The sequence below is a fragment of the Megascapheus bottae genome, chromosome 6 (assembly GCF_031878675.1).
Source record: "Megascapheus bottae isolate mThoBot1 chromosome 6, mThoBot2.hap1, whole genome shotgun sequence".
In the NCBI taxonomy this organism is placed as follows: domain Eukaryota; kingdom Metazoa; phylum Chordata; class Mammalia; order Rodentia; family Geomyidae; genus Megascapheus; species Megascapheus bottae.
Window position 1 is genome coordinate 62,384,701 of NC_143514.1, and position 72,089 is coordinate 62,456,789.

A 72,089-nucleotide genomic window follows, 5' to 3' on the forward strand; every position below is an offset into this window, starting at 1 on the left:
AAGACCTGGGTTCAATTTATTGGTACAACATACATAGAAAAAGCTGAAAGTGGTGCTATGGCTTAAATGGTAGAGCTCTAGCCTTGAGAAAGCCCAAGGAGAGTGCTCAGGGCCTGAGTTCAAGCTCAGAACTGGCCAAAAAAAAAAAATGTTAGCCAGGAGTTTGGCCTAGTGGTAGAGTGCTTGCCTAGCATGCACGAAGGCCCGGGTTCGATTCCTCGGTACCACATACATAGAAAAAAGCCGGAATTGGTGCTGAGGCTCAAGTGGTAGAGTTCTAGCCTTGAGAAAGTCCATGGACAGTGCTCAAGCCCTGAGCTCAAGCCCAAGACTGGCAAAAAAAAATGTTATGAAAATGAAGAGGCAAGCTAGGCACTGGTGGCCCACAGTTGCAATCCTAGCTACTCAGAAGGTGGAGATCTGATGATTGTGATTCAAAGCCATTCTGGGCAAGAAAGTCCATGACTCTTAGAGAGCTAAGAGTAGCTAATAAGCTTCTCATAAAAAGCCAAAAACAGTGCTGCAGATCAAATGGTAGAGTTCTGCCCTTAAGCACAAAGAGCCCAGGGACATTTCCCAGGCCCTGAATTCAAACCCCAGGACTGCCAAAAAAAAAGGGGGGGGGGAGGGGGGAAGTGTATCCTAGTGGCCTAGCATGCACTTGGTTTGATTCCTTGGTACCACATACTCAGAAAAAGTCATAAGTGGTACTGTCGCTCAAGTAACAGAGCACTAGCTTTGAGCAAAAAGTGTCCAAGGACAGTGCCCAGGCCCTGAGTTCAAACCCCAAGACTCGCAAAAATAAATATATATTGGTTTAAGGAATGTTACTTGCCCCCTCCCACTTGTTTTTCCTAAAGGCTAGCATGCTACCACCTGAGCCACAGTATCAGTTCCAGATTTTCTATATATGTTGTACCGAGGAATAAAACCCAGGGCTGTGTGCATGTCAGGCAAGCATTCCACCACTAGGCCAAACTCCAGACCAATTAAAACAATATATTTGCAAAGCATTCCTAAGGATTTGTATATAGGATATATTAAAAAATTCATAGAAATGACTCTACATATGCATATATATGTAGATATATAGATATTTGTACATGTGTGTGTTTTGTTACTGGGCCTTGAACTCAGGGCCTGAGATGACCTTCTTCTTCCATCTACCTTTAGATGTCTGTGGTCCATAGGACCCCATACTTTTCATCTTTTCTCTTGGATATTGTTTTAATCATCACTTACACACCATCTTCCTTTTTCTTCTAAGTCCTTGGGTCCATTCTCTTAGTGCCCATCTATCAAAACCTGAAATTGCGAATCCTCCTAACTGAGCTATGTTCACATTCATCTATTTTTGCTTAGCTATTGTCTAAGATTCAAACATCTCTTCTGCAGGATTTCAGCTTCCATTTACCCACACTATTCCTGCCAACATAACTAGAACAAATTGAACTCTGCCATTCCCTTATACCCATAAGATAAATTCTAAATTCCTTAAAATGCTGTTCATGTCTTCGCTTGTCATGTCTTGTCAGGAATTAGTAATCATTCCAAGTCCAACCTTAATCACTGCCATATTTCTTTCAACATTTAAAAACTGAGAGCACTGGGCTGGGATTATAACTCAGTGACTGCCAAGAATGAGTAGAGTTTGATTCTCTTATGCCTGTGTATGCGGCACACACACAGTTGTAGCTCAGGTAAATAAATCTTTGTCTTTTTATCCCGGTGCCTTTGTCTATGACTAGAATTCCCGAGGTGCCTTTTCATCCTTGTTCATTTATGAAATCCTGTCCTTAAGCCAGGCACAGTTGACTCATACTTGTAATCCTAGCTACCCAGTAGGCTGAGATCTAAGGACCAATGTTCAAAGACAGCCAAGGCAGAAAAGTCTGTCAGACTTCAAAAAGTGAGAAATGAAAATGTAATCAAGCAGTAGAGCACCAGCCTTAGACAAAAAAAAGTCAAGGAAAAAACATGAGAACAAGCCTCAGTACTGGCACAAAAAGATAAACGAGAAACAGCTCTTGCCCTTTATTAGACACCTAGGCTCTGTTTAAGCCATCCCATAGCTTCATGAACAGTATGTTTGTAATAGTACTTAACAGGAAAAACTACTGGTTTACATGCATGGTCCTCAAGTTTACCCCTCAATAGCGAAAGCTTGTACTTTTCATCTTTGTAATTCTTAGTATATATTAGAAGCTATAGAAAAGTTTGTTAGTGGGCCGGGAGTTTGGCCTAGTGGTAGAGTGCTTGCCTAGCATGCACGAAGACCCGGGTTCGATTCCTCAGCACCACATACATAGAAAAAAAAGCCAGAAGTGGTGCTGAGGTTCAAGTGGTAGAGCTCTAGCCTTGAGAAAGTCCAAGGAGAGTGCTCAGGTCCTGAGCTCAAGCCCAGGACTGGCAAAAAAAAAAAAAAAGTTTGTTAGTTATTTCTCTCTTCCTTTGTGTAATCAATTTGTACTACCATTAATTGGGCTTTTTGTTTTATTTTGTTTTGTTTTTTTGTGTTGCCAGTCTTGGGACTTGAACTCAGGGCCTAGGCACTGTCCCTGAGCATCTTTGTTCAAGGCTAGCACTCTACCTACTTGACCCACTTTTTGGCTTTTTTGGTTCTGAGAAATCGAACCCAGGGCTTCATGGTTGCTAGGCAAACTCTCTTACCACTAAGCCTTCCTGCCAGCCCACTTGGGCTTTTTTCCTCCTAACTACCCCAACTGATTTTGTCTTTCTTTTCCTTAAAGAATTTTCTCAAGCTCGTGGAGAATGAAGTCAACACAAGAAATGAGACTCAACAGACAGAAGAGGCACGTACCTTTTATTTATTTGTTATTGTAATTAGTAAAAAGGTTACATGATATTTGCCAGATAGAAGGTGCATTAATTCACATACATTGATACCCTTTCACATGTCTTGGTACCCATTTCCCTCCCCCCCACACACCCGGCACGTACCTTTTAATCATGCTGATTAATTCATCACTTCCCTTCTTACTGGCTACCCTCTAAAAAGGCATGACATGGAATCAACACTGAAGGTTAAGACACTCTTCCTCCTCCCTGCTAGTAATTAGGGATGGGCATGGGTCTGATACATAGCTGATATAAGGGCATTTAGATTCTTTTCTCTTGAATTACACAAAGTAACGGGATTCCCATAAAAAATGAGGGATTCTATCTCCTACAGATTATGAGAACCATTTGTATAGATAAAAACTGTAGCTACTATAATCCACTGTAAAGGAACAGTGTTGGGCTGGGAGCGTGGCCTAGTGGTAGCATGCTCATCTACCATGCATGAAGCCCTGCGCTCAATTCCCAAGAACCACATACACAGAAAAAGCTGGAAGTGGCACTGTGACTCAAGTGGCAGGGTGCTAGCCTTGAGCAAAAAGTGTCCAAGGACAGTGTCTAGGCCCTGAGTTCAAGCTCCAGAACTAGCAAAAAAAAAAAAAAAAAAAGGAACAGTGTGTTGAATCCTGTTGTTCTGTTGTCTAACTATCAACCTTCTGTCTGCGCACGTTCACCAATACTGAAATATTTTCTGACTTTCCGTGGCAAAAGTTGTTTACCTTCTAAATTTCCTGAAAGTAGTCTGACATTCTCAGGTGTAATAACGTTAAACAGGCTTGGATTCAGATTAAATTTTGTCACTAATGATGTTGTTTAACCTCTTTGAAATTGATTAACTATTTTTTTTTTTTTGCCAGTCCTGGGCTTGAGCTCAGGGCCTGAGCACTGTCCTTGGATTTTCTCAAGGCTAGAGCTCTACCACTTGAGCCTCAGCACCACCTCTGGCTTTTTTTCTATGTATGTGGTACCGAGGAATCGAACCCGGGTCTTCATGCATGCAAGGCAAGCACTTTAACCACTAGGCCAAACTCCCGGCCCTTGATTAACTATTTTATTGTCAGTCATGGGGCTGGAAGTCTGGGCCTGGGCACTGTCCTTGAGCACTTCAGCTCAAGGATATCACCCTACCCCTGTGCCACAGCCCCACTTCCGGTCTTCTGGTGGTTAATTGGAGATAAGAGTCTTAGGGACTTTAGTGCCTGGGCTGGCTGGGAAGCAGGATTCTCAGATTTCAGCCTGCTGAGTAGCTAGGGTTACAGGTGTAAGCCACCACGCCTGGCTCAATTAACTATTTTTCTTATCATTACAATATTCCAACCTAGCTTAAAAATATGGAACGCAGGCCGGGAGTTTGGCCTAGTGGAACGCTTCACAAATTTGCATGTCATCCTTGCACAGGGGCCATCCTAATTTTCTCTGTATCATTCCAATTTTAGTACATTTGCTGTCGAAGCAAGCACTCAATTAACTGTTTTTTTTTTTTTTGCCAGTCCTCGGCCTTGAACTCAGGGCCTGAGCACTATCCTTGGACTTTCTTAAGGCTATCACTCTACCACTTGAGTCTTAGCACTACTTCTGGCTTTTTTCTATGTATGTGGTACCGAGGAATTGAACCCGGGTCTTCGTGCATGCTAGGCAAGCACTCTACCACTAGGCCAAACTCCCAGCCCCAATTAACTATTTTTTTAAAAAATTATTGTAATGTATAGAGGGATTACAGTTCCATTCACCAGATATTAGGTGCATTACTTCTCACACATTGATACCCCTTCTCATGTTTTTGTTCCCATTTCCTTCATCCCACCCCCTCCCAATCATCTTGTTTCCCCCTTCCCTATCTTATTTCAAATAATCAAATAAACGTATACACAATATACCAGGTAACAAAGTCAGATACAGTAACAATATGAGATTAACCAACAGGCAGCAAAAGAGAAGAGAAATAGCATAGTAGGTTAAGAACAACAATCACACAAGATAGAGCTCTCCCGTTTCCATATTCTGGAGATCCTTTTATTTGTCTCATCCTATATGACCTTATGTATCTAGGTTTTGCACAATTGTAACCCTCTTTTAGGAGAGTCCTAGATGTGTATGTATTATTACAAGCGAAGGAAACCATTGAGCCTATGTGCCTTTGGGTCTGGCTTACTTCACTTCATATGATTTTTTCCAAGTCTTTCCATTTCCTTACAAATGAGGCAATGTCATTCCTTCTGATGGCAGCATAGAATTCCATTGTGTATAAGTACCACATCTTCTTGATCCAATCATCTACTGAGGGGCATCTGGGTTGGTTCCATATCTTCACTATGGTAAATAGTGCTTCAATGGACTAGTGCTAGTGTATTTAGTATGTCCTTGTTTCTGGACGATTGGGTAAATGCCAAGGAGTGGAATGCTGGATCATAGGGGGTTCTATGTTTAGTCTTTTGAGGAACTGCCATACTGCTTTCCATAGTGGTTGAAGGAGTTTGCACTCCCATCAACAGTGTAGTAGTGATTCCTCCTGGCCACATCCCCACCAGCATCTGTTGTCGTTAGATATTTTTATTTTGTTTTGCCAGTCCTGGGGTCTGAACTCAGGGCCTGAGCATTGTCCTTGGGTTTTCTCAAGGCTAGCACTCTGCCACTTGAGCCACAGCACCACTTCCAGCTTTTTCTATGTATATGGTTCTGAGGAACTGAACCAGGGTCTTTGTGCACGCTAGGTAAGAACTCTCCCACTAGAATTCCCAGCCCATTGTGGGTCATGGGGCTTGTACTCAGTCTGGACACTGTCTCTGAGCTCTTCAGCTCAAGGCTACCACCCTACCCTTGAGCCAAGCCCCACTTCCCATTTTCTAGAGGTTACTTGGAGATAAGAGTCTCAGGTCCTTTGTGCTTGGGCTGGCTTTGAACCTTGATTCTAAATCTCAGCCTCCGGAGTAGCTAGGATTACAGGTGTGAGCTACCACGCCCAGCTTGTTAGATTTCTTGATCATGGCCATTCTAATTGGAGTGAAATGGAATCTCAAAGTTGTTTTGATTTGCATTTCCTTTATGGCCAGACATGTCGAGCCTTTCCTCATGCGTCTATAAGGCCATTCTTATTACCTCTTCAGAAAAGTCTCTCTTTAAGTCTTTGGTCCATCTTTTAATGGGATGATTGTTTCTTTGAAGATTTGTTTTGGATAGATTAATAAATTAACTATTTTTTTATGTTTGGGAATGAATTCAAGATACATGATAGACAACTGAGCTAGACCCCAAGTCCATGACATTTTATCTTTAAAATGGGGATACAATTACCAACCTCAAAGAGTTGTTTCTGGGATTATAGTTGCCAAGATAGTCAGGTGCTGGTGGCCCATATCTGTAATCCTAGCTATTTTGGAGGTTTAAGATTGGGAGGATCAAGGTTAAGGCTAGACTAGGCAGAAGTCTGCAGGACTCCATCTCAACAGAAGAAGCTGAACGTAGTGTTGCATGTCTGTCTGTCATCCCAGCTATGGTGGGAAGTGAAAAATAGGATTGCTGTCAGGGATATGCTTAGGCAGGAAGCAAGACCCTATCTAAAAAGTAACCAACACAATAAAAGGGCTGGAGTTATGGCTTAGCAGTAGAGGGCTTTCCTAGCAAGCTTAAGACCATGAGTTCAGATGCCAGTAATGCCAAGAAAATGTCAGTGTGACTGACATATATTAGGTTCTTAGATAGTGGTAATCCCACGGCCTTTTCTTCCACCCTATGCCATGCTGGAACCTCTGAAAATTACATACTTCTATGTAAAATTCTTGCTTGCCTAGCATGCACAAAGCCCTGGGTCTGATTCCTTGGTACCACACACACAGAAATAGCTGGACATGGTGTTGTGGCTCAAGTGGTAGAGCTCTAGCCTTGAGAGAAAGCTCAAGGACAGTGCCCAGGCCCTGAGTTCATGCCCCAGGACTGGCAGATAGAGGAGAGGGAGAGGGAGAGGGAGAGGGAGAGGGAGAGGGAGAGACCCTGAAACCATCAACCCCAAACCATGAGCAGAATATGGTGGCACACATCTGTAATCCCAGCACTCACAAGGCCGGACTAACAAATTTGGGGCCAGCCTGGCCTATGTAACAAAACTCTCTTCAAATAAATTAGAATAGAATACACAGAGAGATAACATGAGACTACAGAGTTATAGGCTGGGCCAATCTAGGCAGCTTTTCCTCTGGAGAATTTAGTCTTATTAAATATAAGTATGTGCTGGGCATGATGGTTCACGCCTGTAATCCTAGCTACTCAGTAGGCTGAGATCTGAGGATCAAGGTTCAAGGCTAGCCCAGGCATTAAAGAATATGAGACTCTCTAATTAACCTCTAGAAAACAGAAAGTAGGGCTTGGCTTAAGGGTAGGGTGGTAGCCTTGAGCTGAATTGCTCAGGGCCGGTGCCTAGGCCCAGAGTTCATGCCCCATGACCCATAAAATGTGTGTGTGTGTGTGTGTGTGTGTGTGTGTGTGTGTGTGTGTGTGTGTATAGCAACACTGTTCCCTTGGGACTAGATTTTTTTCTTAAAACATCACATAAATAGATCTTCTCATTAAGAGTCATATCTAAAACCCTGATGAGTCTTTTCATATGTAAAATGTTACTGAATTCTTTTGTGTGTGGGGGGGGTCATGGGGCTTGAACTCTGGGTGCTGTCCTTGAAATCTACAGCTCAAGGCTACTGCCCTACCCTTTGAGCCACAGTGCCACTTTCAGTTTTCTAGTGGTTAATTGGAGATAAGAGTCTCAGGATCTTTAGTGTCCGGACTAGCTTTGAACCCCAATCCTCAAATCTCAGCCTCCTGAGTAGCTAGGATTTCAGGCGTGAGCCATCTGGCCTGGCATTACTGAGTTCTTCTAAAATTCTCAAATGGCATTTCCTGAAAGTAGGAGACCTAAAAGTTAAAAACCACAAAGTTTTCCCCTTTTCTTTTTTATCAAATTTCTTAAATTGAGTAAATCATATTTTTATTTTATGTATTTAATTTTTGTGGGTCATGGGGCTTGTACTCTGAGCCTGGGCACTGTCCCTGAGCTCTTCAGCTCAAGGCTACCACCGTACCATTGAGCCATAGCCCTACTTCTGTTTTCTAGTGGTTAATTGGAGACAAGAATCTCATGGTCTTTCCTACCCTGGCTGGCTTTGAACCATAATCCTCTTATCTCAGCCTTCTGAGTAGTTAGGATTACAGGCATGACCCACCGCACTTGGTTAGTAAATCATATTTTAGAAAGCATTACGAGTAGTGTTGTTATGGTGTGCTCCAAATCCATTAGACAACTGACAAGAAAAACAATTTTTGGCACAAGAATGCCAATTTATTCTTTTTTAGACACGTGAACGCAAAATATCCCTGCAGGCCAAAAAAAAAATACAAAATTAAACAACCATTATCTTATCTCAACATGGAAATACAACCCCTCCCTTAATAGCTTAGAAAGTACCTCGTATTGCTATAAACATACATCCAGTCCAAATTTAATAAAATACATTTTAAAACATTACAAGTCTAACAATATAAAAACAAAAATCACACCATTAGTCAAAGCAACGAATGCAAGTGTTTTTAGCCACTAGACATAGAAGAAGTTTGACTAGCTCAATAGCAAGGGATAAGAATACAGTCAACCAATAACCAGATTTTTTTCCTTTGGTTTTGCAAGGAAAATTTCTTGGGAGTTGAAGTAGTATTGATACAATGCCCTCAGCCTCCACTTCCTTAAAATGAAAGCAGAGCTACCCCTTTGCTATTGAGCAAGAAAATCTTATAGAACATCCACAGAGAGTTGCTAGGGCAGGGTGGAGAGGGTGAGCCTTAAACAGCAGATTAACTTTTCCCATAGGTGGGGGTAGGTACTGAGCCAGGTAGGTAAGCTCTGATAAAGGCTGGGCACCAGATCCTAAAATACAGACCATATAGAACATGTCTGCTTATAAATCATCACCTTTGGAAGCAGCAAATAGAATTTACAGTAATATGCTCTGCCTGCCCAGAATGCTGGCTGCGTTAAGCCAGCTGGTTCTCTATAGAAATTGCTCAGGAGTCAACAGCTAACAACAATAACAACGAAACAACTGGTTCAAAGTCTGAGTTTTCACCACTCTTAATGTCCTGCTCCTTTATCCCCAAATTGTTACTCTTTATCATTGCTACATTATAATCTTTCACACCACATAACAGTGCGTACATAGGCTGATTTTTAAAAAAACCAAACAGCCTAACACTACTTCTAGAGAATGCACACCTCCCATTGATTGACACATGCATAGCGATTCAGCCAGTGTTGAGGGAGGGGTAACCTATTCCCATGTCAAACCCAGTTAAGACTGTGCATTCAGACTTGCTTGCAAAAATATTGCTGCAACTCTGATACTGCAGTGATTACTTCTTAAAGATTCACCCCTCAACAGAATTTCTCAAATAATCTTAACGTCTTCCATCTTTCTTTCCTTCCGTTTGAAACAACAGCATTGTATCCTTAAGGATTACTGTTTTCCGATAAAAACAGGCCTCCCAGTTTTTCCTCCACCACCATACTGATTGGCCCCAACATACTATGACTGACAGAGGTCTTTTAAATTATAGCATTTCAAGGTCAAGTGGATCAGGGCTTCCCAGCACTCAACCTCACTCCCTGTTTCATAGATGCCAGGAGATGGTGAGAGCTTCTTCTGTGCATTATTAACAAGCAAGCCCGAGGCACTCAAGTGCAGATGTGGTGTCCATTGGCTGGCCAGCCAGCCAGCCTCCAAGAGTTCTTCACAGCTGGGACTTTAAAGAGTCCCCTTCTCCTAAAAAGCTTCTGTTTTTCCTCTTCTTGGGTCTAGAGTGGCCACGCTGAAGGATATTTTCTGTGCTCTCCCTGAACAAATATGAATAAAAGCAGCAGCCAGCCCCTCACCAACAAGTCCTGATTCGTATTATCCAAGTGAGGTATTTGCAAAAAATAAAAATAAAAAATAAATGAGGAAGAAGAAGAAGAAGAGGAGGAGGAGGAGGAGGAGGAAGAAGAAGAAGAGGAAGAAGAAGAAGAAGAAATAATTAACATCTGCCATCTCTTCACTCCTGCCTGTGTTGTGCTTCAGTCACAGAGCTTGCTTTCTTCCCGCTCACGGTAATGAGCAACACAACTGTGTAGACATTATAAAACTCTTCGAGACCAGTCTCAGCAAACACTGGTGCTGCTGCTGAGCAACACAGCACATGGAAATGTAAACTTCAACGTATTTACAAGCTTGTTTAAAATTTGAAGAAAAAGTGTTATATTGCTGGGATTTCAAGAAGGCTAATGTAAGACTTTTGGACCAACTAATGAGTTAAAAACAAACAAATATCCTTCACCACCTTGATTCAGTGTTTCCCATGAGCAGGTTCCAGACAGAGGCAACAGAGTTGTTTTGTTTGGTTCTGATCACATCTTGTCTGTTCATTCAGTATCTTCTGTGGCCATTTAGAGTACGGTCCTAGGACCCTTTATCTCTCACTCTGCTGATCCAGGATGGAGAAAAAGTCAGCAAGTTGTGGGTTGGGAAACACTGGCTGGAATTACCTAGACTATGTAACTGTTGTCCATTACAAAGTATTATCTATATTAAATACGAAATACATTTTCCCTATACATTTTAAACTGATGCTTTCCAAAAATTCCCTTTGTTTAGACAAGAAAGGAATCTTGTCTCCCTGTGAAACCTCTTCTAAACAGTCTTAGTAAGGAAGGAAAACCCACCAAGTACAGATGAAAAGAGAAAAAAAAGTCACAGAAGTAACTGTGTGAGTAACTTTGAATCCCAGAGGGAAATCTTTTTTTTTTTTTTTTTTTAAATGCTGGTACATTTTTGCAAGTGCAGCATCACTCAATGTGCCTTACAAAGTGGCACAGATTATTCAATGAGAAAGCATCCTGGCTCTAGCTTATTTTAAAAGAAAGTAACAGGACACCAGTCATGACTACAAAGTAGATTTAAAAAAAGAGTCTTTAAAAAGGCATGGAAGTGTATGTCTTTTCTGACCAGTTTCAGAAATAGCCAAACTACAATACATATGAAATAGTTGATAAAATCATACCAAAATCTCAGCTAGAAAAACTACATCACCAGGGGAAGGAAGAAGAGGGACCTTAAAAAAATGCTTATTGCTAAAGTTAACTCTATGTGAAAAGTTTAAAAATCATTTAGGTCTAACAAACCACACAGCAGCATAAAATGGGCACTTTTGAAAACTTGGAAAAAATACTAAAAGCTAAGTTTTTTTTTTAAATAAGGAAAAACATGAGTACTTTTACCATGGCAGTGTTATCTGTCACTATAACATGCATTACATTGGTCTATGTCACTCATTCATGAAAGTCAATCAAATAAGAGAACTGTCTGTTTGAATCTGCAGCCAAGTATAGTGCAATCGTCTGGCAGCCTGTACTGATACTAGCACATGGCTGCAGAGATCAGTAAGATAAAGTAGTAAAACTAATAAAATTCTGTAAAATTTCCAAAAATCAATGCTCATTAAAGGCATTTACAGTGACAAAGTCAGAAATCTCCATTCAAAAGTTTGTGGGCCCATCCAATTAGTTACACTGAACTGAAGCAGAGTGCTGTTTTTTTTTTCTCTCCCAGCTATGTATACACCCTACTGAATGAATACAGGAAAAAAAAAAAAAAGAATACTCTTGTCTTCTAAGACTAGAGGGATGCGGTGAATACCACAGCTAGCAAAATATTCCATAGAAACCTTTCTTGTAAAGTCCTTTAGAAAGTTCAGGCTGATCAGCCTTTGCATGTTGAGGTAAAAATTCAGTCCAATGCATCATCAGAAGAGATAATCTATGAGTATCTATTATTTTAGAAAAATGGCTCAATTTTGTTGATGCATTGGACAATGCTGCAATTATAGATTCAGTGCAACTATTCTGAGCTGCTGGTAGAAGACCACCCAAAGTCAGCTTGGGTCTAGCAAGAGGTGATAGTCACTTGAAACATTTTGAGGCTGTGTGAGATGCCAAACTAGCTGAGTTCTTTTTCTGAGACTCCTAGGCAAAATACATGGTGTGCTGGGTATCGTGATGGATCTGTACCGCCTTGGCTAAGGCTTGAGGATCCCGGCCGTTGCTCTGTCCTGACACATGACTTCCTTCCGCACTGGAAAGAGAATGAAGCAAGAAAACTAGGAGTAAGAAAAGATGCCTTAAATGTCACAGGTTTCCAATAGCACCAGCAGTATTGGATTCAAGAAGCTCTTAGGCTCAAGACTGAACTCCTCAAATTACTTTGGTCTTTCTAAATGTGACTTTGTGTAACTAAAAAATGAAATAGATAGTTGCAATAATTTAGTAAAATCATGTCTGCTAAGAGCCAAATCCTTAGTAACACCTACAGGAAGATTTATGCTTCCTGTTATTATGTCTGGTTAATTCCTATTCATCCTTTAGGTTTCAATTAAATGTCATTTTCCTTTTAGAATTTTTTCTGACTCTAAACGACAGGTCAGTGCCATCTGGAACATGCTTTTACAGATTATCATATTTTTCTCTCAGCATACTACACAGAAATGAAATGAACTTATTTTTTTCACCAGAAGGTAAATTTGAAGAAAGCAGCAACTTTGTGCTTATTCATTACTGAATCCCTTAGTGTTTAGCATATAATATAGTGTCAACAACTTTTTGAGGTGTGCACAAATACATGAGCAAAGCACAGTGCTAGAGCATACCAGAAACTCAGCAAATGTGAGTCAGTTTCTTCTTGCTTCTGCCTCTCCCCTCCTCACATTAGCTACAAAACTTTATGATTCCTCTGAACTTTGTCTTGAGATTTTTTTCTTTTAATGTGGATCATGTGGATCACACCTGGGCACTGTCCTTGAGCTCTTCAGCTCAAGGCTACCACCCTACCCCAGGGCCTGGGTGTTGTCCCTGAGCTCTTTAGCTCAAGACTATGGCCCTACCTTTGAGCCACAGCCCCATTTTCAGTTTTCTAGACGTTAATTGGAGATAAGAGTCTCAGGACCTTTTGTGCCCGAGCTGGCTTTGAACCTTGATCCTTAGATCTCAGCCTCCTGAGTAGCGAGGATTATAGGCATGAGCCACCTTGCCCGGCTGAACTTGGTCTTTAGAGATAATACTTTTTCTTTTATTTTCTCTTTCTTTTCCTCCCTCCTTTCCTTCCTTCCTCCCTCCCTCCCTCCCTCCCTCCCTCCCTCTCTCTCTTTCCTCTTTCTCTCTTTCTCTCGTTGTTTCTCTCTCCCACCCCACCCCCCCCTTTTTTTTTTGCCAGTCCTGGGGTTTGAACTTAGGGCCTAGGTACTCTCCCTGAGTTTCTTTTGCTCAAGCCTAGCACTCTGCCACTTGAGCCAAGCACCACTTCCAGCTTTTTCCGTTTATGTGGTACTGAGGAATCAAACCCAGGGCTTCATACATGGTAGGCAAGTACTCTACCACTAAGCCACATTCCCAGCCCGTGGGATAATAAATTCTAATCATCTCTCTTCGGGATGACAAAGAAGCATGGAAAATCATAAATCACCATCTTTCTTCTAGCCTTTCTTGTATGCCTGGCTTCAGGCATGTTAAGCACTGTGTTTGATTACTGAGCTATGTCTTTGGCCCACCTGATTTCCTCTTTAAATGATCCAGGATCAAAAATTAGTCTTTAAAAAAAGTTTCCTCCTCTTCTCTTCTACTCATACTCAATTAACTGTTAAGTCTTGTTGATTCTATCTCAGGAATAGCTTTTCTTTTGTTTTGTATTTGTCATCCTGGGCTTGGACTCTGGCCTGGGCATTGTCCCTGAGCTTTTCAGTTCAAGGCTACCACTCTACCACTTGAGCCACAGCACCACTTCAACTTTTTTCTAGTGGTTAATTGGAGATAAGAGTCTCATGGTCTTTAGTGCCCAGGCTGGCTTTGAACCTCAACCCATGAGATCTCAGCCTCCTGAGGAGCTAGGATTACAGGCATGAGCCACCAAGCCCAGCTTCCCAGGAATAGCCTTTTTCACATTAAGTTAAGACAATTTCACTCTAACAAACTTTCCAGCCCCAAGCCTGCTGTTCCCTTCCGGGATGTTCCAGCCAAAGAAAACTTGCTATTGCCCAAACATGTCACTAGCGTTTTCTCCTTTATAGTCATGTTCTCTCTGCTTGAAAATCCTCTTTTCTTTGTGGAGTCAAATCCCTACCACACAGTTAAATCTCTAAAAATCTCATCCTCTTCTCTGATGTTCCACTGCACTTTTATCTCTACTGATGTTGTCAGTTCATATTTCCCTGTGTTGTCTCCATACTGAAACATTAAATCCCCAGGGCAAGAAGCAGCATTGCTCATCTTGGTATTTTCTAGCACCTAGTTCAATACTCTACACACAGTCCGTATCCAATAAACATGTTAAGTGAGTGAATGTATAACATGGAATGAAAGGGACAAAGTCACAGCTGGACATTTTTCTTAAAAGTGTCTTTTCAAACCCTTACAGAAATAGAGTTGCAGTGGAATGTCTACTATTTAGCGGCTAAGTACAGACTTGGGGAAGAGCCCAGAAACTGCTACGCTTCACAGATGTTCATTTGGAAAAGAAAACGAATACAAGGAGCTGTTTAGCTATTCAATGGTAGCTTGGTAACTGGTCAAAATGATTCTCTTAACATCCCTATTTGGAATTGAGGGTGCAAATGGTTTGGCCTCCCTCCCTCACATACACTCAGGTTTACTCTGGAGGATCTCTCTGGCTTGTACTGAAAGCAAAATACTTTGGGATTTCCCCTTATAAGAATGGGGGAGGGTGTCTGTCATGGGCACTGAACTCAGGGCCTGGGTGCTGTCCTTGAGGTAGTTTTTGTTTGTTTTTCTTTTTTTTTTTTTCTTCTTTTTTTTTTTTTTGCTGGGTCATGGGGCTTGAACTCAGCCTGGGCGCTGTCCCTGAGCTCTTCAGCTCAAGGCTACTGCCCTATCCTTGAGCCAAGCTCCACTTCCAGTTTTCTGTTTTCTGGAGGTTAATAGGAGATAAGAGTCTCAGGTCCTTTTGTGCCCGGGCAGGTTTTGAATCTTGATCCTCAGATCTCAGCCTTCTGAGTAGCTAGGATTATAGGCATGGGCCACCATGCCCGGCTGGTGTTTGTTTTTACTCAAGGTTAATACTCTGCCACTTGAGCCACACCTCAACTTCTGGCTTTTTGGTGATTAATTGAAGATGAGAGTTTCAAGAACTTTCCTGTCCAGACTGGCTTTGAATCCTAATCTTCAGATCTCAGCCTCCAGAGTGGCTAGCTAGCTGGCCTCCTTTTGAGGTACTCAGGATCTGAACAGAACTGAACTGCATTTAACTTTTGTGGGAGAAACTCAGGTAGCTCTAAGACTCCTTTGGAGACACAATACAAGTGAAAACAAGCCTGAGAATTTCTTGGATCAAAAGTCACATTATAAACTCTCAAAGCTTTTTAATTTGCTACTTGACATTTAAACCCTAAAAGGAAATTTAAGACTTTAAAAAGAGTTTTCTGTAGTAGTTCATTAAAAACTCCACCTCCCCCCACCCAAAAAAATAACTCACATGCTTCTAAAAGAGAGCTAGATTTGACTGTGCCTGGGAAACTTGCCTGTCATGATCTTTATCCACCAGATGATACCTTGCCCTAAATGCCACAAGCCGGGCATAATATGCAGGGGCCGGAATGGAGACTGATCTTGTGCACCTCACATAGGTGTGGCACAGCTGGTAGGTCAGGAGCTGGAGCTCGTCTGCAGTGAAGCAGTTGTCATCCCACAAGACTTGGTAATGTGAAGGACGGCTGGTTCCCTGGAGAGAGAATTTTAGAATGAATACATTTCTTTTTTTTTTGCCAGTCCTGGGCTTGAGCTCAGAACATGAACCCTGTCCTTGGACTTTCTCAAGGCTAGAGCTCTACCACGTGAGTCTCAGCACAACTTCATATGTGGTATTGAGGAATTGGACCCGGGTCTTTGTGCATGCTAGGCAAGCACTCTACCACTAGGCCAAACTCCTGGCCCTAGAATGAATACATTTCTAACATGTATTGATGACCTAGCAAACATGTATAGAAAAGTTGGAAGTGGTGCTGTGGCTCAAATGGTAGAGCTCCAACCTTGAGAAAGCCCAAGAACAGTGCTCAGGCCCTGAGTTCAAGGTGTGGGATCGGCAAAAAGAAAAAAAAAAAGAACACAGTTAAGCATAGGATTTAATAACAAATCTACTCAAGCCAATTGCTGACTTTGCAAATACCTCCCTATCAGGTCAAAGATCTGAACCAGCTTTCAAATTACCTGAATTCCTGCATGACTACAGAGATAAAAGTCAAACTCGGATGGATGTGTGATGGTGCTGTCCACTGTAGTGCCTGCTGGGACATTGCCACTTTTTCCCACCTGTTAAAAAAATGCAACAAATCATGTTTGGCTTGCTCAGGGCACTTTTTCTTTGATATATTAGTTTGTAACAAGTTGGTAAACTGTTTTAAAGGAAGTCTTGAAAATTAGTTTAATACAAAATGTCAATTCCCATAGTAACTTTTTCCATTTCATGCTAAAGTATTTTCTCAAACCAATAGTCCTCTCTTGGGGACTTGAGACAGAATTGTTTTCTTGTGGCTTTATGTTGCTCTATTGCCATTTATTTATAGATGACACCATGGTATGTTTGAAGAGGGGGCAAAATAATATTTAAGGGCTGGGATGTAGCTCAATGGTAGAGCTACACTACACACACACACACACACACTTAGGCTAGATAAGCGTCCTAAAAATCAGATTTATTTCTTTCATGGGATAAAAAGAAAAATACCCATAACTTTCAGAAAAATGTATCTTTGAAGCAATCCACCAGATTCAATAAAACCTTTTTTTTTTTTTTTGTACTCATACTTGCTCAGCAATACCACTGTACCCTGGAGCCACATCTCTAGCCTAGCTTTTGCTCATTAGAAGTCTCATAGATGTTTTTGCTCAGGCCAAAGCCTCTAAATCCCAGGCTCCTAAGTGGCTAGGATTACAAGCATGAGTCACTGTTCTGGCTAAAAACTAGTACTTTGGTGTGATCAATAAAAGAAGCCATTAGGAAATGAGCCCCAAAATGATTAAGAAAGCATTTTCAGGATTGGGAGTTTGGCCTAGTGATAGAGTACTTGCCTAGCATGCACGAGGACCCAGGTTCGATTCCTTGGTACCACATACATAGAAAAAGCTGGAAGTGATGCTGTGGCTCAAGTGATAGAGCTCTAGCCTTGAGCCAAAGAAGCTCAGGGACAGTGCCTATGCCCAAATTTCAAGCCCCAGGACCAACAGAAGCAGGAGAAGGAGAGGAACAAGAGCAAGAGGAGGAAGAGGAGGAAGAGGAGGAAGAGGAGGAAGAGGAAGAAGAAGAAGAAGAAGAAGAAGAAGAAGAAGAAGAAGAAGAAGAAGAAGAAGAAGAAGAAGAGGAGGAAGAAGAGGAAGAAGAGGAGGAGGAGGAGGAAGGCAACAATGATGACAACAGACAACAACGACAACAAAAGGAGAAAGAGGAGAAGGAGGAGGAGGAGGAAGAGGAAGAGGAGGAAGGAGAACAGCAGCAGCTGGGCACCAGTGGCTCATGCCTTTAATCATAGATACTCAGGAGGCTGAGATCTGAGGATCATGGTTCAATGCCAGCCCAGGCAGGAATGACTGAGAGACTCTTGTCTACAATTAACTAACAGAAAACTGGAAGTGGGACTCAAGTGGTAGAGTGCCTTAAGCAAAAAAGCTCAGCAACAGCACCCAGGCCCTGAGTTCAAGCCCCAAGAACAATTCCCTGCCTCCCCCCACCCCCCAAAAATAGAGAGCATTCAGATGTAGGCCTATCTTCACAACTAGTATAACTTAAAGCAGGCAATCTGTGTGCCTTAATCTTATCATCTATAAAATTAGGTAAAGATCTCTTTTTTTTTTTTTTTTGCCAGTCCTGGGCTTGAGCTCAGGGCCTGAGCACTGTCCTTGGACTTTCTCAAGGCTAGAGCTCTACCACTTGAGCCTCAGCACCACTGCCGGCTTTTTTCTATGTATGTGGTACCAAGGAATTGAACCCGGGTATTCCTGCATGCTAGGCAAGCACTTTAACCAGTAGGCCAAACTCCCAGCCGTAGGTAAAGATCTCTTATCCTTCTAAAATCCTAAGAATCTTCTATGGCCAGAACACTAAAATCAAAGTTCCAGGAAGGTGGAAATATGTTTACCAGGAACAGAATGAAATTAAATCTTGCTGGTTGGTCACTCTCTTCTGTTGCACAGCAGATTTCAATATGAGAAAGTTTATTCAGCTCATGAGTATAAATTTGGATGGAAGTTATTTGGCTCCATTCTAACCATTGTTACCTTCAGCTAAAGAAAATACAACAACGTATATCAGTAACTCTGAGTATAGAAAAACATCTTTCCATCAAATTCATATATAGGGCCGGGAGTTTGGCCTAGTGGTTAAAGTGCTTGCCTAGCATGCATGAAGACCCAGGTTCGATTCCTTGGTACTACATACATAGAAAAAAAGCCAGAAGTGGTGCTGAGGCTCAAGTGGTAGAGCTCTAGCCTTGAGGAAGTCCAAGGACAGTGCTCAGGCCCTGAGCTCAAGCCCAGGACTGGCAAAATAAAAAAAATAAAAACTTAACTAGTAGATGGACCAGAGAATGTACACTGAGTTACCATATTTCCTTTTATCCTAGGTTTTATTTTCCACAGTTTTTTTTTTTTTTTAACTGTGGTCAACCAGGGACCCAAAATAATACTATATATAAGACAAATGATTTTACTATACTTATATTAGACCTCATTAAAAGCACTGGTATAGCCAAGTGCCAGTGGCTCATGTCTGTAATCCTCAGGAACCTGAGATCTAAGGATTACAGTTTGAAGTCAGCTGGAGCAGGAAAGTCAGTGACACACTCATCTTCAATTAGTTACAGAAAAAGCCTCAAGTGGCCTGGTGGCTCAAGTGGTAGAACATTAACCTTGAGTGAAAGGAGTCCAGGGACACCACCCAGGTCTAGAGTTCAAGGACTGGCAAAAAAAAAAAAAGTATTGGTAAGAAGGACTGGATGTATGGATGTATGAGATCATTCGTGGGGTATGAGTACATAATGGCGCGGTGTTGGTGGCTCATACCTTCAAACCGCTATAGCTACTGAGGCTGAGAACTGAGAATCATGGTTTGAAGTCTGAACAGAAAAGTCTATGAGACTTGCCTCCAATGAACCAGCAAGAAGCTGGAAGTAGAGCTGAGGATTGGTTAAGAGTGCTAGCCTTGAGCAAAAAAGCTCAGAGATAGTGCCCAGGCCCAGTTCAAGCTCCAGGAGCAGCACACACACAAGAAAAGAATACAGTGTATGTTGGAAATAGGAACTGGAGTAGTTCATGGTGAATGAGGAAATAAAAATGCTTCTTCGGTTCTCCTTTTTTTTTTTTTTTTTTTTTTTGCCAGTCCTGGGCTTGAGCTCAGGGCCTGAGCACTGTCCTTGGACTTTCTCAAGGCTAGAGCTCTACCACTTGAGCCTCAGCACCACTTCCAGCTTTTTTCTACATATGTGGTACCGAGGAATCGAACCCAGGTCTTCATGCATGCTAGGCAAGCACTTTAACCACTAGGCCAAACTCCCGGCCCCTCGGTTCTCCTTTGAAAACACTGACGAGCAAAGGAAAGTGTGTGGTGAGCAGTGCATGTGTAGAGAGGTGGAGAGTATTTTAAAAACCTATTCATGACAGCAGAGTAGCTAATACAGTGGAGGAGGAATGGTGACAGGGTGGTGGCTAGGAGTGTCTGCCCACAAAACAATTCTGCTTAGGGCAGCAGGAACGCACAAGAAAAACTTAAAACCAGAGGGATTTCAGGACCAATCTGGTCATGGGAAACAAGAAGGAAGAAGAAGAATTTAAAGACAACTCCAAAGTTTCCAGTTTATCTGACATAACACACAGTGATGCCAAGTAACAAAAAGAAAATTGGGGAGGCATAGGTTTTGGATGAGGATAAAACAATCAGAGGAAGGTTTAGACGTGTTTTGCCCGAATGCCTGTGGTAGACTGTGTCACTAGTGCCAAGTATTCCCGTGCCCCTCCCTGGGAGAGGATTAAACATCCTCATCCAACTATTTTAGGAGTGGCCATGTGACCTGTTTTGGCTGATTAAAAAGTGGTGTGAAATGTGTTACTTCTGGGCAGAAGTTTTAAGAGCCAGCACTGGCTTGTCACGTATCCTTTTTTCTCTTCTGCCATAATGACTGGCAATGTTCCAGATAGACACATCTTTGTAAATCTAGGTTCCAAAAGGAGGATGGCAAAGTCACAGCTGTGCCAAAGCTACTGTGAATGTGAACAAGAAATAAACCTTTGTGGGGTTAGAGGTGTGGCTCTGGTGGTACAGAGCCAACCAAAGGGCAAAATCACCAGATACTGAGTTGGAGTCCTGGTTTTGGGGGAGGGAGAAAGAGAGAGAAAAAGAAAGAGAGAGAGAAAGAGAGAGAGAGAGAGAAAGAGAGAGAGAGAGACAATTCTGATACAATGCATTTCCCTCACTAGGCATTCCTATCATCTCAAGAATAGAAGCAAGCCAGGCATGGTGGCTCATGCCTGTACTGTAATCCTAGCTACTCAGGAGGCTGAAATCTGAGGATTGTGGTTCAAAGCCTGCCTGCACACTAAAGTCCATGAGACTCTTATCTCCAATTAACCATTAGAAAACTGGAAGTGGTGATGTGTCTCAAGGGGTAGAGCTGAAGAGTTCAGGGACAATTCCCAGACCTAGAGTAGAAGCAAAAGACAAGGGTGACTGGAACTGGCAAGAAGTAGATTTAGAGAACTGAAGATACTGTACAGGGACAGTGGTATAAAGTAAGCAAGAATGTGGGGCTGTGGATCCAGGGGTAGGGCGGTAGCCTTGAGCTGAAGAGCTCAGGGACAGCATAGAGGCCCAGAGTTCAAGCCCCATGACTGACAAATTAAAAAAAAATCCAAAGTAAGCAAAAATTGGCCCTGATAACCTTTAAAGTTTAGTGACAGTAGGTAATAAGAACAGAATTTAAGTAAGTGTATCTGGTAGATCACTGAAAGTTCAGATCAGGAGCTGCATAGAACTGTTTGGAGCTAGAAATACAGATTTAGGAGCTAGTATGGAAATAATGGAGTCCAGAAGGGTGGGTGAGAAAGCTGAGGTTGAGATGAGAAAAAGAGTTAAAACTGAGGAAGAATTAGGAAGTATCAGGAAACATAAGTGGATATTGAACAACAGGAAGAAAAAAGTCACATAAACTCTGATTGCAGTGGTGGGCTGTAAAGTCTTATTTTAAGACCAAAGAAGGTAATGTTGTCTTAAGTGTTGCAAAGAGGTTAGCATAGAAAAATGACCCCATCTGAGATGAGCAAGATATTGAAGGAACAGTTTTACTTTTCTCTTGAAGTTCTGACTTCTTGAAACAGATGTCAGGCTGTGGAATGAAAGTATGACCTAAAAAAGTACCAAGAGAAAGTCAACTGATCATTTTTCTGAAGGTAAAATCATGAAACAAACAAAACACAGGATTGAGGGAGATGCAGAATGAAGGGGTGTTTATTGGCAGAATTAAGGAACACTTGAGCAACTTTACAGTCATAGGATGAGAAAGATTAAATTTTAAAAACAGGGTCATGAATAAAGTGAAGCTCTCAAGAAGGCAGAAATGATTAGAGTCAAAAGAATAGAGAGGAGCCAAGTACGTGGTTCAAGCCTGGAATTCTAGCTTCCTTAGGGAGGTGGAGATCAGTGATTGTAGTTTGAGGTCAGGAGAAAACAGAAGTTTTGTTTTGTTTTGTTTTTACAGTCCTGGGGCTTGAACTTAAGGCCCAAGTACTGTCCTTGGGTTTTCTCAAGGCTAGAGCTATATCACTTGATCCACAGCATCACTTCTGGCTTTTTCTATGTATGTGGTTCCGAGGCATCGAACCTGGGTCTTGTGCATGCTAGGCACTAGGCCAAACTCCCAGCCCCAAAACAGAAGTTCTTGAAACACCAGCTCAATTGATAGGCTGGGTCTGGTGGCCTGAGCTTGTTATTCTCAGTGACACAAGGAAGCACATGCAGAAACTGCAGCCAGGCTGGCTGAGGGATAAAGCTGGACCCTACCTCAGGAATAACCAAGCAAAAAGGGGCTGAAGGAATAGCTAAAGTGGTAGAATGCCTGCCTTGCAAGTTGAGGCCCTGTATTTAAAAACAAAACCAAAAAAAAAAAAAGGCACAGATGGAGAAATTAACCTAAAATATGAGGGAGATAAGGAAAGACATAAGAAGGCTCAAGACTAAGTTTGAAAGTAGAGGAAACATGGTTGAGAAAATTCATGGCATCCCCCTAATTCAGTCTCCTGAGTAACATGGGATTAAAGATATGCAACTCCAATCAGGGTGAACAAGTGACCCCTTCCCCACAGCACCTCCTACCACCATCCTGAGAACAGAGGCAAAGGAAACAGGCATGTTCAGGGAGTTACAGATGTTGATAAGAGTCAGGGGTACCAAAAAAGAAGGTTCAAAGGAAACCAAGACTTGGACCTCAGATTTTTTTTTTTTTTTTTTAGTGGTGCTGGAGTTTGAACACAGTGCCCTGCACTTACAAGGTAAGAACTCTTATTGCTGTGCCACATTTCTATCCCTGTTTTATGTTGATTTTGATTCTGTTGTCAGTCATGGGTTTTGAACTTACGTGGGAGCTGTCCCTAAGCTTTTTTTTTTTTTTTTTTTTTGGTGGGTCATGGGGCTTGGGTGCTGTCCCTGAGCTTTTCAGTTCAAGGCTACTGCCCTACCGCCGGTCCTCGGCATTGTCCCTGAGCTCTTCAGCTCAAGGCTACCATCCCACCTACCAGTCAAACCCCACTTCCCATTTTCTAGAGGCTAATTGGAGATAAGAGTCTCAGGTTCTTTTGTACCCAGGCTGGCTTTGAACCTTGATCCTCAGATCTCAGCCTCCTGAGTAGCTAGGATTACAGGTGTGAGACACTGCAACCAAGCTGGGTACTGTTCTTGAGCTTTCTCAAGGCTAGCACTCTACCACTTGGGCCATAGCACCACTTCCAGCTTTTGTGTGTGTATGTGATACTGAGGAATTGAACCCAGGGCTTCATGCATACTACATAAGCATGCTATCACTATGCCACCAAGCCCACCCTGAGCTTTTTATTTCAAGGCTTTTTTCTGTGAATGTGGTACCAAGGAATTGAGCCCAGGGCTTTGTGCATGCTAGGCAAACATTCTACCCCAGGCGATGATTCTGGTCCCCCATCCCAGATTCTTATCTCTAATTAATTAACAAAAAGCTGGAAGTAGTATGGGGACCTGAGGGAAGAAAATAGGAGAGAGCAGCTGGCACTACTGCTAGCTATTCAGAAGGCTGAGATCTGAGGATTAAGGTTCAAAGCCAGCCTGGGCACTAAAGAACCTGAGACTCTTATCTCCAATTAACCTCTAGAAAATGGGAAGTGGGGCTTGGCTCAAGGGTAGGGCAGTAGCCATAAACTGAAGAGCTCAGGGACAATGCCCAGGCCGAGTTCAAGCCCCATGACCCACAAAAAAAAAAAAAAAAAGGAGAGAGCGAGGAAGGGGTAACATTGTCCAAAAAGAAATAAATAGACTTATCACCTGACATATATAATTATAACTTCTTTGTATATTACTTTTATAAAAACAATAAAACAAATTAAAAAATAAATACTCGGGCCTGGAGTTTGGCCTAGTGGTTAAAGTGCTTGCCTAGCATGCACGAAGACCCGGGTTCAATTCCACGGTACCACATACATAGAAAAAAGCTGGAATTGGTGCTGAGGCTCAAGTGGTAGAGCTCTAGCCTTGAGAAAGTCCAAGGACAGTGCTCAAGCCCTGAGCTCAAGCCCAGGACTGGCAAAAATAAATAAATACTCAAAAATCTATGTATTAAAAAAAAAGAAGAAAAAGCTGAAGTGGAGCTATGGCTGAAGTGGTAGAGTGCTAGCCTTGAGTAAAAGGAGATCAGGGATAGTGCCTAAGCTGAGTTCAGGCCCCTGGTGTGAAAGAAAAAAAAAAGCAAAATATTAGAAGTGGTGCTGTGGCTCAAAGTGGCAGAGCACTAGCCTTGAGCTGAAGAGCTCAGGGACAACACCTAGGCCCAGAGTTCAAGTCCCACAAGTGACAAAAATTAAAAAAAAAAAAAGCAAAACATTTAGAATTGTCATCAAGGTTCAAATACAGTCAGTACATTTAACTATTAAGAACCTCTAGCCAGGCACCAGTGGCTCACACCTGTAATCCTAGCTACACAGGAGGCTGAGATCTGAGGATCGAGGTTCAAAATCCAGCCTGGGCACTAAAGTCCATGAGACTCTTATCTCCAGTTAACCATCAGAAGCAAAAAAACAAACAAGAACCTCTGATTCTAAGAAAACATGAGTTTTTGTGGGTTTTTTTGTGGGTCATGAGGCCTGGGCATTGTCCCTGAGGTCTTCAGCTCAAGTCTACCACCCTACCCTTAAGCCAAGCTCCACTTCCCATTTTCTAGAGGTTAATTGGAGATAAGAGTCTCAGTCTTTTTGTGCCCTGGTTGATTTTGAACCTCGAACCTCAGGATCTCAGCCCCCTGAGTAGCTAGGATTACAAGGATTACAGGTGTGAGTCACCATGTAGCTGAAAACATGAGTTTTTGTTTTTGTTTTTTTGCCAGTCCTGAGACTTGAGCTCAGGGCCTGAGCACTGTCCTTGGGCTTTCTCAAGGCTATCACTCTACCACCTGAGCCTTAGCACCACTTCTGGCTTTTTTTTCTATGTATGTGGTACCAAGGTCTTTGTGCATGCTAGGCAAGCACTCTACCACTATGCCAAGCTCCCGGCCCAAAACATGAGTTTTAATCCACTCAGAAACACTTGCACTTGTCACAGCAGGAATTCATGTTGTTTTCTTACCCTTTCTGTTTTATCTGCACAGAAGAGCCGCGTGTGATGTCTCTTTTGAACCACAATATATGTTATTCCTGGCCGGTAATCTTCTTCCAAACTTATGCATGCCTTTCGAATTGCTATTAGTTCAGGCCAAGCTACCTAGGAGACAGAAATAGAATAATGCTTTACTGAGAGCTTGCCTAGAATCTGTTTTATTGAAGAATAGGTGGGAGGGAACTCCATCAGATTCCAAGAAGTCCCAAAGGGCAACAGTGGGCCAGTGACAGTACCTGTTTCATTTGCCCCTCAGATACTCCTCCTCGGTAATAGATGATACGAGTGGGCTTGAAGCGTGTGGATTTGTAGAACTGGATCAGCAGTTCCCGAACCATGTTAGTCAGGTCCTGGATGACCTCCTGACTGTACAGTAGCTCCTGGGAGATCTCTTGACGGGACGTCTGCACCCGAACGGTGGCACAGTACCGGCTGGGGTGGCCATCCATGCTGCCCACCACAGCTGCAATGGAGGGCTTCTTTCCATCCCCCGCCGGGGGGTGTGTAACATCGGCTCCCAGGAAGATGACAGGCTGCTGGAACACCGAGGGCCTGCTCAGATGGAAGCAGACAGTGCCACTCAGTCATATAGATAAGACATTTAGGTCTAGAAGAGTTCTACCAGCAGAGGTTGATAATTACAGGCTTAACCTTGGGAGAGAGGCCTTGTGCTCTAAGGGAGAGAACAAGAAGGATCCCAAACTAAACACTCTAAGATGTGAGACTTGGGAAACACAATCAAGTCGATGTGATTTTCTGATTTCATTTTTCTTCACAGTACTTATCATTTTTTTTTGTGCTCTTTTTTTTTTTTTTTTTTGCCAGTCCTGGGCTTGAGCTCAGGGCCTGAGCACTGTCCTTGGACTTTCTCAAGGCTAGAGCTCTACCACTTGAGCTTCAGCACCACTTCCGGCTTTTTTCTATGTATGTGGTACCGAGGAATCGAACCCGGGTCTTCATACATGCTAGGCAAGCACTGTAACCACTAGGACAAACTCCCGGCCCCCCAAACATAATTTCTGTTTTTTGTTTTTGTTTTTGTTTTTTTTTTGCCGGTCCCACGCTTAAGCTCAGGGCATGAGCCCTGTCCTTGAACTTTCTCAAGGCTAGAGCTCTACCTCTTGAGCCTCAGCACCACTTCTGGGTTTTTTCTATGTATATGGTACAGAGGAATCGAACCTATGTCTTCGTGCATGCTAGGCAAGCACTCTACCACTAGGCCAAACTCCCGGGCCCCCAAATATAATTTCTATAGGATAAAATTTTGTTTTGTTTTTGTCTTGGTCGCTGCTCTATCCCCAGTATCCAGAATTATGTTCAGCTCATATGTGGCATTCAATAAATATTTATTGAAAAATTAATTTATTTATTTGACACTAATTTCTCTATCAAACAAATCAAAAGAGAAAAATATCATGTATACTTCTCTGGTAAAAGTCAGCCTCTTAGCCCCCACCAAAAAAAAAAAAAAAAAAGAAGAAGAAAAAGAGCTAGGCATGTTATAATATTGGTATAGTCTATAATCCTAGTACTTTGGAAGCTGAGTCAGAAAAACTATAAGTCTGAGGCCAGGCCTGGGCTACAAAGGCAAAATGCTGCCACAAAACACAAGAAGGTCTAGATATTAGTGGCTCACTGATATCTCTAATACTATAGATACTAGCTCTCCTAGTGATTCAGGGAGACTGTGATCTGGAAGGTTGGTTTGAGGCCAGCCCAGGCAGAAAAATCAATAAGACCATCAGCAAAAAGTTTGGCTGGAGGTACAACTCATGTGGTAGGGAGCCAGCAAATACATGGTAAATCCTTAAATATTGGAATTGAGACATCAAGTATTTACTTGGACAGTTTTATGTAATGAGTACTGAAGATGTGTTGTATCTATTTACTATTCTCTATCATCACACAAAATAGACCCGGGTTCGATTCCTCCGTACCACATACTTAGAAAAAAGCCAGAAGTGGTGGTGAGGCTCAAGTGGTAGAGTTCTAGCCTTGAGAAAAATCCAAGGACAGTGCTCAGGCCCTGAGCTTAAGCCCAGGACTGGCAAAATAATAATAATAATAATAATAATAATAATAATAATAATAATAATAATGTAACATATTGGATTTTCCCAGAGGCTGTATCTTATTTTGCTGGAATACTTTATAAATTCATATTAAAAAGTAAGGCAACAACTCCAAACAGTCTAAGCTGTTTGCTCAACTCTTATCCTAATTTGATTCATATTCCTGGCAATCAATTTCATGGTTTTGTGTTCTTATGTTGTATGGCCCAAAAGCTTTCTGTGACATTTCTAAACTATCTCTGGTATGTATGCTCAAGGATGGATGCAACTAATTACCGGGCAAGCACTGAAACCTGTGGTGTTCCAGTGTCTGTTTGCAAACGTTTCAAGACATTGATTTGGATTCACCATTCAACTCTAGCATGAATCCAAAATTCCCTTCCCTCCTATGCTCATAACCTCTCTTCTTTTTACTCCTAATTTGAAAACTAAAGGAGTGTCAGGATTACCTGGTTATTGGGAAAAGATGTTCATCCATAAAACTTTCCTGAGTGGTTTTTGTAATTCACAACCCTATTCCACATACTTTTGGAGGTAAGGTTTCAATCTACATCAGGCCAGCCTGGCCTGTGATCCTCCTACCTGTAGTTTCCCATGTTGCTGAGGATGACAGGCAAATGACAAGGGGCCTAGCCATTGTGCTTTCTCCACAGCTGTGATAACAGGTACATGCCATCTTAGCCAAACAGTGTTTGAAACCTTCTTTAGAAGTTTTTGGCTGGGATAGCCTTAAGTCAACCACTATCCTTAATCTCTCCCTCCCACGTAACCAGGCTTGAACCACCATGCCTAGTGGTGCACAGGTAAGGGTGGTACACATATATATGGTTGTACATATATGTAAGAAACACTAATTGAAATGTGTATTTGAGATGTGTGGGGTTTTGTGTTTGTTCATTTGTTTTCAGTGTTGGGGATGAAATCTTGGGCCTGTGCATTACGCATGCTAGGCAAGTGGTCTGCTATTGAGCTATACCCTCAGCCCTTGTGTTTTCAGATGGGGTAGCTTAAGGCTGGTCTTGAACTCCCAGTCATCTTGCCTTGGACTTCTGAATGTTGGGATTACAGGTGTGCAACATCATAACCAGATGAATTATATGTGCTTTTTGTCACAATTTGTACCATGCAAATTAGATATTTTTGGTGGTTGTGGGGCTTGAACTCAGGGCCTGGGTGCTGTCCCTAAGCTAGTGCTCTACCACTTGAACCACAGCTCTATTTCTGGTAGAGTGGTTAACTAGAGATAAGAGAAGACTCTCACAGGGACTTTTCTTCCCGGATAGCTTTAAACTGTGATCCTCAGATCTCTGCCTCCTGAGTAGTTTAGGATTACAGGTATGAGTTCACTGGTACCTGGCTGTAAATTAGAGTTTAAACAAAGGAAGGAAAAACAGGATTCAGAATCTCACCTTTGATGAGGTACAAGCACGTTGTTAATTCCTCCCAATTTTGCGTTTATCTTCAGGCAAAGGTTGGAAAGGGTTTGGGGTGACGTCTTCACTACATTTTTTACCTGGACACACTGTGTGGCCATACCTAGAAGGGTATCTCCAACACGTTTCACCTCCGCTACAAAAATAAGTTAATGGCAATTTAAAAATGTTTACTCTCCTAATTGTTAGTAAAGGAAAATCCATATGAACATTTACAGAGCATATATTATGTATTGTACCTGGTGTTAGATGCTTCTTTCCTGTTGATGTTTTGCTCTGCTAATACCTCAGGGCTTCTCCTCCCCAACCCCTGCCATTTGGACAGGTCCTCCCCACCCCCTTTTCTTTTTCCCTTCCTGGAGGCCTGGATGCCAGCCTGCTTGCTTCCTTCATTCTTTAGAGCTGCCTGCCACCACTTGCAAACTCTCTTGAGGTTTCTTTTCCCACATGATTAGTCTGGCAAAAGAATCAATCTCCCCTGCTCCTCCCTCTCAGCACATACATACCTTTTGAATTTTACCTTTTCTTTCCCTTAAATGGTAGGGATTAAATAGGTAACAAAAAAAGCAAATACAGAAAAGGGTTGAAAGGCTAGACTGTAACTCCCACAATCTTGATTGATGATGACCAAAAGACTTTTCATTGTGCTTCTTACAAGAGATACAAGCTAACCATCTCCTCTCTTGGGAGTGGCAGGCTCCCCTACTCATTCACTCCAATCTCCTAAGTGCTTTTTACCAAACCTTCTAGCTCTTCCTGACTCCTGGAGTATGATAGGAGTGTTCAGTATTTCCTGCTCCCACTTCCAGTCGTTTTCTCCCTCAACTTCCCACAGGTTGAGTGTAGGCTCTTGGTCCCTTATACACAAGAAGATGCAGAGAGAGAAGAAAGACCGACAGCAACATTCCAACGATGGTTGTTCTAACAAGGTGGGTCTCAGGGTAGAGATGACAACATGACACAGAAACCACTGTCCCCCTTCATGGGCCTTGTAGCAGGAACAAAAAACAAATTGTTGTTGGTTGTTTGCAGGGCTGGGGATCAAATGTAGGGTCTTGTGAATGTTAGGTAAATTCTTCACCCCTCTCTTAGTTGCTTTGAACCACTGACAGTTTGGAGTCATTTGTGACTGTAGCATACCTAGTTTATCCTATCAAACCAACTACTAGAAATCATCTCTCATTCAACATCAAAATGTTTCATACCATAAACTGGTGTCTTCCCAGGTAAGATAACCACTATTAGCTGTAGGCCCACGTATGTCATTTTCAGATGCTTAAACATGGGCTCCACGCTGTCTGCCCCTTGTGCATATTTGCAGAAACAAGGCTGACCCTGGATAGGCATTCCTGCATCCTTGGAGATTTTACGAAGTTGGTCAGTAAAACTCCTGTTGAGATAGAAACCGTACATGTCACAGTGCTTTCATCCAGTGTGCATCCATGTCAAAGACATTTGTCTGTGACATTTTGTGACAGACAAAAAAAAAAAAAACCCTTTAACTAGCTGGCAAAAATAGACTGACAAAGCTGAGTGCCAGTGGCTCATGCCTGTAACCTTAGCTACTCATGAGGCTGAGATATGAGGTCTGTGATTCCAAGCCAGCCTGAAAGTTAAGCTGTGGCTCAACTGGTAGAGCATTAGCCTTGGGTACAAAAGCTAAGGGACAGCACTGGGGCCCTAAGTTCAAGCCCCAGGACTGGTACATACACATGTGTGTGCACATCCACGTGCACGCACACACACACACACACACACACACACACACACACACACACACACACACAGCCAAGCAATTGTACCAATACAATTATACCAGAGAATCTGTATTGATAAACCATCAGATTATAGTTTTGAACTTTTTTGTTGTTGTTAGCAGTTCAGGGGTTTGAACTCAGGGTTCCATATTCACTCACCTTGTGTTCTACTACTTGTTCTATGCCTCCAGCTCTACTTTTTTTTGTGGGTCATAGGACTTGAACTTGGCCTGGGTACCGTCCCTGAGCTCTTCAGCTCAAGGCTACTGCCCTACCCTTGAGCCAAGCCCCACTTCCCATTTTCTAGAGGTTAATTGGAGATAAGAGTCTCAGGTCCTTTAGTGCCCGGGCTGGCTTAGAACCTTGATCCTCCGATCTCAGCCTCTTGAGTAACTAGATTACAGCGTGAGCCACTGCGCCTGACTTCAGCCCTGCTTTTTGTTGGATACTATAAGATGTATCCTCATAGATTTTCTGCCTGGGCTGGCTTTGAGGTCTAGAATTTTTCTTTTATTCTTGTTTTTGTAGAATTGGGGATTGAATCCAGAGCTTGTGCATGGCAAACATATGATCTACAACTGAACACTTGCTCTTATTTTTAAGCAATTATGACTCAGCTGGACCTCAGGGATTAGAATAGCATTCCTATTTGAAGATCTGTTGTGGTTGTTAATTTATTCTTTTATTTTCTTTTGTCACCAGTACTGGGGCCTAAACTCGGCCTAGGTGTTGTTCTTGAGCTTTTTGTGATAGAGTACCACATAAGCCATAGCTCTGTTTAAGGCTTTTTGGTGGTAAAGTGGAGATAAGAGTCTTTTTTTTTCTTTTTTTTTTTTTTTTTTGCCAGTCCTGGGCTTGAGCTCAGGGCCTGAGCCCTGTCCTTGGACTTTCTCAAGGCTAGAACTCTACCACTTGAGCCTCAGCACCATTTCTGGCTTTTTCTATATATGTGGTACCAAGGAATCGAACCCGGGTCTTCGTGCATGCTAGGCAAGCACTATAACCACTAGGCCAAACTCCTAGCCTCTTTTTTTTTTCTTTTTTGCCAGTCCTGGGCTTTGGCTCAGGGCCTGAGCACTGTCCTTGGACTTTCTCAAGGCTAGAGCTCTACCACTTGAACCTCAGCACCACTTCCGGCTTTTTTCTATGTATGTGGTACCAAGGAATCGAACCTGGGTCTTTGTGCACGCTAGGCAAGCACTTTAACCACTAGGCCAAACTCCCAGCCCGAGATAAGAGTCTTATTGGAGTGCTGGGAGTTTGGCGTAGTGGTAGAGTGTTTGCCTAGCATGCACGAAGATCTGGGTTCGCTTCCTCGGTACCACACATATATAGAAGAAAGCCGGAAGTGGTGCTGAGGCTCAAGTAGTGGAGCTCTAGCCTTGAGAAAGTCCAAGGACAGTGCTCAGGCCCTGAGCTCAAGCCCAGGACTGGTAAAAATAAACAAATAAATAAATAAATAAAAAAGTCTCATGGACTTTCCTGGATTTGAACTATAATTCTCCTCCTGAGCAGCTACAATTACAGGATGAGTCACTGGTGCTCAGAGTGTGTGGTTGATTTTAATATTCAAATCATTAATTCTGTACTGGAAAAAGGTGTGTCAGAATTTCAGATAGCACATATTTGGTAAGGCAGGAACAAGAAGAGTTAAAAGTTGTGTTCAACTGAGATTGCAGAAGCATGGCATCACAAAATCAGTATATTTAGGATCCGTATCAAACTTATAACAGATTTGATTCAATAACAATATCAAAAGAAATCTCTCAAAACTCAAAAATTTTGTAGAGTTTTCATTTTTTGGATTGAAGAAATTGCTTCAGTTTATGCACAAATCTTTCTGAATGGTCTCTAGTATATTTTCCAGTGTGGTGCAGGATTCCCTTCTTTTATCCCCGCTCCTCACAAATTTCTTCCCTCCCACCATTCCTTCCTTCCTCTCTGTCTCTGTCTCTCTCTCTTTCCCTCCCTCCTTCTCCCTTTCTCTCTCTCTCTCTTCCTTTTTATGGATCATGGGGCTTGAACTCTGGGCTTGGGTGCTGTCCCTGAGCTCTATAGCTCAAGGCTACCACCCTACCCTTTGAGCCACAGCCTTACTTCCCATTTTCTAGTAATTCATTAGAGATAAGTGTCTCAGGACCTTTTGTGCCCGGGTTGGCTTTCAACCTCGGGCTGGCTTTCAACCTGATCCTCAGATCTCCACCTCCTGAGTAGGTAGAATTACAGGCGTGAGCCATAGCTGCACTCAGCTTATCTTTCTCTCTCTCTCCCTTCTTTCCTTCCTTTCTTCCTTCCTTCCCTTTTTTTTTTTTTGCCAGTCCTGGGGCTTGAATTCAGGGCCTGGGCACGTCATTGAATACTTTTGCTCAAGGCTAACACTCTGACACTTGAGCCACAGCATCACTTCCAGCTTTTTCTGTGTATATGGTATCAAAGAACTGAACCCAGGGCTTCATGCATGCTAGACAATCACTCTACCACTAGGCTACACTCCCAAGCATAAATGTCTTTTATATAAAAAAGTGCAATTACAGAATGTAAAAAAACACAGTCAGCTAGTGATCAATCATGCAGCAAAACATGCTCAGTAGTAAATCAGAATGATTAAAAATAAAGCCAGGCGCTGGTGGTTCATGCCTGCAATCCTAGCTACTCAGGAGGCTGAAATCTGAGGATAATGGTTCAAAACTGACCTGAACAGATAAGTCTCCATGAGACTCTTATCTCCAATTAACACTCAAAAACCAGAAGTGGCTCAAGTGATATAGTACTAGCCTTCAGAATAGAGAGGCTCAGGGACAGCAAATTAAGTCCCACAATGGACCAAAAAATAAAAAAATAAAAAGTAGTCTTTAATCCTCTTTTTTTCCCCCCTGTTGGTTGTGAGGCTTGAACTCAGGGCCTGTGCTATTGCCCAGTTCTTTTGCTCATGGTTAGTGCTCTACCACTTTGAGCCCCAGTTTTACTTCTAGTTTTTGAGTGATTAGGTGGAGATCATAGTCTCACCGTGACTTTTCTGCCCAGGCATGATCCTCAGATCTCAGCCTCCTGAGTAACAAGCATTGTAGACATTAGCCATCAGCATCTGGTAGTTTTTAATCCTTTTTTGAAAAAGACACAATACCTAAGGAAGTACTACTAAAATACATATTACTAAAAATGCAAGAATGACAAATTTGTGCTCTAAACATATGGAAGCTGAGTCAGATTGTTAATGTAATTCCCAAGTTTGTAATTTACTGTTATATCAGGTCTTTTTTGTATACCCAGATGCTATTGCTATGGGTATCAGGGATTTAGAGCCAGTATACAGAGCACATCCAAGTAAAGACAGTATTTCACAAGATACTCACTTCAGTAAATCTTCCCTACATTGTTTTTGAGGTGCAAAACAAGCAACTGCCCAAACTTTAATTTCAATGCCGGCATAAAACTGCTTTCCTCGCATGTCCCAGACACCCTGGTTGGGTGTAGCTACTGTTTTATTCTTTAAAAAGAAAAAAGAAAAGAGAAGAGAAAAGACTTGATAATATAAGGTCATTTTAATGTTCAAAAGGAGGAAAAATCAAAATTGTATCCAGTATCAATCATAAGGCTACAAATAAGATTAACTATGATTTCATGTATCATTGGGTAGTGAGAAACTGCATTATAATCTTGTTTAGACAGCAATGGTGAAACTTACTGAGACAAAGAGAAAACTTACCCGGCCTCCATACTGCAGCATGGGAGCTGGAAGTACCCGACCTGTGAGCTCTGTCATTTCATTGTGGACAACAATCCCAAATTCTTTAAGGTATGGATCAGGTCCACCCACCATGCTGTTGCTCTTCACCTAAAGAACAGGAAAGCCTGCATATATAAAGAGAGTAACTGTGTCCCATCAGACATTTTCTACTGTTTGTTTTCTTCTTCTTAGCGCTGGCTAATCTTGAAGACTACGCCTTACTGACCAGTCTACTGATTTCTTCCTGTCTGTCAGGAGCAGATCTTGCTGTGGCTTTGATCATCGTGGATGTTTGATTGTCTGTGAGCTTCTTTATACATCGCTGCCCTGCCACTATATTACAGACCTGTCAAGAGACAGAGAAAAATTCATTTCTGTACCAATGAGCTTCTATATCTTAAACTTTTACTAAACTATCATACATCCCCCATTTTCTAGAAAAATCAAAATTGTTATACAGTGAGCTTATCTGCCCAAAATATTTTAGAATTCTATCACAGATTTAAAACTTTAAAAAATTCTTTAAATTATTCAAGAGATTGGCAGATTGGCAAAAGAATACTGATTCTAGCTTACCTCAAGTGGCAAGTATGTATGCTTTTGTTCTTGTCCCACTTGGAGGCAGGGAAGATGGGGATATTTCAGCTGCAGACTATATTTTTGCTTAAAATATTGAGCTACTGTACATTCCATAGCTTGGCCATTTTCTAGCTGTAAAGGAAAGCTATGAGAGAGATTTTTGTTTTAGAAACTATGGTTTCTGTATTTTTTTTTGTTTTTTTTTCGAATAAGTAAACAAAGCCTAGTAACATTTTCTTTATCAGACAACTAAAAAATGAAAATCAGGACTAGAAGTGTGGCTCAGTGGAGCACAGTGTGTGTTTAGCAGGCCCAAGTTCCTAGGTTCAATCCCTAATATCACCAAATAGCTATAATAAGAAAATAAATAAAAGAGAAATTTTCAAGAACTCCCGGCCCCTCAACTTTTTTTCTTAAGTCATTTTAGTATAATTGAAACTTTCCATTGAAATTTTCATTTTCCATATCTGTTGAACTTAGAATGAAAGAAAATTATTTAAATTTTAAAAGAACTGGGGCTGGGGCCGGGAGTTTGGCCTAGTGGTAGCGTGCTTGTCTTGCATACATGAAGATCCGGGTTCAGTTACTTGGTACCACATAAGGACAGTGCTCAGGCCCTGAGCTTAAGCCCAGGACTGGCAAAAAAAATAAAGAAAGAAAGAAAGAACTGGGGCTGGTAATGTGGCTTACTGGTGGAGTACTTGTCTAGCATGCATGAATCACTGGGTTCAATTCCTCAGTACCACATAAACAGAAAAAGCAGAAGCAGCACTGTGACTCAAGTGGCAGAATGCTAGATTTGAGTACATTAAGTTCAGGGACAGTGCCCAGGCCCTCAGTTCAAACCTCAGGACTGGCAAAACAAACAAACAAACAGGGAATTAAAAAAGGAAAATTTTAAGCAAGAAGAAACTATAAAGTTGGTCTTTGGTGGCTTATGACTGTAATTCTAGCTACTCAGGTTCTGAGATCTGAGGATCAGGGTTCAAAGCCAGCTAGGACAGGGAATGGTCGTCCATAAGACTCTTATCTCCAATTAACTACTAGAAAACCAGAAATAGAGCTCTGGCTCAAAGTATTAGAGTGCTAGCCCTGAGCAAAAACAAAAACAAAACAAAACAAAAAACAACTCAGGAACAGTGTTGAGGCCTTCAGTTCAAGCCCCATGACTGACCAAACCCTGCCCCCTACCCCCGCAAAACCCAAAAAAACTTAAAACTCGAAGAAAGCAACTGTAGAACTCAAAGATATAGGATAATCTGTACAGATTCAAAAACAAGACTACAATCTCTTAACAGATGTGTGTGTGTGTGTGTGCGCGCACCAGTTTTGGAGCTTGACCTCAGTGCCTCCTGGGCACTGTCCTTGGACACTTTTTGCTCAAGGCTAGCACTCTGCCACTTGAGCCAAAGTGCCACTTCCGGCTTTTTCTTAGTATGTGGTACTGAAGAATGAAACCCAGGGTTTCATGCATGTTAGCCAAGCACTCTTACCACTCGGCTACACTCCTGGCCCCATCATACCAGATTTTTATAGATTATTAAATTCAAATAAGGACTAGGAGGGCCTGGGTACTATCTTTGGGCTTTCCAAAGTAGTAGGCTAGCACTCTACCACTTGAGCAACAGCACAACTTCCTGCTTTTTCTATATATGTGGTAGTAAGGAATTGAACACAGGGCTTTGTACATGATAGGCAAACACTCTACCACCAGGCCACGTTCCCAGTCCATAAACTTTTACTTAAATAAATGTAGCAAGGGTCACATTTTCAGATCTCCAATTTTTATTTATTTATTTATTTATTTTGCCAGTCCTGGACTTGGGCTCAGAGTCTGAGCACTGTCCTCAGGTTTTTCTTCAAGGCTAGAGATGTACCACTTGAGCTTCAGCACCACTTCTGGCTTTTTTCTATGTATGTGGTACTGAGGAATGGAACTCAGGTCTTTGTGCATGCTAGGCAAACATTCTACCACTCGGCCAAACTACTGGCCCAGAGCTCCAAATTTTTGCATTCTTCAATCAGAAGAAGGACATGAGGATTTGGAGGCAACAAGACCAAATATAAGCTGAGATTATGCCAGAATGTTTGGAATGAACTGTGGAACATGATTTAAGAGACTCTCTTTATCTGGTTCTTCCAAGGGGTTAAATTATCTCAAATAGAGCAGAGTTTGGCCTACAGGTAAAGTGCTTGCCTAGCATGCACAAAGACATGGGTTCGATTCCTCGGTACCACATACATAGAAAAGCCAGAAATGGTGCTGTGGCTCAAGTGGCAGAGTTCTAGCCTTGAGAAAGCCCAAGGACAGTGCTCAGGCCCTGAGTCCAAGCCCCAGGACTGGCAAAAAAAAAAAAATTATCTCAAATACTTAGTAAATGTAATCTTTTTTTTTTTTCTTAATGAATCCACAAAGTAAATTGGGAAGGACAATTTATGTGATGCTTAAATTCTATATGCTTTAAATATTACTGCAAAGATGATATACGGTTATAAAGCCTAGTAATTGTGGTAAGATTATATGAAATAATGAAATAGGCACAGTTCTTGAAACAAATGTTACAATGGTCAATACTGACTTTATCAGATTTTTTTGTTTTGTTTTGTTTTTTTGCCAGTCATGGGTTTTGAACTCAGGGCCTGAGCAGTGTTCTTAGGGTTTCTCAAGGCTAGAGCTCTACCACTTGTGCCATAGGCACCACTTCTAGCTACTGAGGAATCGAACCCAGTCTTTGTACATGCTAGGCAAGTACTCATCAACTAGGCCAAACTCCTAGCCCCTTCATCAGGTTTTGATAACACTTTCCCTCCCAGAAAACAAAATCAATGATTGATATAAACAGAGCATGGAATACTGTTTTTCAATTCTTAGGAAATTAATGTGCATGTATACATAAGAATTTATTCAAATCAGACTGAATTAATAATATACTTCATTTGTCTCCAAGTTACCCAAAAATGTCTACTTTCTTTAGAAAAGCCCTATAGGTGATTTTGATAGATATTAATATAATTAAAAACCAAGGATGCAAAACAAAGCTAGAGTATAACAAATAAAAGAACTTTCTAGGAGCAAAAGTGATGGAAAGTTTGTGTATTTAACACCTTTAACTGAAGAGAGACAATAGTTCTGTGTAAGTCAGACACAAATTTAGTCATCTTAACTACAAGAATAAAACTTGGTCATTTTTAAAGCATTTAATCACAGTACCCAATGGATCTGAAAGTTGGTGATTAAAAAACTGAGGCCAGGGACGTGGAGGGAGAGGAAGCTTCGGAAGGCAGGTCGTCACACTCACATCTAGAAGTGACAGCTAGCTACAAAGAATGGGGAAAAAATCTACACAAAAATGCAGAGCAGCATGTCCTCCTACAACAGCCTTTTATGACTCCTCGCCTGACATGTGTTGAGAACTATAATAAGTGATTCTGGCAGTGATTATTCCATGTCTTTAAATAAAAGTCAATCTATGTTTAGAATACTCAGTTTAAAAGGTGAATTGAAGGAAGGATTTTTTTTTTCCAGTCCTGGGGCTTGAAATCAGGGCCTGGGTACTGTCCTTGGGCTTTCTCAAGGCTAATGCTCTACCACTTGAGCCAAAGTACCATTTCTGGCTTTTTCTGTGTATGTGGTACCAAGCCAAGGAATCAAACCCAGGGTTTTGTGCATGCTAGGCAAGCACTCTACCACTAGGCCACACTCCTGGCTTCAGGATATATGTTTTAAAATATTGCTATGAAAAATCTAAAATAAGACCGATGGCCTGGCTCAAATGGTAGAATACCTACCTAGTAAGCATAGGACCTTGAGGTTAAACCTTAGTATTGACAAAAAACAAAAACAAAGAAGAAAATAAAACAAAAAATATCTAAAACATGTTTTAAAGAATATAAATTAAGCCAGGTACAGTGGCTTACTCCTGTAATCCTAGCTACTCAGGAGGCTGAGATCTGAGGATCAAGGTTCAAAGCCAGCCTTGGTACAAAAGGACTGAGACTCCTATTTCCAGTTAACCTCTAGAAAATAGGAAGTGGGTCTTGGTTCAAGGGTACAAACAGGAGCCTTAAGCTGAAGAGCTCAGGGACAGCGCCCAGGCCAAGCCCCATGACCCACAAAAAATTAAAAGTGAAGACTGTAGTGATCTTGAAAATTAAAGTACACTATATCAACTTCTCATGTGATTTTAGTAGTTTCCTGCTACCAGAATCATTATCTTATTATTTTAGATGTGACTAACATACGTTTGATGACTGGCTGGCCGTCTAGTCACATTGCAAACTCGGTATTTCCGTTTCATCTGTCCACAGTGAGTCACCTCAACTTTGAGACCTAAAATTAAAAAAAAAAAAACGAGTCAAGTTATCAGTTTAATTAAAATAACAGTGAAAAATGGATTTGAGGGGCCAGGAGTGTGGCCTGGTGGTAGTGTGCTTGCCTAGCATGCACGAAGGCCAGGGTTCGATTCCTCGTTGCCACATACAAAGAAAAAGCTGCAAGTGGTGCTATGGCTCAAGTAGGAGAGCTCTAGCCTTGAGAAAGCCCAAGGACAGTGCTCAGGCCCTGAATTCAAGCCCCAGGACTGGCAAAAAGAAAAATAGATTTGAATATTATCTTCAAAAGTCATGACACAGGCTGGGAGTTTGGCTTAGTGGTAGAATACTTGCCTAGAATGCACAAAGACCGGGTTCAATTCCTCAGTATCCCATAGAAAAGGTCGGAAATGGTTCTATGGCTCAAGGGGTAGAGTTCTAGCCTTAAGAAAAAACAAAACAAAACAAAACAAAGCCAGTGCTCAGGCCCTGGGCTCAAGTCCTAGTGGTAGAGTGCTTGCCTAGCATGCACGAAGACCCGGGTTCAATTCTCGGTACCACATGTACATAGAAAAAGCTGGAAATGGTGCTGTGGTTCAAGTGGTAGAGCTCTAACCTTGAGAAAGTCCGAGGGCAGTGTTCAGGCCTTGAGTTCAAGCCCAAGACTGGCAAAAAAAAAAAAAAAGTCATGCCACAGCCGGGCACCGGTGGCTCATGCCTATAATCTTAGCTACTCAGGAGGTATCACTACTCTGAAGATTGCAGTTCAAAGCTATCCCAGGGATTCTGTGAGACTCCTATCTCCAATTAACCACCAGAAAACAGGAAACGGCACTGTGGCTCAAGGGGTAGGGTGATAGCATTGAGCTAAAGAGCTCAAGAACAGTGCCCAGGCCCAGAGTTCAAATCCCACAAATGACCAAAAAAAATCCATGATACTGTACAAGGAAAAAGTTGCAAGATGGCCAGGAGTTTGGCCTAGTGGTAGAGTGCTTGCCTAGCATGCATGAAGACCCGGGTTCGATTCCTTGGTACCACATACATAGAAAAAAGCCAGAAGTGATGCTGAGGCTCAAGTGGTAGAGCTCTAGCCTTGAGAAAGTCTAAGGACCGTGCTCAGGCCCTGAGCTCAAGCCCAGGACTGGCAAAAAAAAAAAAGTTGCAAGAATTTGAGGACAAATTATAATCATTTAAAGACAAAAAGGGGCTGGGTACAGCAGCTCACGCCTGTAATCCTAGCTACGCAGGAGGCTGAGATCTGAGGATCTTGGTCTAAAGTCAGTCTGGGCACTAAAGTCCCTGAGACTCTTATCTCTAATTAATCACTAGAAACCCTGAACTGGTGCTGTGGCTCAAGGGGTAGGGCAGTAGCCTGGAACTGAAGAGTTCAGGGACAGCACCCAGGTCCAGAGTTCAAGCCCCATGACCAAAAAAAAAAAAAAAAAAAAAAAAGGCAAAAAGGCCCAGTTAAATAGAGTGCATTAGGATCTAGATGCTAAACTTTTCTTTTTGCCCTTCTTTGTTCTTTGGGGTTTTTTGGTACTAGTCTTAGGGCTTAAACTCAGGGCATAGGCACTATTCTTGAGCATTTTTACTCAAGACTAGCATTCTGTCAATTGAGCCAAAGCTCCACTTTGGCCTTTTTGGTAATTCATTGTAGATAGGAATCTCCCAGACTTTCCTGCCTGGGCTGGCTTCAAACTGTGATCCTCAGAGCTCCTGAGTGGCTGACATCAGGGGTATATGCTATTGACATTGGGCGTATCTCTTCTTTTTGCTGTTGTCTTCTCCTTCTCTCTCTCTTTTTTTTTTTTCATTTTGAGACATAATTTCACTATGTAGCCCAAGATGGCCTTGAATTGTCAACTCTTCTGCCTCAGTCTCCAGAATTACATGTGTATAACAGCATGTCTGACTACAGACTACTCAACTAACTGTATTACTTCAGTCAATAAGTATTTATTGAGCACCAAATATGTTCTGACATTACTTGTACATCTGGTGGTAGTCCTCATGAAGCTAATTCTCTAGTGAGAGAAAACAGCTAGTATCAAGAGGAAAAAATCCAAAAGAAGGACCGGGAGTTTGGCCTAGTGGTAGAGTGCTTGCCTAGCACGCACGAAGACCCAGGTTCAATTCCTCGGTACCACATACATAGAAAAAAGCCAGAAGTGGTGCTGAGGCTCACGTGGTAGAGCTCTACCCTTGAGAAAGTCCAAGGACAGTGCTCAGGCACCGAGCTCAAGCCCAAGACTGGCAAAAAACAACAACAACAAAAAAAATACATGTGCACTGTTTTAAGAAAAGGGAGGTTTACAAGAAAGGGTAACATTGAGTGATGAGCTACAGACATGACTCAAGTGGTAGAATACTAGCCTAACTAGTAAACTCAGGGATCTAAATTCAAAATCCCAGTACTGAAAAACAATTTTTTTTCGTCACTAGCTAGGCTGTGATGGAAGCCCAATTCTGCTTGACTCCAAAACCCAGGCTACTTGCATCACATTGAGTTGCCTGTCCAAAGCAACACTGACACAAATACCTACCTCTGATTTCTTTGGTAAACTTGACACGCTGGGAGTCAGTTAGAGGTTTGGTCTGTTCATTGATGTTCTGAATGTCTAACACCTCACACATGAACTCGATGATTGGTTGAGCCCGGTAGAAAGCAGTAGCAGATACTATCAAACAAAAAGGAAGAATGGTGAGCTTTAAGAAAAATAGAAGGTAAAATAGAAGGAACAATAAACACCCACCACACACACACACGCACACACGCGCACACACACACACACACACACACACACACACACTCCAGCCAAAAGAGTTAAGGGATTTAAAAAGTTTCATCCTACCATCAATATTGAGCATCATATTCCACATTGCAGGTCTCACAGACTGATGGAAGCCAAACCAAACCTCTCTGCCCCCTCCCAGAGGGTGGTAGTAACCTTCAGGAGGTGAGAAAAAGGAGCGGCCCACTGGAGTATACCTGCAGAAGCAAGTTCGCATGGTTTATACTTAAGATTTGAATAGTCTTTCATTTTCAACTGTGAAACTAGTTTCATTTTTTTTTGTCAGTCCTGGGGCTTGAACTCAGGGCTTGGGCACTGTCCTTGGGCTTTCTCAAGGCTAGAGCTCTACCACTTCGGCCACAGCACCACTTCTGGCTTTTTCTGGGTATAGGTACCAAGGAATTGAACTCAGGGCTTCATGCATGCTAGAGAAGCACTCTACTACTAGGCGACACACTTCTGGTCCTAATTTCAAATTTGAAATATGACATGGGTAGAAGCCTTTCAATGGTCAAAGAGAACTACCAAAAATGTGGGAAAGGGTCCAAATGAAGGTACTAACCTCATAGAGGGAAGATGTCTTGTGATAACATCAAGTGCTTGCACCGAATCATCGGGGACTTCATTCAAGTGCCCCGCTAAAGCTTCTAAAAGCAACTGAAGACTCACGACTGATACCCATTGAACAGACACTTTGAAGGTTTGGTCTTTACCCTCACCTGGGAGAGTCACTTCCATATCAACCTAGGGGAAAAATATATGTACTCATACATGTTTACAAAGGCTATGGGAAAGAGTCTAAGAACATTCAATATGGTATATGCAAAAGTATGTTTATCTTAATATTTTCTGAATTGCAAGACATTGGAACAATGTGTCCATTAATAGGGGAATAAATTTAAGATGGTATACTATGTAATAGTTAAATAATGGATAAACCTTAAAACACTATTTTATTTATTTATTTCTGGCCAGTCCTGGGTCTTGAACTCAGGGCCTGTGCACTTGTCCTTGGGCTTTTCCTCAAGGGTAGTGCTCTCTACCCCTTGAGCCACAGTGCCACTTCCTGCTTTTTCTGTGTATGTTACCAAGTAATGGAACCCAGGTCTTCGTGTATGCTAGGCAAGCACTTTAACACTAGGTCAAAAACTTGATACAGAAACGTTATGTTAAATGAAGTAAACCAGAAGAAAAAACATATATTTCTACCTATATAGTATATCTAGACTAGTTAAATTAATAGAAACAAAAGCATAATAGTGGTTACCATGGAGTAGGGGTAAAGGACTATGGAAAATTATTGTTTTCTTTTTGACATAATAAAAACATTCTAGAGGTGAATGGAAGTGATGACCTCACAACAGTGTGAATGAATTTAATATTGATGAATTATACACTTAAAATACTTATGCATGGTGCTTTCATGCTTGTAATCCAAGAAATGGAGGGTAATACAGGAGGATCAAAAGTTGAAGATCAGTCTAGGAGTTTGGCCTAGTGGTAGAGTGCTTGTCTAGCATGCACAAAGACCCAGGTTCCTTTCCTCGGTACCACACACTTAGGAAAAGCCAGAATTGGTGCTAAGGCTCAAGTGATAGGGCTCTAGCCTTGAGAAAGCCCAAGGACAGTGCTCAGGCCCTGAGTTCAAGTCCCAGGGCTGGCAAAAAAAAAAGCTCAAGATCAGTGGCTGGGAATGTAGTTTAGTAGTAGAGTGCTTGCCTAGCATGCATGAAGACCTGGCATTGATTCTTCTGTACTATATAATTAGAAAAGGCTGGAAGTAGCTCTGTGACTCTAGTAGTAGTGTCAGCCTTGAGCAAAAACAGTTCAGGGACAGTCCCCAAGTCCTAAGTTCAAGCTTAGGACTGGCAAAAACAAAAACAAAAACAAACAAAGAAACAACCCCAAAGTTAAAGATCAGCCTGGGCTAAATATTGAGACCCTGTCACAAGAAATTAAAAACAATAACCAGAGCTGGGTGGTTTCTCACTCCTGTAATCCTAGCTACTCAGGAGGCTGAGATCTGAGGATCAGGTTCAAAGCCATCCGGGGCATTAAAGTCCATGAGACTCTAATCAACAATTAATCACTAGAAAACCGGAAGTGGGGCTGTGGCTCCAGGGGTAGGGCAGTAGCTTTGAGCTAAAGAGCTCAGGGACAGCACCAAGCCCAGAGTTCAAGCCCCATGACCCACAAAAAAAAAACCCAAAAAACAAAAACAAACAATAAAAAAACCCAAGCAAACAAAAAGAAACATAGCCAGAATAGCCAGGTTCAGTGGCTCACACACCTGTAATCCTAGCTCCTAGCTACTCAGGAGGCTGAGATCTGAGGATCTTTTCAAAGCCAGCCCTGGCACTAAATTCCATGAGACTCTTATTTCCAGTTAACCACCAGAAAACCCGGGAAGTTGTGCGGTGGCTCAAGAGGTGGGGCAGTAGACTTGAGCTGAAGAGCCCAGAGTTCAAGTCCCACAACTGATAATAATAAAAAAAAAAAGCCCAAGAACAGTACCTAGTCTCTGAGTTTAAGGCCTCAGGAAGGGCGAAAAAGAAAAAAAAGCCAGGTGCCAGTGGCTCATGCTAATTTTAGTTTTAACTACTTAGAAGGCTTAATCCCAAGTATATGTTCCCAGTTTTTTGTTTTGGTTTTTTTTTTTGCCAGTCCTGGGGCTTGAACTCAGGGCCTGGGTACTGTCTTTGGACGCTTTTTGCTAAAGGCTAGTGCCCTGTCACTTGAGCCACAGCATCATTTCCAGCTTTTTCTGAGTATGTGGACTTGAACCCAGGACTTTGTACATGCTAGGAGAATACTCTACCACTAGGCTACGATCCTAGCTCCTATATTCCCAGTTTTAAGCTAAATGACTTGACTGGTATGATCTATATTTCTTAAAAATTAGTATCAATTAGTTGTATTAAGGAAGTCTCATAAATTCTTTTTTTTCTAGTCCTGGGGCTTGAACTCAGGGCCTGGGCATTGTTCTTGGGCTTTCTCAAGGTGAGAGTTCTACCACTTGAGCCACCCTACCACTTCTGGCTTTTTCTGTACATGTAGTACTGAGGAATCGAACCCAGGGCTTCATGCATGTTAGGCGAGCACTCTACCACTAGGCCAAACTCCCTGCCCTCATCTCCTCTTTAATTATCATTTAACTAAGAGACAATAAATATGGATAGAAGAACAAAGCTATCATCACTATGAAAAACAACTCTGAATGAATTACTGAAGCTTTATGAAAAAGGACATTTTGTCATATATAATCTTTACTGAAAAACCCAAATATTTCTTTGTGTTAACACTTACCCTATCCCGTCCAATTGGCAGTGGATGTGCTGTGTACATGTTTCTTTTGCCATCATATCCAGGCTGCCGATCACCAAATATCTGCATCTTGAAGTGTCGTACCATTGTATCTACTACCTCCCTTAACAGTAATGGAGATAGTGGCCATTAGCTTTGAGAAATGGTGACCAATAAGGAAATTATCACCAAACATTAGTTATAAAAATTCAGTCTGATACTACTAAAAACAGTAAGAGAGCCAGGTGCTAGTGGTTTATACCTGTAATCCTAACTACTCAAGAGGCTGAGATCTGAGGATCTCAGATCAATTCAAAGCCAGTCCGGGCACAGAAAGTCTTTGAGACTCTTTTTTTTTTTTTTTTTTTTTTTGCCAGTCCTGGGCTTGAGCTCAGGGCCTGAGCACTGTCCTTGGACTTTCTCAAGGCTAGAGCTCTACCACTTGAGCTTCAGCACCACTTTTGGCTTTTTTCTATGTATGTGGTAATGAGGAATCGAACCCAGGTCTTCATGCATGCTAGGCAAGCACTCTACCACTAGGCCAAACTCCTGGCCCCTCTTTGAGACTTTTATCTCCAATTTAACACCAGAAAACCAGAAGTGGAGCTCAAGTGGTAGAGAGCTAGCCTTGAGCTGAAGAAGAGTTCAGGGAGAGTGCCCAGGCTCAGCGTTCAAAAAACAGTACGAGTGAAAATTATGATTGAGTAGTTTTTAAAAATTAATAGTATGCTGGGTACGGTGGCTCATGCCTGTAATCCTAGCTACCCAGGAGGCTGAGATCTGCAGTTCAAAGTCAGACTGGGCATTAAAGATCATGAGACTCTTATCTCAAATTAATCAGTAGGAAATTGAACGTGGTGCTGTGGCTTAAGGGGTAGAGTGGTAAGCCTTGAGCTGAAGAGGTCAGGGACAACACCCAGGCTCTGGGGCAGGGCAGTAGCCTGAGCTGAAGAGCTCAGGGACAGCGCCTAGGCATAGAGTTCAAGCCCCATGACCAACAACAACAAAAAAGTAATGGTAGCAGGGCTGGGAGTTTGGCCTAGTGGTAGAGTGCTTGCTTAGCATGCACGAAGACCCGGGTTCAATTCCTCCATACCACACACATGGAAAAAAGCCAGAAATGGTGCTGAGTCTCAAGTGGTTGAGTTCTAATCTTGAGAAAGTCCAAGGACAGTGCTCAGGCCCTGAGCTCAAGCCCATGACTGGCAAAAAAAAAAAAAAGTAATGGTAGAAAAAGTGAACAGATGTCAGGTGTTGGTGGCTCATGCCTTAATCCTAACTATTCAGGAGGCTAAGATCTAAGGATTGTAGTTTGAAGTCAGTTGGTCCAGAAAGTCCATAAGACTCTTATCTCTTTTTTTTCATATATTTTTATTATAATTAATAGAAGGGTACATTATATTCGCCAGATAGAAGGTGCATTAATTCACATACATTGATACCCTTTCTCATGTCTTGGAGACTCTTATCTCTTAATCACAGAAAAAACTAGAAGTGGAGCTTTGGTTCAAGTGGTAGAGGGCTAGTCTTGAGCAAAAGGAGCTTAGGAACAGTGGCAGTTCAAATCCAGAACCAGCAGGGAAAAAAAAAATATGAACACAAGTAGCTACAAGATGATGACAGTAGGAGAACAAAAGGAAAGAGTACAAAATTTATGGCATCTTCTTAACATTGTCTTTCCAAACTCTTCTCCTAAAATAAACACAGCCTTATAAGAATAACCTATTCCAAATATTTATGTTTGATATGAATGTTCAAAATCCTTATTCAGAAATACTGGTTTCAGAAAGAATGGAATTTAGAAGTCTGAGGATTAATAAGATATATGATATTCAAGTAAGTCTACCCCCCCTTTTTTTTCTAATGCTAGTGATTTATTATTCTGAATAAGAGCCTCCAAGTAGTAGAGACAGGGAAATGTAGAAAAAATACTTTTACTATAAAAAGGTTACTGAGGGGCCGGGAGTTTGGCCTAGTGGTAGAGTGCTTGTCTAGCCTGCATGAAGACCCAGGTTCGATTCCTCAGTACCACATACATAGAGAGAAAAAAAAAAAGCCAGAAGTGGTACTGTGGCTCAAGTGGTAGAGCCCTAGCCTTGAGAAAGCCCAAGAACAATGCAAAAATAAATAAATAAAAGGTTACTGAAATAGTTCCTTTTAGAATGAAATTCTTTTAGTCAAACATACCTAACCTTACTTACGTGGCCTTGCATACATATCAGGCTACATTATGTATATACTCTGAAATAAATGCAGTGACAAGGAAACTGGGGGACACAGTGTAAGATACAGATAGGTCTGGGTCTGTGTGTTCTGCTATGGAAAATAGCTTCATATCTGGTAAATTCCTGCTAAAATATCATTAGGACTTCTCTTAATACTAGAAACAAACAGAGCTTTTCTCTGACTTCATTTTTTCCAAGACAATTTTTTGGGGGTGTGGTTCTGGGCCTGGGTGCTGTCCACACTGTCCCTGAGCTCTTCAGCTCAAGGATACGGGCCCTGCCTCTTGAGCCACAGCCTCACTTTCGTTTTTCTAGTTGTCAAGTGGAGATAAGGGTCTCACCGACTTTTTGTGCCCAGGCTGGCTTTGAACTGTGATCCTCAGATCTCAGCCTCTTGAGTAGCTAAGATTATAGGTGTGAGCCACTAGTGCTTGGCTCCAAGGCAATTCTTAAAAAAATAAAAACAAAAACTGTAGGGCTGGAAATGTGACTTAGTAGTAGAATGCTTGCCTAGCATGCATGAACCACATAAATAGAAAAAGCTGTAAGTGGCTTAAGTGATAGAGTGTGAGCCCTGAGCAAAAGAAGCTCAGGAACAATGTTCAAGCCCTGAGTTCAAGCCCCAGGACTGGAAAAAAAGAAAGAAAGAAAAAGAAAGAAGAAAAGAAAAGAAACAAAACGTTATTGTTTGTCTATTTATTTACTTAGCACGGGGGATCAAACCTAGGACACTGAACTTGCCAGGCAAGCGATTTGCCACTTAGTTACATCCCAGCCCCAAAAACTCAGTACCTAGCACCCTTGCTTAGTTTTTGTTGTTGTTGTTGTTGTTTTTCTGCTCAAGGCTGGTGCTCTATTTCTTGAGCCATACCCCCACTCCCAGGTTTTTGCTGGTTAGAGATGAGTCTCTTGACTTTGTCTGCCTTTGTTGCCTTCAAATCTTAATCCTCAGATCTCAGTCTCCTGCATAGCTAGGATTATAGGAATAAACCCCCAAATCCCAATTTTCCAAGATAGTTCATATTCAATATCCAATAACAACATTTAATATCAAAATACAAATTTGATGGTACTATTTCCTATAAACATTACTATCTCCATCTATTTTATAAACTTCTAGTCACTTTGACCAAAGAGAGTGACCTATCCTTCTCATTCAATATATAGTTAACTACTCATTGGTCAATGACATATCAATCAATTGCTTTGATAAACAGGAGAATAACCAAATGAGAAACTTATCACCTTACATTAAAAACAAAATCAATTTGCTGATGAATCCAGAGGACATGATAATACATAAGTAAATTAATGCACTTATATAGAAAGACATTTTCTAATCCTTACCTATTGACTCTACGAGGACGCTTTTCTGGTTTAATATCCACATCGTAGTGATAGACATCTATTTTGGGGATCTGCACCTGGAAATGATTGGCTAATAATCGAATTGGTTTCCCAACAGTTCCAAGGCCAGGACGACGAGGTGGCTGAAAGAGGCTAGCTGGAGGTCCTAAAGAATTTTAAAGACAAAGGTTTAGCTATTTGGTCATGTGGAATGGTCCCTTCGTGACAATAATGATGATAGCTTATTTGCTGAGATCTTATTCACTGACTATACTCAGACATAAATATCTGGGAGTTTTAATTAACTAAAGGTTCTACAAATTTGTAAATATTTCATCACTCCACTATTATTTTGAATATAAGGGACATCAAAATTAGATAGACAATGTGATGAAACCCTCTTAGATATAGGCTGTGTAAAACCTTTGTAATCATTAATAGTGCAACATCTAGGTCTATAAAATTATACATATTTTAAAATAAAACCTGGGCTGGGAGTTTGGCCTAGTAGTAGAGTGCTTGCCTAGCATACACGAAGACCAGGGTTTGATTCCTCGGTACCACATATACATAGAAAAAGCCAGAAATCCAGAAGTGGTGCTATGGCTCAAGTGGTAGAGCTCTAGCCTTGGGAAAGTCCAAGGACAGTGCTTAGGCCCTGAATTCAAGGCCCAGGACTTGCAAAAAAAAAAAAAAAATACCCACATTAAATTCTCTAAAAAAAAATGTAACTTTAACTCATCATTTATCCACTTTATTTTTCCATAGATCATTCTCTTTCCTTTCTTTTCCCTCTCCCATTTTCTCTCTTCCTTTCCCTCAAAATTGAAAAATGTATTAATTTTCAGCAGGAAGGAATGTTGTGGAACACTATTTGAGAGCTACTTGTCTAGAGAAACATATGCTCCCTTTGATGAGACTATCAAGTGGGCACAGGCCTAAAAAATAAATATCTTTCTGCTATGTTGAGCAAAGTAGGTTGCAGTTATAATGGAAAGTTACCAATTCCCTTACTGCCGTGACATTTCATTGAAATAGAAGATAACTCACCAAAAGGAGAAAGCTTTAGGGTTCAAGTAGTAAAACCACTTGCCTAGTAAGCAATGAGAGCCTGAGTTCAAGTGGGGTGGAAGAGGAGAAGGACAGGAGCAGAGGAGCAAGAGAAGAGTAAAAGGAGGAAGAGAAAGAGGGAAGAAGAAAGGGAGGGAGACAGTTGTTGAACAATAAGCTGCCCTGGTCTAACATCACTTAGATTAAACCGAGTAAATATTTTAATGATTTTCTGTCCCAACAGATCACCTTATACAGCTACTAATAAAGTACTAAAAATACTTTTACATATTAAATTCATTGTTCATTTTCCTACTAAATTCCTGTTCTTTAAAACTCAGTTCAGATGTAACTTCCTTAGAAATCCTTTCCTAATTGTCACAGACTGGGAGATTCCGTCTCTGAAGTCTCAAAACTCTGTACAGGATAGCACTTGGCACAAGTATAGGAAACCATTTGTTATGTAGCCTGTCTCATCCAGTAAACTTATAAATTCTCTGAAGAAACGGACTTCCTGATCCCCTCAACATTTAGCTCAACATCCAGCAAGTTACAAGAATTTACTAAGTGTTGAATGGAATACTACCAATAATTGCAAAATGGAAACCTTGTCCTTAATATGCAATTATATTTCAATAAAGCAAAATTATAGCTTATATTAAAAACATTACTGCTTAGATTTGTTATACTTTCTGGTATACAATGGGCTCTACTCTAGGTATGATAACTACAAACAAGATAAGAAGTAAATAATATCAGAGGTGATAGGCATAATCAATTTAATTAAATCATACAGGAAGTCATCTTTTACATTTCCTAAGAAATCATCATATATTTTACATTTTCTAAGCAATAATAATATAAAATTAGAAGAAATTCAGCTTTGACTGGGGATGCTGCCCAAGTGGTAAGAGTACCTACTTAGCAAACACTAGGCCCTGAGCTCAAAGCCCAATACCACCATAAAAAGAAAAGACAACAATAAGCTCAAAAGACAAATTTGAAACAGAAACTTAGATCAAATGACTTGCCTATGAGTTCGATTTCAAACAGTGACTAGAATTAAGGCCTCCCAGTTCAGTGCATCCCTCCCCCCACCCCACACACATTAGTCTTCATAGTCCTATGGTATCTATACTTTCCTGAAGTACTGGATGTCAAAAGGAGGTAAGAAAAAGACTAAAAGAGATTAACAACTAGGGGGTTGGGATGTAACTCTGTGGTAGAATGTGTGCCCAACATGCAGATGAGTCCCTAGGTCTCATTCCTAGCACCTCCCCCCTCAATAAAAGTATATATATATATATATATAATCTGGGGCCAGGAGTGTGGCCTAGTGGTAGAGTACTCATCTAGCATGCATGAAGCCATTGGTTCGATTCATTGGCACCACATACACAGAAAAAGCTAGAAGTGGTACTGTGGCTCAAGTGGTAGAGCTCTAGCCTTGAGAAAGCCCAAGAATAGTACCCAAGCCCTGAGTTCAAGCCCCAGGACTGGCAAAAAAAAAGTTACATAAGACAATATATCTATATTACTATATTAACATAAATATGTAATTATATAATCCAATATGTATCTTATTGTATTATAGATGATATATGTATATCATGAGCCACAGCACTTCCAGCTTTTTCTATGTATATAGTACCGAGGAATCAAACCCGGGTCTTCGTGCAAGCTAGGCAAGCATTCTATCACTAGGCCACATTCCCAGCCACAGAACAACACTTTAGAGGATGTTAGTGATTATTCCAATAAAGAGGGCACAAAACAACAGATCAGTGCCCTGACAAAGAAGCAGGAATACTTCTTTAAGTTCTAAAACAGCCTGGATGCAACATCACACAAGATATACTCCTTTTATTTTCATTTCATGCTCAACAAGTAGCTTCTTGTTACTAGTTGGCTTTCCAAGGTACTATAACACTAAAAGAGGATTTCGCTAGACAGCATGCAGGAAAATATTACACTCAAGAGAGAAGATGCATGACATTTTAGCTTAATTATTAGTGTATTATAGCTGTAGTTAATTTTCCCCAATCTGAAACCTATTAACACTGAACTCAAACCAAAGGAGGATGTGGGAAGAATTCCAGAGCAGGTTTTTTGTTTGTTTGTTTGTTTTACCAGTCCTGGGGCTTGAACTCTGGGCCTGGGCACTATCCTTGAACACTTTTTGCCACTTGATCCACAGCACCGCTTCTGGCTTTTTTTCTGAGTATGTGGTACCAAGGTATCAAACCAGGGCTTTATGCATGCTAGGAGCACACTCTACCACTAAGCTATAGTCCCAGCCCCCAGGGCAGTTTTTAAGATTACCAGGCTAATGCTTTTCATGAAATTCAGCTTGAGCACATAGTTACATAGTATCTTCCCATATCAGCTAATAAAGGCAACAGTTGCTTACATTACAAATTGTTCTTGGAAGGGAGAGAAGAAACATATATTGAGCATCTCTAATGCCCTAGTCTGTAAAATAAGACTTTTTACATACATTATCCAATTTCCTTCTCATAACAATCTTGCAGCACATAATTATTATTACCCTTATTTTGTAGTTGAGGAAATGGAAGTTCAAAGGAATTAAGTAATTTGCCCAGGGTCATACAACTATTAAATGACTAGATTGGATTTGAACAAAGGTCTGTTACATTCTAAAGTCCTGATCATGATCTTTGCCGGGGGACAGATCTGAAGTAATGGCATAGTGAGTTATATCAAATAATATTAATGTGACAGATTTTTTTTTAACAAGCTCTCCCTATATAACACAGACTGGCATAGAATTCCTTCCCCAGCATTCTAAATGCTGGGATTACAAGCGAGACCACACTAAGTTCAAATCAATTTGCTTTTTCAAAGGCATATGTGAAATTTGACTAGGATGGGGCCTTTAAAACACCTTAACTTGAAGGAACAAAATGAAGGTTGGATTTAATCACCCAGTTATGCAAACAAGTTCTAAGAAAACAAACCTGCACAATTTCCAAACTTAAACAGTAAACCTAATTTTCTAAGCATTAATAAAATGAAATAACCATTTCAACTAAGTGCACTATTTAGATAAGGTTTGGATATTAAAATTAATTCCACCACTGTCCCTAAATCCTGCCCTACTTAGTCCAGGCATTAGAAACCTGTTGGGGTGTTCACACAGCGCTGGAGAGGGCCTGGAATGAGTCTTAGTCGGAATAGGTAGAAGGAGATAACCAAGAGGTCATCATATCCACAGTGAATGACACTTTTTCTCACCCTCACAACCCCCCATAGCTCAGTTGGAAGAAAACTCAGGATACTGATGCCTGTACTGAAGAGGGCTTGCTGGTGACTTCCCATTCGCTCAAGGGCTGGCCTGGACCACTCTGGGATTGCTAAGAGTGACAGGCCAAACTACAGGTCCTTGGAGAAAGAGTGAACATTTTACCCCTTAGCCTTTAGGAGTCAGGAGAGATGTTTTAAGAAAGTTCTTCTGAGGGCTGTTGGCCCATCTTGCCAGTACAGTAGAAGATGGGGTGCAGGCCCCAAACCAAGACACCCTGGATACTAAGTGGAGGGAGGGGTTCCTGATTTGGGTCAGACCCCTGCGTTCACCAGGCGCAGACCTTTGAGGCCCAAAGTAGTCTGGCCTCGTCTCGGGGTGGGGGGCACAGATCTCTTCTCTTGAGGTTGAGTCAGGTCTCCCCAAGACTCAAGGGATACAGGTCATCTTCCTGGACCTCCCTTCCTCAGATCTCGAGATCCCGACCAAGACCACAGGCTGGGGCGCGGTCCTATCCACCGCCCCCCCCCAAACCCCACCCCGTCACCCCAAGGCCCTGGTCAGCTCCCCCTGCTTAGGGAAGGAGGGCAAGGGTCCTCTTCCCCGAGGCCTGGTGGCCCGAGCCCCGGTACGAGAGACGGTTTGGGTGACCCGGTAGCGACAGTCCCTCCCGCGGGTCCCCAGGTCAGGATCCAGCCCCGGCTCCGAGCGCACTCCTTCCTCACCGGGTCCCAGAGCCTCCATGGCAGCAGCGGCGGGGGCCGCCTCGCCCCGGTCCCCGGTGCCTCCCGCTCCGGGCCCCGCCGCCGCCGCCGCCGCCGCCGCGTAACGCTTGATCTCCGGAATCTTGGCGCTGGAGGGGCGCCGCGGAGACGCGGGCGCTGGGCAGGGGGCGGCGGCGGCGCCCGGCCCGGGGATGGGGACGGAGACCCGGCTCCCGGGGCTCTTCCGGTCTCAGCGACAACAAAAACAATCCCCACCGCCGCCGCCGCCGCCGCCGCCGCCGTCGCTGCCAGCGGGAGCAGGAGCCGGCGCGCGCCTGCCGCGCGGGGAGGGAGGGGAGGGGGCCCGGCGCGCGCCGCCGCCCGGGGTCTCGGCCGGCGTCGGAGGGGGCGTGCGCGGCCCGGGGCACGCGCGGGGTCCGCCGAGCCCGGCCGGAGGCAGGGGGCGGGGTGCAGCGGCACGGGCGCGCGCCCGGAGGGGCAGTGCCCAGAGGACGCGTCGGGCACGCGCCCGCCGGCCGACACTGCCCGGTGAGCGGAAGGCAGCCATCCCCACTGGCGCTAACGGCTCAGTGGGGCTGCCTCTGGGCAGGCAGGGGCGGCCGGCCACCCTCCGACGATCCGATTCCGGCCTTGTGGATCCACAGCGGCAGCTCTCCACTTCCGTGCGTGCCAGGTGTCCCGAGAGCCCCCCCCCTTCACCCGGGTACCCCTCATCTTTCCACTCCCAGTCTCCTCTTTTTCTTCCTCTTTTCCTGGGACAGAGCACACTGAGGTCACCGACACAGTAATCCTCCTTTATCCCTTCTCCCATCGCCTCACCCTCCCTTCCCACAGTCAGAAGACTCGGGCTTCTCCCTCCTCCTATGTCAAGCACCCCTGGTGAGTAACTCACCAACCTTAGCAGCCTGGTGCCAGGGGAGAAGCACCTCCTGGGGCGGCAGGGGCGGCCTGGCAGGCCCCCTGACCCTTAAGGTTTGCAGTTGAGGTTTGGAGCTGGAAAAGATACCACTACAGATCAAGTTGCAGTTTCTCACCAGCAGAATGAGGAGATCCTGGCACATGGGTTTAAAAAGTGACATCCTAGGGCTACCGCAGCAAAGGACACAGTGTGTGTGTGTGTGTGTGACTTCCACAATAGATTTTATTTATTCATTTTGCCAATCCTGGTGCATGAACTCACTGTCCTTGGACACATTTTTGCTCAAAGCTAGTGCTCTACCACTTGAGCTCCAGCACCACTTCCAGCTTTTGCTGAATATATGTTACCCAGGAATGGAAATCCAAGGTTTTATGCATGCTAGGCAAACACCCTATCACCAAGCTACTCTCCCAACCCATAGGTTTTATTTATTTTTTGTCAGTCACAGGGCTTGAACTCTGAGTCTGGGAACTGTCCATGAGCTCTTTTGCTCAAGGCTAGCACTCTATCACTTTGAACCATAGTACCACTTCTGGTTTTCTGGTAGTTCATTGATAAGTCTTACACACTGTCCTGCTGGGCTGGCTTTGAACCATGACGCTCAGATCTCAGCTTCCTGAGTAGATAGGATTACAGGCGTGAGCCTGGCTACAACAGAAATTGGTCTTCACTCAGTTTTGGAGGCTAGAAGTCTAAGATCAAGGGCATTTGGTAGGGTTGTTTTCTTCTGAAACCTCTCTTCCTTCACTTATAGATGGCTGTCTGCTTCCTATGACTACACCTTTGTCTGTACACATCTCCACTTATAAGGATACCACTCATTAGACATCACCCTGATGATTTCATTCTAATTGAATTGCCTCTTTAAAGGCCCTATCTCCAAACATAGTCACCTTTTGGGGTACTGGGGTTAGAATTTCAATACATGAGTTGCTGAGGTGGGAACAATTTAGTCCATCTATGTTTAAGAGATATTCATTTCAGTGCTTGCCATGTACAACCACAAAGCCAGATAATTTTTCTCTGTAATAATAAATGTAAAGGTTACATCATGGCTAGGCACTGTAAGGACTGTTTCACATGTCCTTTAATCTTTGCATACACCTTTAAGACATTATTAAGAAAGGTATTTGAGCTGGACATTGGTGGCTCACACTTGTAATCCTAGCTACTCAGGAGGCTAAGAGCTGAGAATCTCAGTTCGAAGCCAGCCTGGTCAGAAAAGCCCCTTAACCACTCAAAAACCAGAAGTGGAAACATGGCTCAAAGTGGTAGAGCACTAGCATTGAACAAATAGCTCAGGGACAGAGCCCAGGTATCGAGCTCAAGCCACACAACCGAACCAATAGATGAGGAAATGGAGGCTCAGGGAAGCTCAGTAGGTCAGGCTCTATATTATGTAATGCTGTAGCAGAAAAATTGGGTTCTAGATCCAGCATTCAGTCTGGATCTTACCTAGCAACATTACTGAAAAAGTCCAATACTCTACTATCAAATTCAATTAATCCAGCATTCAAGTTCTGGCTGATTCCATCTCTAACTGGCTAGGCAACTGGGGCTTGTAATCTAGTTACTAGATCCCTGTCCACTAATACAATACTCTTCATTCTTTCTACAACCCTGTGACTTTTCCATTAAACAAGATATAAACAGGGAACATAAGGGACGGAAATTTGAAAAGAAAGTATTCACTAAAAAAACAGACTGGTATACATTTCAAGAAAAAAAAATGAAAAACTAGAGCTCACATTTTGAATTAAACCTAGTTGCCAGCACCTTTTTTCTCTACCCAGACTAAATTCTTCACACAATTTAAATAGTCAGGTTTGAAATTGACTTTCCCAACTATACCTCTTAACAAATGTTCTATTCAGTTTGACACCCTGACCAGAGACTAAAGTTTGTGTTCTGGGTTAAGAATGAGTTGCCTTGGGAAGGATGGGTGAGAATGCTGAAAGGGGTGATATTGATCAAGATGCACTGGATTCATAAACTGCTTTGGTGAACAGCAACTCTACCTAAAGATAATAAAAAAAAATTTTATGGTGTTATTAGCACTAGCCTTAGAAACTGGGCCATGAAATGTGCAGCATTAAGCCGGGCACCGATAACTCATGCCTATAATCTTAGCTACTCAGGAGGCAGAGATCTGAGGATCACGGTTCAAAGCAAGCCTAGGCACAAAAGTCTGTGAGACTCTGATTTCCAATTAACAACCAGGAAACCAGAAGTGGCACTGTGGCTCAAGTGGTAGAGGACTGGCCTTGAGCTGAAGAGCTCAGGGACAACACCCAGGCTCAAAGTTCAAGCCCCAAAATAAATAAAAATGCAGCATTTACCCTTGGTTCCACTGGGCTGCAATGTTTTCATCCCTCAAGTCTCCACCTGTTCATTCTTGACCACTGGGATAGTTTCCATTCCCATTCCCACTCGAGTCTCCAGAAACCCTTCCTCCTGAGCTTTATCCAGACTAAACTTCTGTAGTCAATAAATTTCCCTTCCCCTGTGTATGTTTAGCAATCCCTCCCTCCTCCACTTCCTGCTGTGGCAGAGAAACCACCATGCAGCAGAATACCACTTCCTCTTGAACTCTGGCTGGCTGCTCTCTGGGCTCTCTTCCTGATGGCTGCTCATTCTTCTGTTCTCCATACACCTTCAGGATAGGACAGGGATTCTATACTATATTTTCCTCCGTTGCATATCAAAACCACTCACTATTTAGCCAAACCTCCCTAAGGCCTCAATTTGGAGGTATAATTAACTCAACTCCTGTCTTAAGTTCAGTTCAGGCCTAGATCCCACAGCACTATAAATCAGGGAGGGCAGGGCTCATATCTTATTCAGATAACTAGATTTGTATATCTGTTGCTGACTAACCATCAAGCACAAATGTATTTGTCAAAGCATTTGTGGAATCAATGAAGGAGAGAACAATCAGTGAGATTTTTATCTCCAGTTAATCACCAGAAAACTGGAAGTGGTGCTGTAGCTCCAAATGGTAGAGTGACAGCGCCTAGGACTAGCGTTCAAGACTCACGACCAAGAAAAACTAGACTTTTTAATCACATAGTCCTGGAAATCAAATATCCCCAATACCCCCCTTTTTTGGGGGGGGAGGGTCGGTTCTGGGGCTTGAACTCTGGGTGTGGGAGCTGTCCCTAAGTTCTTCAGCTCAAGGCTACCACCCTATCCCTGGAGCCATACTAAGAATGAGTTCTAAAGAATCTCTGGCATACTTACTTAAGGATATCTTGAGAAGGAAGTGAGAATCTATATGGGCATGCTCTTGCATCAGGAACAGAGCAAGCAAATGCCCAATAGTTAGCTCTCCTTCCCTCTCTCCCTCCCTTCCCCCAGCTAAAAGCCTCTATGCAATGTTTTTACATTCCCCTGCTGCTGTCTTGCTGTCCCCAGAGCTCAAGATTTCTGCTCAGTGCAAGAGAGGAGAGCAGAGCCATTAGGGACTAAGCATGTTTACACACTGTGTGCCTGTGCCACCTAAGCAGAGGGAAATGGCTCTCTTTCTAGAGATAAGAACCAGGCCCAAAGAACATGCCTGCCTAACTTCTTGAATATGTCAGTGCTCTCCTGAAGGCACAGGAGAGAGTCTGTGCCAGGTACCTCACTAGTAGACACTGTGCCCCATTGCAAGGTTCTAGTCACCAATACTGGTATGCCACTTCAACCCTGTCTTGTCTACTGGTCTGCATGTATTTTAATGTTCCAGTCTCTCTTCATACTAGCTGTTCTCAGAGTCTGGTGTGTAGAAGTTGAAGAGCTTCTTTGAAGTTGACCCAGTGGGCTAGAGGCTTTCCCTCTTTATCTGGAAACCCCTTATTCAAATAAAAATTGTTAAGTGGAAATTAAAGTGGAGTGATTCTGGCTCGGAGGGCCAGAGGCACACATTGAACACTACTTAACTAGCCTTGCTCACCCAAAGCCACTATTTCACTTCTAAACAGAATTTCTAGCTACTTGTTCCTCTTCCACTGACTGCCTTACTCGAAGTTTTTTAATTGAGCTATAATTCTTATACCATTGCAAGTGCTATAATTGAAGAGCATTTTGAGTAGTCAGTAGCTCTAACTATTACAACTATCAAACTCCAGAAATTTTTCTTTACCTCAGAAGAAATCTTGGAGCTGGGTGAGGTGCCTCACCCCTGTAATCCTAGCTACTCAGGAGGTTGAGATCTGAGCATTCAGGTTCAGAGCCAGCCTGGGCCACTAAAGAACCTGAGATTCTTATCTTTAATTAATCACTAGAAAACAGGAAGTGGTGCTGTGGCTCAGGGGTAGAGCTGAAGAGCTTAGAGACAACACTCAGGCCCAGGGGTAGGGCAATATCCTTGAGCTGAAGAGCTCAGGGACAGCACCCAGACCCAGAGTTCAAGCCCCATGACCCACAAAAAAATAAGAAATCTTGGCTGGGTGCAATGCTCACACTGGTAATCCCAGCTACTCAGAATGCTGAAATAATGAGGATTGTGGTTCAAGACTGGTCTAGGCAAACAAAACCACAAGAGAGAGCTCTGAGCATCTGTGGTTTACACATGTAATCCTAGCTACTCAGGAGGCCTGAGATCTGAATATCATAATTTGAAGACAGCCCAGGCAGAAAAGTCCATGAGATTCTTATCTCCAATTAATCACCAAAGAGCCAGAAGTGAGTTGTAGTTCAACAGTGAGAACACTAGCCTTGAGGAAAAAAAAAAAAAAAAAGCTCAAGGACAGGATAGTGCCCAGGCCCTTTGTTTCTGAGTTCAAGCACTAGGACTGAGCAGGAGGGGAGGCGGGGGAAGCAAGCAAGTAAGAAACAATGAAAAGAAACCTATACCCTAAATAATTATCAGTCACTCTTCTCCTTTCAAACTAACCTCTGGAAATTAATCTACTTTCTCTAAGGATTTACCTATTCTAGATATTTGCATTTTTCTTTTTCTTTTTGTTGGTTGTGGGGCTTGAACTCTGGGCCTGGGCCAGAGTGCTGTCCATGAGCTCTTCAGCTCAAGGCTAACACTCTACCATGTTGAGCCACAGCGCCACTTCCAGTTTTCTGGCGATTAATTGGAGATAAGAGTCTCATGGACTTTAGTGCCTGGGTTGGCTTTGAACCCCAATCCTCAGATCTTCACCTCCTGAGTAGCTGGGATTACAGGTGTGAGCCACCAACATCCGGCAATTCTAGATATTTTCTATGAGTGGAAGTATAGTATTTTCTATGAGGTTGGGTCTTGGGGCTTGAAGTCTGGGTCTGAGCACTGTCCCTGATCTCTTCACATCAAGGCTAGTGCTCTATCATTTGAGCCACAGTGCTACTTCCAGTTTTCTGGTGGGTTAATTGGAGATAAAAGTCTCACAGAGGGGCGATGAGTGGGAGGGTCAAGGGTACCAAGACATGTGAAAGGGTATCAATATATGTGAATTAATGCACCTTCTATATGGCAAATATCATGTAACCCTTTTATTAATTACAATAAAAAAAAGTCTCACAGATTTTTCATGGCTGGGCTGGCTTTGAACTGCAATCCTCAGATCTTCTCAGCCCCCGAATAATTAGGATTACAGGTGTGAGCTCGCTATAATGCTATTTTGAACTTTCATGTTCAAGGTTTTTTTTTGGGGGGGGGGTAGTTATGGAGCTTGAACTCTGGCCTGGGCTCTGTCCCTGAGCTCTTCAGCTCAAGGCTACTGCCTTACCCTTGAGCCAAGCCCCACTTCCTGTTTTCTTTCCTTTTTTTTTTCTTTTGTCAGTCCTGGTACTTGAACTGATGGCTTGGGCACTGTCCTTGGACTTTCTCAGGCTAGAACTCTACCACTTGAGCCACAGCACCACTTCTGGCTTTTTTCTATGTATGTGGTACTGAGGAATCGAACCTAGGTCTTCATGCATGCTAGGCAAGCACTCTACCACTGGGCTAAACTCCCAGCCCTCACTTCCCATCTTCTAGTGATTAACTGAATATAGGAGTTTTTTCTGGGCTGGGAGTATGGCCTAGTGGTAGAGTACTTCTCTGTACCTCCTACACAGAAAAAGCCAGAAGTGGTACTGTGGCTCAAGTGGTAGAACTCTAGCTTTGAGAAAGCCCAAGGACGGTGCCCAGGCCCGGAGTTCCAGCCCCAGAACTGGCCAAAAAAAAAAAAAAAAAAAAAAAAAAGTGTCTTGGCTTTGTATTGCTGGGGCTGGCTTTAAACTGTGATCCTCAGATCTCAGCCTCCTGAGTAGTTAGGATTGCAGACATGAGCCACAGTGCTTGGCATGTTCAAGTTTTTGTTTTTTTTTTTTTTTTTGCCAGTCCTGGGCTTCAGCTCAGGGCCTGAGCACTGTCCTTGGACTTTCTCAAGGTTAGAGCTCTACCACTTGAGCCTCAGCACCACGTCTGGCTTTTTTCTATGTATGTGGTACCGAGGAATCGAACCCGGGTCTTCGTGCATGCTAGGCAAGCACTTTAACCACTAGGCCAAACTCCCGGCCCTGTTCAAGTTTTTGTATGGACAAAGTTTCAGTCATTTTGCATATGTACCTAGGAATAAAAATGCTAAGTTAAAGCCACTTTGAACTCGGGGCCTGGGCACTGTCCTTGGGCTTTTTTTGCTCCAGGTTAGTGCTCTATGACTTGAGCCACAGCACTACTTCTGGCTTTTTCTGTGTATGTGGTACACAGGAATTGAAACCAGGGCTTCGTGCATGTTAGACAAGAACTCTACCACTAGGCAACACTCCCAGCACGTCTTCTTCTTCTTTTCTAATTGTTGGGATAATGTATAGGGGGGTTACAGTTACATTCATAAGATAGTAGGTGCATTACTTCTCATACATTGATAACCCTTCTCATATTTTTGTCCCTGTTTCCCCTCCCCTTACCCCCTCCTAATCATCTTGTTTTCCCCCTTCCCTTCCTAAGTCAAATAAACAAATATATACAATATACCAGGTAACAAAGTCAGATACAGTAACAAGATGAGATTAACCATAAGGGCAAAAAAAAAAGAGAAGAGAAATAACATAGTATATTAAGAACAACAATCACACAAGATGAGCCTCTAGTTTCCATATTCTAGAGTTCATTTCATTTAGTCTCATCCTATATGACCTTACGTACATAGGTTCTGAGTTATTGTAATCCTCTGCTAGGAGAATCCTATATGTGTACTAATTATTACAAATGAGGGAAACCATGGAGCCTATGTTCCTTTTCGGCCATCTTTTTTGCTTGTTTGTCTTGGGTCTTGAACTCAGGACCTAGGCACTGTCCCTGAGCTTTTTTTTTGTTCAAGGCTGGTGCTCTACCACTTTCAGCCACAGTGTCACTTCACAGCTTAACGTTCATAAAATATATATGTAAGGCAATTTATTAAGGTGAAATTAATATAAGAGAATTAGCTGCTTTAAAGTGAATGGTGCACAGAGTGCTGGTGGCTCATGGCTGAGATCTGGGGATCACAGTTCAAACCCCAGCTCAGGCACAAAAGTCCTGGAGACACTTATCTCCAATGAATCACCAGAAAAACAAGGTGGTAGACCACTAGCTTTGAGCTGAAGAGCCCAGGGACAAGGCCCAGAGTTCAAGCCTCATGAACAACAACAACAACAACAACAAAAAGTGAATGATGCAACTAATCTTTTTTGCAATATTTATTTATTTATTTATTTTTGCCAGTCCTGGGCTTGAGCTCAGGGCCTGAGCACTGTCCTTGGACTTTGTCAAGGCTAGAACTCTACCACTTGAGCCTCAGCACCACTTCCGGCTTTTTCTATATATGTGGTACCAAGGAATCGAACCCGGGTCTTCGTGCATGCAAGGCAAGCACTTTAACCACTAGGCCAAATTCCCGGCCCTTTTTTGCAATATTTAAAATACTTCTATTTTTTTTCTTGGTTAAGCACATCAAAGAAAAGATCAATCTTCTTTTTTATTTTTGCATGTGTCTTATTTATACCCTAGTCTAGGCTACCATACACAGTTCTGGACCTCTTTTTGCCCTCTCCTGTACTGGAACTTTGTTTATTAAATTCTGCTGTCTTTTTCTAATGTTATTCCCTTATTTACATGGAATACATCTTTCAGGATCTTTGTGTAAAAGGGTAGGATATTATATATATATATATATATATATATGCTCGTTATAATTACATACACATTCTGTAAATGTCTCATAAAGTCACAACTCATGGGTGCATGTGTATGTGTGTATGTGTGTGTGTGTGCGCATGCATGCGCATACATGTATATGTCTGTGTGCTGACAGTGGAGCTTAAACTCAGGACCTCATACACTCAAAGCCACAACTCTTTTTTTTTTTCTGCCAGTCCTGGAGACTGAACTCAGGGCCTGCACACTGTCCTTGGGTTTTCCTCAAGGTTAGAGCTCTACCACTTGAGCCACAGCACCACTTCTGGCTTTTCACTGTATATGGTATTGAGGAATCGAACCTGGGTCTTCATGCATGCAGGCAAGCACTCTACCACTAGGCTAATCTGGCCTCAAAGACACAACTCTTTATATTGGGTCCTATGAAATAAACGAGTCCAGTAAGTCATTTAGATACTAGCCTGAAGAATGAGGTTCTTGAAGAGTTACACAACTACCAACAGTAGGGTTAAGCAGTTGGAAATGTTCACTATACCAGAGCTAAGAGCATTTTTTCCCCAGTCCTGGGGCTTGAACTCAGGGCCTGGGCACTGCCCCTGAGCTTCTTTTGCTCTAGGTTAGTCTATCATTTGAGCCAAAAGCACTTTTGACTTTTTCTGTGTATGTGGTACTGAAGAATGGAACACCGGGCTCCATGCATGCTAGGTAAGCACTCTATCACTAAGCCACATTCCCACTCCTCAGTTAAGATTTTAACATACAGGGCTTGATGTGGTAATCTTTTCTTGTAATCTCAGATACATGAGAGGTAGAGATTAGGGTGATCACAGTTCTTTTTGCTGTGGTCAGCCACAGCAAAAAGTCAGGGAGAGTCTATGTCAACAAATAAACTGAGTCTGGTGGTACACAGTTATGATCCTAGCTCCGCACAAGAGGCCTTAGGTCCAAGATGGACCAGGCAAAGAAGCATAATCCCATTTTTTAAAAAATAGCTAAAGCAGGGCCAGGAGTTTGGCCTAGTGGTAGAGTGCCTGCCTAGCATGCACGAAGACCCAGGTTCGATTCCTTGGTACCACATACATAGAAAAAGCCAGAAGTGGTGCAGTGGCTCAGGGTAGAACACTAGCCTTGAGGAAAGTCCAAGGACAGTGCTCAGGCCCTGAACTCAAGCCCAGGACTGGCAAAAAAAAAAAATAGCTAAAGCAGAAAGGGCTGAAAGTATGGTTCAAGTGCCAGAGCATTTGCCTGGCAAGTGAAAGGCCCTGAGTTCAAACCCTAGTGCTAATAAAAGATTTGAGCAAACATTAAAGACTGCATAATGGTCTTTTCTCAGCCTAGAGCGTACTAACTCATTTACCTTCTCTATCTTTTCTCTACTGAAAGCTTAAGCCTTATAATTAAATTTAGGATATATGGGAAATTTTCTCATACCAGTCATTATTACCTTCTCACACTTGACTGGTAGTTGATTTAATATAGAACTCTGGGTTAAACATCATTTTCCTTAAGAATGTTGAAGGCATTGCTCCAGTGTTTCCCAGTTTTGCTACTGAGAAAATGGATGACATTCGGATTCTTGATCCTTTGTATGTGACCTATTTTCTTCTCTGGAACTTTTTATAGACTTTTCTTTTTATACCTGATGTTCTGGAATTTCAAAATTATATACTTGGCTGTAGATTTTTTTTTAAAGTTTTCCTGCACTTTAGTGAACCTTTCTCTTCTAAAAATGTTGAGCAAAGTGTGGTGCTCTCTGGCAGCACTTAGAAGGCAAGAGGATGGACAGTTGAAGGCTGACCTAGATCTGATCTCAAGCAAACAAATGAAAAAAAAAGATTTGTTTTTTTAGTTCTATTGTTTTTCTTACACTATTTCTTTGCTTTGCCTTTTTCTCCTTTTCTAGATCTATTAACTGAGTTTTAAATTTGACAGATTTTCATTTTATCTTTTTTATTAAAGAATTTATTAACATTGATTTTACATCATGTTTCAAATGTCATTTTTAACAAATAAGTATTCAAGAAGGGAATCGCTATATACAATCACTGGCACATAGATTATAGAACATAAAATTAGGCTGAGGGTTTGTATGTCATAGATACAAATTAGTGTATGTAATAAAACATGTCTATAGAGTATATAGCCCATGATAGATTTTTAGCATTTTTTTTTTGCCAGACCTGTGGCTTGAGCTCAGGGCCTGAGCACTATCCTTAGGCTTTCCTGAGGCTAGCACTCTACCACTTGAGCCACAGCACCACTTCTGGCTTTTTCTATGTATGTGGGGTGCTGAGGAATCGAACCCGGGTCTTCATGTATGCTAGGCAAGCACTCTTACCACTAGGCCAAACTCCCAGCCCAGATTTTTATGACTATGTAGTTACGTTTATATCTTCAAGACCATGTCCATAACCTTGGGTACCCAAATATTGAGTCATCACTGTTGTACTGTTTGGATCTAATATCCACATATTAAGGATACCATGCACCTTTTGTTTCTTTGGTCTTGACTTATCTCACTCAACATGATCTGCTCTAATTTCATCCACTTCCCAGCAAATGCTGTTGGCTATGTAGAATTCCACTATATATATATATATGTATATATATACATATATATACATATATACATATATATATATACACACATATACCACATTTTGTATCCATCCATCTGCAGCAGGGCATCTGGATTGTTTCCATCTCCTGGCTATTGTGAAAAGGGCAGAAATGAACATGGCTGAGCAGGTATCCTTATCATATCCTGGGTTATGATGTTCAGGATAGATGACCAGGAGTGGTATGGTGGGATCATCTTTTTAATATGTGCTGTGATAATCCCTGAGAAATGTTTTCAAATGATATCTTCCAACACTTCTATCAAAATTCAGGCATTAGGTTAATGCTTTTGTGAAAAGAGTTTGCAGATAGACTGATATGGCATATAAGAGAAGGAGGAAAGACATGAAGGATACTTCCAAAATGCCAATGCCATTAATGTCCCAGGTATCTTCCTATCTGTTAGCTGCCTTCACTTGGGATATACCTCAATCTCCATTCTCCTATGAATGGTCCTACATTTTTTTTTTTTGCCAGTCCTGGGCTTGGGCTCATGGCCTGAGCACTGTCCTTGGACTTTCTCAAGGCTAGAGCTCTACCACTTGAGCCTCATCACCACTTCCGGCTTTTTTCTATGTATGTGGTACCGAGGAATCGAACCCGGGTCTTCATGCATGCTAGGCAAGCACTTTAACCACTAGGCCAAACTCCCGACCCATGGTCCTACATTTCTAAATGACATTTATCTCTAAAGTTGACATTTATTAAAATGGAGATTTTAGTAAGTACAGAATTTTTTTTTTTTTTTGTCATGGGGCTTGAACTTGGCCTGGGTGCTGCTGTCCCTGAGCTCTTTAGCTCAAAGCTAGCACTGTAGCATTTGAGCCACAGCGCTACTTCTGGTTTTCTGATGGTTAATTGGAGATATGAGTCTCATGGTCTTTGGTGCCCGGGCTGGTCCTCAAATGATCCTGAGTAGCAAGGATTACAGGCATGAGCCACCGATGTCAGGGTAGTAAGTGCAGAATTCTTTTTTTTTTTTTTTTTGGATGTGGGGCTTGAACTCTGGGCTTGAGCGCTGTCGCTGAGCTCTTCAGCTCAAGGCTACTGCCCTACCTCTGGGTCTGAGCATTATCCCTGAGCTCTTTAGCTCAGGCTACGGCCCTATCCCTTGAGCCACAGCATCACTTCTGGTTTTCTAGTGGTTAATTGGAGATAAGAGTCTGATCTTTATAATCTTTACTGCCTGGGCTGGCTTTGAACCACAATCCTCAGATCTCAGCCTCCTGAGTAGCTAGGATTACAGGCATAAGCCACTGCATCCAGCCAGATTCTTCCTCCTCCTACCCCTTGTTTGTAGGCTTGAATTCAGGGCCTGGGCACTGTCCCTGAGCTCTTTTGCTCCATGCTAGTCCTCTTCTACTTTGAGCCACAGCTGTACTTCTAATTTTCTGCTGGTTAACTGAAGATGAGTCTCATGGAGATTTGTTTGCCTGGGCTGGCCTGGAACTGTAATTCTTAGATCTCAACCTCCTGAGTAGCTAGGACAGAATTACAGGTATGAGGCACCAGTGCCAGACAAGTACACATTCTTATGCATAATCTCATTAAGTATGCAGATTTCCAATGAATATTTTCTTTTAATTTCTCTACAGGGTAAACCATCACTAATACTTGTCATTTATTACATTTCAGAGGGCAACTGAAGGCTATCAGATCCGTATAGAGACTTTCTACAAATCTTTTCTTCTATCCAGTTATTTCCTTGGATGCTTTTGGGTCCCATAGTACCCGAGCTTCGCAAGAGTGCTAAGCTTGGTAGGAAATGACTTGCTTCTTATTAGTACCACCTCCACATACTTGGTAATCAGAACTCTCAGCACTGCTAATTTTTCCACTTAGCTTTGTCATCCGCTGCTGTCTCTCCCACTCTCTTTTGTCCTTATGGTTTATTCTGGTTTTATTCATTCCCTCTCATTTTTGCAGAGCTTAAGAAAGGACAGGAGGCAAACCTGGTAAAACTACCATTTTCTTCTTTAACAATTCTTATTTTGAGTTGATCAACTACTTACTAACCTTGTTTCAGGAACAAGGTTAAGTTCTCAACAGAAGACATTTGGAATTCTTGGTATGTTTTGGTCTTCCAAAGTATTCCTTGTTTTCTTTTTCTCAGAGGCTAGAAGTGAATAGAAGTACTTCTGCCCGGAACATTCACAATTTTCTGGCTATCTGATTATAGAGATACTGTCTACTGCCCAAGGAGCCAACTAAAGCTAATGCCTTATTGTCAAAACTTATGTGAGGGCCAGGAGTTTGGCCTAGTGGTTAAAGTGCTTGCCTAGCATGCATGAAGACCCGGGTTCGATTCCTCGGTACCACATACATAGATAAAAAGCCAGAAGTGGTGCTGAGGCTCAAGAGGTAGAGCTCTAGCCTTGAGAAAGTCCAAGGACAGTGCTCAGGCCCTGAGCTCAAGCCCAGGACTGGCAAAAAAAAAAAAACAACTTATGTGAATATGAGACCAGACACAATGGGACTATTCGTACCACTGTATTAAAGTTGTGAAGTAAAGATAATTATAAAAAAAAAAGAATCTCTGGAAAAATATTTGGAGACTTCAGACTTACAACATGTGGTCTATAGGTAGGTGAAGATGATTTCAACCACAAATTTACATTTATATCAATGCCCATAAATCCTGGTGTTTTGGGCAGGGAGTTTGGCCTAGTGGTAGAGTGCTTGCCTTGCATGCACGAAGACCCAGGTCTGATTCCAGAAGTGGTGCTGTGGCTCAAGTGGTAGAGCTCTATCTAGTCTTGAGAAAGTCCAAGGACAAGGCTCAGGCCCTGAGCTCAAGCCCAGGACTGGAAAAAAAAAACAAACCCTGGTGTTTCTGCCAAAGCTGATGCTAATAATATTTGAAAATATTTCATAGTACTTTTTATAATCCACTACAATTCTAAATACTTCTATAGTAACTATATAATTTTCAATAATACTTTAATGCAGGTACTATCATTTTTTCCTAATTTACTGCTAAACAAATAGAAGCTTAACATATACTTTCCTAAAATAGATGAAAGATAGAATGCACAGGTCAAAGAAGCTTAGCAAATCCCAAGCAAGATGGATACATATAAGCCACACCTATATCTATCATAGTCCAGCTAAATGAAAAACTAAAAAGCTAAAAGGTTACATATAACTGAAATATAAAGATTACATATTAAAGCAGCTGAAGGGAAAGAAGATTATATACTGGAGAAGGATGGTATAAAAGATGAAGTTATCAAAAAGGAGGACCTCCACAAGATGATAGCTTTAAACTGCTAGGAAAAATCTTTCAAAAATAAAATAAAAACATTTATGGGAAGATAAAAACTGGAAGGATTTGTTTCAGACAGATCTTCATTGTTAAAAATGCTAAATTAGTGTTGGGAAGGCAGCTCAGTGGAAGAATGTTTGCCTAGCATGCATGAGGTCCTGGGTACCACATGCACAGAAAAAGCCAGAAGTGACACTGTGGCCCAAGTGGTAGAGTGCTAGTTAGGCAAAAAGAAGCTCAGGGATAGTGCTCAGGCCCTGAGTTCAAGCCCCAGGACTTGAAAAAAAAAAGTGCTAAAAGAATTTCTAGAAACTGATGGGAAATGATACTAGATGAAAGTCTAGATCTGTAAAAAGAAATAGAACATACTGGGCCAGGAAAGTGGACTAGTGGTAGAGTGCTTGCCTAGTACACACAAAGCCCTGGGTTTAATTCCTTAGTATCACATACACAGAAAAAAAAGCTGGAAGTGGTGCTGTGGCTCAAGTGGTAGAGGTCCAGCCTTGAGAAAGCTCAAGGAGAGTGTCTAGGCCCTGAGTTCAAGCCCTGAGACTGGAAAAAAAATAGAGAATACTAGAAATGATAAATATCTGGATAAACCTATTTTTGAAACTTTTGAAAAGTTTTCTTACGGCTAGCTCAGTGGTAGGATGCTTATCTAGCATGTGCAAGGCTAATGTGTTCAATTTCTGTCATGACAAATAAAAAGTGAAAATTGGCCTGGGAGTGTGGCCTAGTGGTAGAGTCCTCATCTAGCATGCCCAAAAGCCTGGGTTCGATTCTTTGGTACCACATACACAGAAAAAGCCAGAAGTAGTGCTGTGGCTCAAGTGATGGAACAATAGCCTTGAGAAAGCTCAAGGACAATGCCCAGGCACCAAAACGAATAAAACAAAAACAGTGAAAAAACAGGACTGGTAGCATGGCTCAGCAGTATCTGACTAGTCTAGCAGAGGCCTTGATTTCAAGCCCCAGTAATACGTGTATGTATGTGCATGCATACACACACACATATATACATGTGTGTATATATACATATATGTGTATGTTAAATATACACACATACATACATGATAGTTGAAACTGGGGGACAGAAATGTAGGTTAGTGGTACAGTCCAACATGCATGAGGATCTTGTTTCAATCCTAGAACTACAAAAACAAAACAAATTGCTGAATGCAGTATTGGATATCTGAATTTAAGTGTTTTGCATAGCAAAAAACTGATATTTTATTACTTTGGAGGTGATAACACAGCAGAGTTACCTTTACATACATCAGGTAATAAGTACATTTCCTTCCTTTTGTATAGTATCATCTGTTCCCTCATTCTCTCCCTCCCATCTCTGTCCATGAGTTGCGTGGTTCACTTTCCTCAATGTCCAGTGTAGCCAGTGGCCTCCTTCCACTTTACTTCAGATGTACATGCATTGTATATGAGGTAAAGAATACAGTCAGGGGCCAGGAGTTTGGCCTAGTGGTAGAGTGCTTGCCTAACATGCACTAGGACTCAGGTTCAATTTCTCAGTACCACATACATAGAAAAAGCTGGAAGAGGTGTTGAGGCTCAAGTGGTATAGTGCTAGCCTTGAGAAAGCCCAAGGACAGCACTCAGGCCCCTAGTTCAAGCCCCAGGACTGGCAAAAAAAATACAGTCATTAGAAAAGGAAAAGACAAATTAAGAAAAGGTCCTTTGTTTCCTTATTATTTTTTTTTTTTTGCCAGTCCTGGGCTTGAGCTCAGGGCCTGAGCACTGTCCTTGGGCTTTCCTCAAGGCTAGTGTTCTACCCTCAGCCACTGCACCATTTCTGGCTTTTTCTATGTATGTGGTACTGAGGAATTGAACCCAGGTCTTCGTGCATGCTAGGCAGGCACTCTACCACTAGACCAAACTCCCAGCCCCTGTTTCCTTATTTTTGGAGTTTGTTTCAGTATATTATTTTATATCATATGAAGAGGTACTTGGGTATTACAACTTGGTGATTTTCTCCTATGACTATCTTCTTTTGGTCTCACTGCATGTGAGTGAATCCTGTATAATTTTTCATAGCCCATTGTGTTTTAAATGTAACTTCTGTATATCATGTGTCATTCGTCTCTCTGATCTTGGCTTACCTCGATATGATTTGTTCTAGTTCTATCCATTTTTCTGTGATTTACATTATTTTATCCTTTCTTTCTTTTTTTATCAGTTGTGCGGCTTGAACTCTGGGCCTGGGCATTGTCCCTGAGCTCTTCAGCTCAAGACTACCACCTTACCCCTTGAGCCACAGCACCACTTCCAGTTTTCTAGTGGTTAACTGGAGATAAGTCTCATGGACTTTAAGTGCCTGGACTGGCTTTGAACTGCAATCCTCAGATCTCAGCCTCCCAAGTACCTAGGATTACAGGCATGAGTCACCACACCTGGCTTATTTTATCCTAATTGTATATACATTTTTTGGATCCATTGTCTATTGTGGGGCACCTGGGTTGTTTCCATATCTTGGCTACTGTGAATAGTGCAACAATGAACATGGATGTGCAGATATCCTTATCATATCCTCGTTCAAATCTTATGATGGAGCAAGAGAATTCTAGAAAATTATAGTCTAATGCTGGTGGTTCATACCTGCAATACAAGCTAGTCATGAGACCAAGATTTGGAGTATAAAGTTTTGAAGCCAGCCTAAGCAGACTTTTATCTTCAAAATAACCAGCAAAAAGCAGGGCTCCAGTGAGGAGTACCAGCTAGGCAAGCTAACAGTCCCTGGGTTCAAACTATAGTACTACATACATGTATATGTATATACTTAGATATACACATTTGCAGGTATCTACCTACACACACATATATAATAAGGTTCTTCCAAATATTGCTTCAATGACAAGTAACGGAACCATACATTAAGGAGTCATTCTGCTGTTGGTGGTGAGAAGAATTAGAATATATTCAATGTTAACTATTTACCAATCAGTGAATTGGAGGCTTTAATGTGTACCATCTCATTTAATGTGTGCATGTATTGAATCTGAACAAAGAGCAGTGGGTTCCCTACAGTTACCATAAGCTAGTAAGTGGCAGAACCAGCATCTGAATTAAGATCTCCCTGCTGCCAGGGTCAGGGTTTGTCTCACTGCACCATTTGCCCTTCTAACTTTTATCTCACCTGAATCATGGCAACAATCTTCTCATTAGTGTGCCTATGTCCAACATGTTTCTTCCCAACTTATTCAAGACTGCAGAAAGTTCAACCTCACGAAACACTGCATTGGTTGGCTTCCCTTTGGTAATATAAATAGAAATTATTTGGTTTGGCATTTCATGATGGCGAGAACCAACTTGTAGTGTGACTCAAAGCAAATCACCTTTTGTTTCAGGTTAAACCAAGGTAATCTGGTCCTCTACTTACTATATCACATACATATATATATATATGTTATTGAATGGGATGTTTTATTGTTATTTCATATCAGAAATCTCCAACAGAGAGGTAGGCCAAGTGCACTCTAAATCTGAACTGCAAGTGCTGTATTACAATTAAATCATCTCAGACTGAAATCTCTGTGACATGTTCAATATTTATTAAGCAGGCAAAACCAGTTACACAACTTGTAAGCTCAATGAAGTCCTTGTTCTGTGCACTTTTATGCTCTATGCATCTATGCATAAAAGCCTTACTTTAGAGCTGGGCTCCTGCCTGTAATTCTAGCTACTTAGGAGGCTGAGATCGGAGGATCTCAGTTTAAAGCCAGCCCAGGTACTAAAGACCCTGAAACTCTTATCTCCAACTAACCACTAGAAAACCACAAGTGGCACTGGGGCT

General features: G+C 42.1%; 1 protein-coding gene and 1 non-coding gene across 2 annotated transcripts; both read right to left on the minus strand.

Moving 5' to 3' along the window:
* Window positions 1-4,212: 4,212 nt before the first annotated feature.
* Window positions 4,213-4,319, minus strand: LOC150062109 (U6 spliceosomal RNA). The gene has a single exon (XR_016536096.1). It is a non-coding gene; the product is annotated as a U6 spliceosomal RNA (small nuclear RNA).
* A 5,340-nt stretch (window positions 4,320-9,659) lies between these two features.
* On the minus strand, window positions 9,660-53,637 carry LOC150062110 (protein argonaute-4). The gene is made up of 18 exons (XM_090335241.1): window positions 53,390-53,637; window positions 48,353-48,518; window positions 44,784-44,904; window positions 42,040-42,221; window positions 41,538-41,674; window positions 41,229-41,363; window positions 38,614-38,701; window positions 34,369-34,516; window positions 34,019-34,138; window positions 33,772-33,900; window positions 33,419-33,552; window positions 29,514-29,698; window positions 28,285-28,444; window positions 25,040-25,355; window positions 24,774-24,908; window positions 16,139-16,240; window positions 15,454-15,653; window positions 9,660-12,002 (listed from the first exon to the last, which is right to left on the minus strand). Exons 1-18 carry the CDS (start codon window positions 53,406-53,408, stop codon window positions 11,894-11,896), a joined length of 2,586 nt encoding a protein of 861 aa, XP_090191367.1. The 5' UTR covers window positions 53,409-53,637; the 3' UTR covers window positions 9,660-11,893.
* Between the last annotated feature and the right edge of the window lie 18,452 nt (window positions 53,638-72,089).

Excerpts from the sequence above, each read along its gene's own strand:
- LOC150062110 (XM_090335241.1), bottom strand. Across the intron at positions 33,553-33,771 it reads TGCTGCAGTATGGAGGCCGG|AATAAAACAGTAGCTACACC; the intron begins GTAAGTTTTCTC and ends TTCTTTTTAAAG. Across the intron at positions 29,699-33,418 it reads TGTAGGGAAGATTTACTGAA|GAGTTTTACTGACCAACTTC; the intron begins GTGAGTATCTTG and ends CTATCTCAACAG.